Source organism: Papaver somniferum, chromosome 7 (genome assembly GCF_003573695.1).
Source record: "Papaver somniferum cultivar HN1 chromosome 7, ASM357369v1, whole genome shotgun sequence".
NCBI lineage: Eukaryota > Viridiplantae > Streptophyta > Magnoliopsida > Ranunculales > Papaveraceae > Papaver > Papaver somniferum.
In genome coordinates, this window is record NC_039364.1 from 99198124 (window position 1) to 99270212 (window position 72089).

At 35.2% G+C, this 72089-nt stretch overlaps 3 protein-coding genes and 2 long non-coding RNA genes across 13 annotated transcripts; 3 read left to right on the plus strand and 2 right to left on the minus strand.

The window, feature by feature from the left end:
- Positions 1–2670: 2670 nt before the first annotated feature.
- LOC113293180 lies at positions 2671–4981 on the plus strand. Of its 3 annotated transcripts, none has more exons than XR_003332101.1 (4): positions 2671–3372; positions 3602–3800; positions 3928–4091; positions 4530–4981. It is a non-coding gene; the product is annotated as an uncharacterized LOC113293180 (long non-coding RNA). The 3 variants fall into 3 exon arrangements; XR_003332102.1 differs by having other exon boundaries at positions 2671–2891; positions 3244–3800; XR_003332100.1 differs by having other exon boundaries at positions 2671–3800.
- Positions 4982–14378: 9397 nt separating this feature from the next.
- On the plus strand, positions 14379–19746 carry LOC113297947 (signal peptide peptidase-like). 6 transcript variants are annotated; one of them, XM_026546561.1, is made up of 12 exons: positions 14379–14485; positions 15155–15192; positions 15291–15399; positions 16047–16195; positions 16293–16943; positions 17346–17602; positions 17755–18075; positions 18108–18194; positions 18339–18408; positions 18703–18866; positions 19005–19082; positions 19417–19746. In XM_026546561.1, the coding sequence occupies exons 8-12, from the start codon at positions 18156–18158 to the stop codon at positions 19528–19530; spliced, it is 465 nt and encodes a 154-aa protein (XP_026402346.1). In that variant the 5' UTR covers positions 14379–14485; positions 15155–15192; positions 15291–15399; positions 16047–16195; positions 16293–16943; positions 17346–17602; positions 17755–18075; positions 18108–18155; the 3' UTR covers positions 19531–19746. The 6 variants fall into 6 exon arrangements, with proteins under 6 accessions (XP_026402346.1, XP_026402347.1, XP_026402349.1 ...); XM_026546562.1 differs by having other exon boundaries at positions 17755–17939; XM_026546564.1 differs by having other exon boundaries at positions 17755–17907.
- On the plus strand, positions 15760–16958 carry LOC113294979 (signal peptide peptidase-like). Its single transcript, XM_026543343.1, has 4 exons — positions 15760–15945; positions 16047–16195; positions 16293–16387; positions 16816–16958. The coding sequence occupies exons 1-4, from the start codon at positions 15760–15762 to the stop codon at positions 16956–16958; spliced, it is 573 nt and encodes a 190-aa protein (XP_026399128.1).
- Positions 19747–40374: 20628 nt separating the features above from the next.
- Positions 40375–42209, minus strand: LOC113292847. The gene is made up of 2 exons (XR_003331906.1): positions 41937–42209; positions 40375–40943 (listed from the first exon to the last, which is right to left on the minus strand). It is a non-coding gene; the product is annotated as an uncharacterized LOC113292847 (long non-coding RNA).
- Positions 42210–44490: 2281 nt separating this feature from the next.
- On the minus strand, positions 44491–47578 carry LOC113292848 (protein CREG1-like). 2 transcript variants are annotated; one of them, XM_026541682.1, is made up of 6 exons: positions 47268–47578; positions 46272–46307; positions 45981–46182; positions 45269–45347; positions 45049–45166; positions 44491–44723 (listed from the first exon to the last, which is right to left on the minus strand). In XM_026541682.1, the coding sequence occupies exons 1-6, from the start codon at positions 47438–47440 to the stop codon at positions 44693–44695; spliced, it is 639 nt and encodes a 212-aa protein (XP_026397467.1). In that variant the 5' UTR covers positions 47441–47578; the 3' UTR covers positions 44491–44692. The 2 variants fall into 2 exon arrangements, with proteins under 2 accessions (XP_026397467.1, XP_026397466.1); XM_026541681.1 differs by having other exon boundaries at positions 44491–44747; positions 47268–47576.
- Positions 47579–72089: the final 24511 nt, after the last annotated feature.

Consider the following 72089-nt stretch of genomic DNA (forward strand, 5'->3'; position numbering starts at 1 on the left):
GGCCAATAGCTAGGCATGCCGTTTTGCACATGGTGCGGCTGGATGGCATGGTTTGCCATTGGCATAGTGGCGCGGTTGGACTGGGTGGCGTGCCTTGGCGCGGTGGCATGAGAATTTCAGGGTTTCGTTCAAGTGATGTCAATCAATGTTAGGGGTTCTGCCGTGGAACATGATACATAGAAAGAAAAAAGGTATCCTGATAATTCTTACGTAAGCATGCTGATCGATTTGATAAATGTCCTAATGATTATAATGACATCATGCTAGATGTGCGGTTTTACGATTTTAATCCTAGGCTAATAACCACCATCAATAGACGGAAATAATGAATTTGAGGGGGGAAATATTAGGAGAAGGAAATCAAAAAATTTGAGGAGGGATTGACTCCGTCACCAAATGATAAGATGTTTATGAAATCCTCAGTTAGGATTATACCAAACGACCCAAAATATTTCGTCTTCTCCTATCAGTTAATTATACAAATCTATCACGATAAGCGATTCAATCTTTCATGTCATGATCAAAAGAATAATAACACAAAATCAAGGAGACTAATACTTGAATTTTTAGATACAACCTCTTTAGATGAGTGTCCAAAACAATCTGTTAATTCTAAAATCAGATTGCATCCTTACTTGCACTATTTGTATCTAATACTACAATAACTTCAACAAATGTTTTTAAATCGACAGACTAATTAGAATATTAGGATTTTAAAGCGGGAGCCAAATTAGAGCATGAAATAAAATATATATTCTCCAACCGGTTGTGTAAAATGTTAGTTTTTTTTTCTTTTAAACCAAAATAGAAATGCATTTGTAGAAGTAGAAGGATTCTTAGGGAAAAAAAGACACTGTAAGGATATTAAGGGGTCGGGTAGTAGGTAGGTATTACCAGAATGTTTACTTGTTAAGGCTGAGTCTAGTAGAGGAGGTAAGAGGGGACTTGTGCAGTCACGTCACCTCATGTAGGAGAGAGTTCTTAGTCTAACTGTGAGGGAGGGAATTAAGGAATAGGCGAGGATTTTCATTAGTACAAAACAAAGCTAGGATAAGTTAGTTTGTGTTAGTGTTGGTCAGGATTTGTCCGGACAAAGATAAATCAAGGGTTGTGGTTCTCCTGACCACCCCCTACAACTCGTGGCATTAATTCCAATATTATGAATGAAAAATGAATACTCAAGTCAAGATATGGATTTTCAAAAATTATAACGGGGAGGTTCGAACTCATGACCTATTGTGTAATAAGAGTGGCCGCTAACCAGTGTTCCACCTTGGTTGAAATTAATAGAAAAGATAAATTAACGGTGGTGGTTTGTTCAACTTAAATATCATAATTGCTTTATTAACAATGTTTTAAGACCCGGACCGGACCGGCCGGTTCTCCCAGTAAACCGGTGAACCAGTAGGAAAAAAGGGTTGGGTCATCCTTGACCCACTAATCTGTTTAAATACTCAGTAAACCAGGTGACCCGGCTGGTCCAACCAGCGAACCAGCTAACCCAGCTGGGTTTTCCGCCGGTTCACCTGTTTCTTCTTCATCGAGATTTTGAGTTTTTCTTTTTGGTTAAATGTTTTTCGTTAACAGAGGGTATATCAAACTTCCTCTTCGTGAATGAATCATAAGAAAATTGGTTTATAAAAGAGCATAAGTATAACGAGAACTTTGATCTGTTTATTTCACTAAATCAAACAGTGGAAAAGCCGAGCAAAAAAATATTAAGGGAAAAGGGAAGAAATTTATCAATTGAGATGTCCCGCGGTGGAGAAGCAGAGATGTCCAAATGAAAAATGTTAAAGAGAATTAAAGAATAAATTAATAAAGCTTCATTGATTCGGTACATGTTCTCTAAAAGATGTTGGTATTGTTGTGAAAACATTATTGAGAAACGAAAAATGGGTCAATTGTCCAAATATTTTTAAATCACGGTTCAAATGGACGAGTAAAAAATAGTTTGGGTGAAATAGCCAAAAAAAAATAGTAAGGATGAAACCAGTTTCATCCTAGCTTAATTTAAAAAATCGCAAGGATGAAACTGGATACATCCTGTGTAAATTAAAAATAAGAAATTTGAAAATGGGCACGATGAAACTGGTTACATCCTGCCTATTTTTACATTTTTGTCCATTTAAACAGTATCAAAATCTAACTGTCCATTTCACCCAGAAATTGTTGATTCTGGTCTTTTTAACCAATTTTGTGATTGAGAAAACGCATGCGTAAAGAGATGGAAACAGTTTGTTAGGGTTCAATGACATAAAACGCAAATTGGAAATTATATTAGGGGCAAATACGAGGGACTAAACATATGAGGCACTTGGCTGTCGGATTTGTGTCACGCCTATTATCCCTGGTATAGATTTCTAATGTTTAATATCCAGATGAAAGTAAGTAGCTAACTTATTTGCTAGGAATTACTGGTTAATCCAATCCTAGAGGACCCATATAGCGTGTAGTCCACCCACCAATTAGTTTTACTCGCCGGTCCAACATGTTCTTGGACCAAGAAATTTAACTCCAGGTCCAGAGCACATGCAAGTCATTTAAGGTGTATTTTTAAAATTCCCAAAACACCCATATTTCCTTTTTCACCAGTTTTTAATTTCTGGATCTAAGCTTTGACGGAGATTTTTTTTTTCTCTTGAATGAATCTCCTTGATGGAGAAAAGAAGAGCGCAAGCAAGTGATAATGAAGAATAAGAAGATTCAATAATTGATTAGATGAGAAAAATAAGATAAATATGTAGATTCATCAAATTGGGTTTTTTCTAAACTTTTTAAACTTATTATTCATCTGGATTTCAATATTTAATGGTGGAAAACGAAGGTTATCTATTCAAACGATATGATTTAGTCGACTAAAGTGATGATTATCGGTCATGCTGTTTTCGGTTAGTTTGATTTAATTTTATTTTTTTGTTAAATTAATCTATTTTTGGTTTTAATTTCTTAATGTTTTTTAGTATTATTTTTTAGATATCTAATGAATTTTACAATCGACAATAAATGTGAAGATGTTGGTGAGGATAGAATACTTGCTTATAAAACTAATTCAATAGTTTCAATTTTAAGTTTTTATTTTGAATATTTGCAAATTTGTTCATGGAGATGATACTAGTTGGTCGTTTTCATCTGTTTGTGAGGGTATGCAAGACATCGCATGATTCATGTTGTCACTGTTCAAGGAAAAACTTAGTTCTTTATTAATTCTATTTCTGATGATTAACTCTTAATGGTGGATAGATGGAGAATTAAGATAATGATGTGAATTTTGTCCCAAAGCAATAAATTTTAAAATCAATTGATTGTTCTCAAGATGACAGAGAGATGAATGTAATCAAAGAAGTTAGCAGCAAGGAAAATGTTACACAGGTAGCACATTTCATTTTGTATCTTACCATAGTTTGGAAAATGTACAAAAAATGAATAGTTTCAGTTTCGAAAACTTCCAATGCATGTGTTTTCGTAGGTTTGTCAGGAATGCATTTAATTACAAATGTGCTAGAAATTTGTTAATGGAGCCGATGGAAGTTTTCTTTGAAATCCTAGTTCAGAACATTATGTGAGTCTAATATGTGAAGTTAATTATGGATGAAATAAGGCTACCGCTGAAGTCATGAGGAAATGAAACAAAGTTACAGTATGGGGAAGTTCACCGGTGGTTGGAACTAAATTAGCCTACATATGAGGTTGATTTGGTGGTGGTACATATCAATATTACTGGATTTTTACTCGATACATATATATTGTATTTTCACTTGGTACATGTTGATATATGCTGGTTTTTCACTCGGGTACAGGTAAGCATGTATTCACTTCTTGTTTTTTTTTTTTAATTTATTGGATTCCAATATTTTATTTTCTAGTAAATTAGTTCTTAACATATACATCCTTGTCTTGGCTGTTTTATTGGTATGTTTTGAGTAGGTTCGAAACCAAGAAGGCATTCCTAAACATTATGAGACATCCTAAAGAGTTAAGAAGTACATTTGGTTCTTGAGAGAGAGACAATTCCTCCAAGGTCTCTAGTAAATGAATGTATTGTTCGCATAGAGCCAAACAGTGCGAGGAGGATTTCTTGATCCATGCAGGTATTGTTTCATTCATCTGATTTGGAAATATGCAGCTAAAGGAGTTCCTCTTGACCATTTGCTTTGCGGTTTTTGTTTATTCTAATGATTTCTAAGACTGCAAAAGCTGATTTTTGGAACTGATTTGGGCTGTATGTACAAGAAAAGAGGTTGACCCAAATGATTATGGCTATGAACCTGAGTTTTGTTAACATATTTGAACATCATAAAGTGAATCAATGATTGCTATTTGCGCATGTATGTTACAGTAGGTGAGCAAACCAACTGCTCATATTTAGCACTCATTACATTTTGTGGTCGGTAGGATATGCACGTTTTTGAATCTTGTACTGGTATATGAGACGTGAGTTAACTAATGTCTGTCATTTTTATGTTGCATACCTTTAGTTCAAAATCACATAATTCATTCTTTTGTTTGCCACATGCTTGATGAGTCAGGCCTCAACCAGGAAGGCGAATAATAATTGCATCAAACTGCATGGTAAAGAGTAAAAACATGTTAGATTTAAATTTTGGTCCGAAAAAGCTCAAATTCAATAAAGAAGCAATAACTGTAACTATGGTCGTTGGAGATACAACAAACAAGTTATTGGGGTCAGAGAATTTGCACGCATCAAGGATGGCAGAGACATGTGGAATTATCTCATCAACTTGAAGAGTCTGATACCCAGTACATATCAATATGTACTGGGGTTATCACTCAACACGTATCAATATGTACTAAAGTTGTCTAAGTTATATTTCAGGCATATCAATATGTACCACGCTTACATTGTACTAAAGTTGGTTGAGGAATATTTCTGGCATAATTTTCTTTGCGCCAGGTTTTACACTAGAGGAAGATATGTATTGCCAGTATTTAAGTCTCCAAATACATATATATTGTAAGATAAGAGTACATATCAATTTTTATTGTTGGATATCAATTGTTGAAACATATAATTGGCATTCAAGCATCACAAAAATTACCTTTTTATTAGTGCATATAAGTATGTATTGTTGGATATGTACTGTCAAAAAATTGGCATTCTATCATGAAAAATATGTTTTTCTTTCATCACTAGGTACATATCAATATGTACTGCCCAAAACATATTTTTGGTATTCAAGCATCAGAAACCTAGTACATCTCAATATGTATTGGCAAAACATATTGTTGGTAATCAAGCATCAGAAACCTAGTCCATATTAATATGTATTGTAAGATCATAAACTAAGGCTTAGAGTCTATGTAATACATAATTATACGTATCGCATCAATGATATGTATATTCAATGATTATTGATATGTGATGATGCATACACAAGACAATACATATTCATATGTACGCAATACCACAGTACATATTGATACGTATTGATGCATAAAAGAGGGTTTTACATAATACAACAATACATATTCATATGTAATTTCTTTGTAGAAGTGAATTTAGATTTAGAAATTGCACCTTTTTTTTTGGGTAAATTAACTTTCTTCCTTTTAGTTGGTTAAGGAGTAATAACGTTTTTCCGTTTGTTGTGAAGGAGCAACAACAGTTCTCTTCCTTTTTGATCTTACTAGACTCAGTTCTTCAATTACTTATGATTAATATGTTGATATTTCTTACTGTGACCACTTTTTCGTTCTCAATAACTTTTCTTCTGGCAAGATCTATATTTTTTGTTGAGAAATCAGAAATTAAGCAATAACTGGTTTTCGGTTTGGTTTTTGTGAGTAGATTTGTTTTTCCGCGATTTTTGGTTTCTGCTGATTTGGTTTCTTTTAATTTTCTTCGATTTCGATCTTCAATTCTGGTTTTTATGAGTTAGGTTTCAGTTTTCCATGTGATGGTGTTGGATTTCCAGGTAAAGAATTACGCCCTAGTTCTCAATTTGAGAAGAGATGAAGAAGATGAAGTGAAAATCGTGAAAAACAAATCTTTTTTGGGACATGGTTGATTTTGTCACGTGAATGATAACGGGCAGTAACGTAATTTTCATACATCAAAAGCTTTTTTGGACCTCTGGTTAATTTATTTTTGGCGCTGGACTATAGGATAACTTGGGTCGGGTTTTTTGGACCAACTAGGAAATTTCTCATTTATTTGACCCAGTGACCCTAGTTGAACCACTGGTTAAACCACTTGACCCTGACCCAGTCATTTTACTGGATCGATGTCCGGTCCGGATTTTAAAACATTGTTTATTAATTAGTGTTTCATTAATTGCACATAATAAATAATCTATTCATTATAAAATATTTTATTAATTAGTGTTTCACTAATTGCTCATGATAAATGACTAATCATTTTTTAATTATAAATGTTTTCTTAATTAATTATAATATTTATTTCTATTAATAAGTAATTTTGATAAATAATATCAATAGACATTTTTGGCGACAATGAGTAGTAAAAGAGGTGGAGGCCGAAAGGTTAGTGGTGGTTAAGGGCGGCGCCAAGCACAATTATATTTATTTTTGTTCTTTTATCATAAAATGGGATATAAAGTCCATTTTTCACATGTATCCAACTTGGCAAGAGTTTTTCTCCCTCTTTCCTCAAAATCCTGGCTCCGCCCCTGGTTTGTGATGGAAGAAGTAGTGACGGTGAGTGCTGGTGAGTACTGATGGACAATATTAATTTTATGTTGTCGTTACAGCATCGATAACATCTTAGTGTGGAAGATGTGGTTGGTTGTTTTTAACACTTTTGATAAAGGAAGGTACCATATATTTCAGGGATGATATCATACAAGATAATATTTTCGTGATCGTAGTTGGATCACCCAAATGGTACCCCTGTTATCTTTGGTATTGTATCGTATAAATCATGATTTTTTAATGTTAAAATAAAATTGATTGCAATACAAAAAAAATATATATACACGGAAAAATAATAATGAAACCAATCAATTGACGACATTTTGATCAATCTAAACCTCATACATGGCATTTGTGATTGAAAACTAGAATTGCGTCCAACAACCTACATGGGGTGGGCGGTAGTGATGGTGGCAGTGGTGGAGTCAAAAATTGACATTGAGGAGGCCTGCTTTAAAAAAAAAAAATATGTAAACTTTGGTGGACTCAACCATAAATATATATGGACAAAGTATTATTTATAAAATAAACTAAAAAATTTATGTAGTTATTAAAAATTTAAGGGGTTAGAGTCAGGTTAGTCAACCCTTGGCTCTGCCACTAGGTGGTGGTGGATAAAAAGAATGGATTCATATGGTTTTATGGCGGTGTCGGGTATTGGTGAACAAAAACATATTATGCTAATTTTGTAACGCCACACAATATGTAACATTATATTATGTTAAAATAAACTCGACAAAACACATGTCCATTTTAAAAAATTGGTGCAATCAATTGCCATGTTATGTAATAACTAAACGAACGACACGATTCAAGATCAGAACATATGAAATTATTTATTATCGATTTGTTTATGTAAGAGTGGTCAGGATTTGTCCTTGGCAAAGATAAATTTATCGATGGGGTTTGTTTAACTTAACCATTTTTAAATATTTTATTAATTAGTGTCTCATTGATTGTTCATAATGATTAATTAAATTTCTATTATAAATGTCCCTTTAATAATCTAACATAAATACATAATTTATTAATAAATAATTGTACTAAAGGCTATATTAATTCTAATGGTGGTAGTGGAAGTAGGGTTAGTATAAACAGTGGCGGGTGTTTGTGAATGGTGGAGGCGGTAACATTACTATTGGTGGAAGAAATAGTGGCGGTGGATGGTTTTTATGGTGGTGGGTGTTGGTAATAGTAGTAGATAATAATAGTTTTTGCTTTTTAGTGAGTTTTATTGACTGAGTAAAAAAAAAATCTTCACAAAACATGCAACATTGTATTATGAAAGATGTAGTTGGTTGTTTTTAGCACCATTGATAAGGACAAAAATCAAATATTTCGAGGATGATACCGGAACGTATAAGACAATATGATCATGACTGTTGGATCACCGAAACGGTATCCGTATTATATAAAGGCAATTGATGTACCCGCGTAAGAGAACATTATCGCTCTCTCAAGTACTATTACATTTTTTTTCCTGAAAGACCATCAATGTCGAGTTGTTTCGCGACAACTACCTACAAAGACAACAACTTTCACTCAATTCCCGATATAAAACATTATTGACCGGGAAAATGTATTTGCATTCTAAAATATTTGTTTGAAAATTATGTTTTTCATCAAAATCATCATAAAAAACTCTAAATCATAAATCTAAATTTCGCCTCCGATGTTTATAGAATATTTTTTATATTTTACATTCTCAAATCATGTGACCTCTTGATTACAAATCAACAATATCAAATTATGGATCAATATGTATAGGTTTCATTCATTGGGTTAGAAGGTAGAGTAGATACAGATGGGTAGATCACACAAAGAAGAACATGGCTGAGAATACTTCAATAATTTGGTCAAGAAATAAGGTCAAAAATTTAAGATTAACTTTCTGTAGGACTAATTAGATCGGCTTCGGTAGGAGCCGACTAAAATATGGATTAATAATAATTTCCACGTAAGACAATTTCAAAACATAGTTTGGCTAACTTTGCATGTGTAAAGACTGGTCAAGATTTGTCCTTCCTCAATTGCTATGTTATGTGATAAGAACGTGATATCTAAGATTGAGGTACAATTCAAATATATTAGATTCATACAATTTACAACTGGACGCCTTGGAAAAAATTGACGTGTTGTTATTATTATTACAGGCAAGGGATACATTAACCACACTTGCGCAAATAGGTTACTCCACAAATGATTGGTGTTGCATGTACTGTCTAGAATGCAATGATGAATTTGAGGAAACAAGGCACCAGAAGCAGTGTCCGGAGTATTTTGGATATAGTAACTTAGACCCGATGTAATACTTATGTTATTTTTTTTTTAGTTTTTCCACAATCTATTTATTTAAGAAAAATGAACATTGCAAATACATAACATCAACAAAAATTAGACAAAATGCGTTTGATAATAATGGCTACCGATGGTCCGAAAACGGAAAAAAAAAGGAATTGTTGTAGAAGAATTATTGGGATATACGACGGATTACTTGAAGGAAAGAGGTATAACTATTTTCGTTCTGAAATCACATAAAGTTCACAGTAAAAGATGACACCAAGTTTAAAGTTAGTAACAAACATAATATGGCTAACTAAAATGTTAAAAACAAACAGGATATATAAACTTAGAAAGTCGTGGGACTTGAAGAGGCCAATTTTAAAAACTACAATCTTAGAAAGCAACGATCCACAATACCATAATTTTTTTTATAAATATTCAACGTAGAAGATGTCAACTTTTGGTAAAGGATCTATTGACAACCTATAAATTTGAAATAGGATCAGGGAGTACAATATGTGCTCAAGGTTCTTTATGAGGTAATGTGTCGCCAGATTGTATTCCAAGTGAATGTAGGAACATATGGAAGTGACAAAATGTCCAAGACTTTTGAAGTTACCAAATCCTTCGTTAAGACGAACTGCTGGGCACAATACTTTGTTCAAGATTTAATGGTAGAGGTTTGCATATATACAATCCCTTCGAAAAGGTAATTGGTACACATTTTAAACATTGTCATCTAATGGGTGTTGAAAAATTACAGGAAAAAAAATGTCATATTGGAGAGTTTGTATCATCCGTTCGATGCAAAAAAATGTTATTCTCTGCCTATTTAGAAGATAGACAAACATGACCATGATAGATGAGTCAGCTGGAGCAAAATAGGAGCATGGGGAGACTTTTATGGACGATATTGATTAGTTGATTTCACTGAGATGAGCGTTGCTGACGACATATTTCCAAAAAATAATTAAACTTCCATGTTCAGCGACATATTTCCAAAAAATATTTAAACTTCCATGTTCATGTAGAGCATTATCTCATTATAAGCAATGCACCTAAATAAAAAAGTGTCTGGAAGCTAATCTTTCGTTTGAGCAAATCTCCGGCGGTAAAATATTAAAGGAAAAAAACAAGAAAAAAAGAGAGGAAAATCCCAACTATTTTTATGACAAGCCCATATTAAATCATAAGGAGTTGATAAATATTCGGGACAAAAATTATACGATATATTAAAAATGAACCAACATCATGGACCGTGCCGTTACGACACGGGTAAAGGGCTAGTATTTATATAAAACACTTAAGGTGGGCCCAAAATCTAGTATGCATATATTTTATTAGTTTTTTTATTATAATAAAAGACTAACCGAGGATTGTTTCCTCGTTTTTAGCTTTTTTCTAGCAAGAATCTTTTCCTCGCCTATCTGTAAATTCAATTCCACCTTACCTGCTTTCGAGCAGAGAGAAGTTTTTGGGGGTTTTAGCAACTGCTTTATGTCATTATCATTACCTCAAATCTCTACACTACACTCAGCCTAATATTATATTTGACTTTGACCGTACGCTAACCAACATATTGCCAAAAATGTTCCCTCCTGAAATCCACTCTTTCCCTCCTAACAACAGGACTATTAATTACCCACATTTGAGGCCCTCACTGACGGTAGTTGGACCATTGACATGGCAAAGCGATCTCTGATATATTAAAAAGCCGAAAAAAATTCGTGAGCTTAATAAACAGGCCCTGAATAGTAAAATTTATTTACCATTTTATCCTTATTGGAACTCCGATTTAGATAGAGACCCCTAGGGGTGCGCTGCAACTTTGATATTTTATGCCGTTTCCACGGTCAAGGTCTCTTTAATATATGAACGTCTGGATCGCAACTTTGGTATTATCGATCCTATATATCCCTCACTTCTCTTTATCTCTCTTCACTCCTCCTTCCCAAAACTAGCCACTGCAGCAGAAAAAATGGCTTCTCTGTGAACTAGAAAAGCTCGTTTCCGAACCAGAAACTCCAGTGTTAAGTTCATCTGAAAACCTAATAGTAACTCGATTAACCTTCCACATTTCTGAATTTAGCCGTTAGGGTTTGATTTCCCAAACAATATCAGGTATAGTCAGGGTTTAAATTTGAGTTTTAAAATTTTCTTTTCTTGTAACTTGATTTGCTTTTTGTTTGATTATCTTCATTGGGTTTTAATCGTTTCTTGTTTTTCCGTTGATTTCAGTTTGATATTTCAGTTAGGGTTTGATTTTTACAAATTTCATCAGGTATAATTAGGGTTTCAATTTGAGTGTTAATTTGTATATATAATATTTTAACTTGATTTGCTTTTTGGTTGATTGTCTTCATTGGGTTTTAATTGTTTATCATTTGATTTCAGTCAGCTCTTCAACAACTTAAGTTGCAGGAAATCTTCATCAGGTATAAGTTTAAACTGATTTTGGTGTTTGGGTTTTGTTAATTGTTTTCATGATGCTGAAGTTGGGTTTGTTTGTTCAAATTTAGTTTATGGATCATGTATTAGGGACTCATGCACAAAACCGAACCTATACCGTGAACCGAGACTGTCTATTTTAAAACGAACCAAACCGAACCAAAACCCTTAAAGGAAAGTATAGACACGGTTTCCAGTTTTGGAAAACCGACTGCTTTGGTTTTAGATACGGTCTTAATCCAAAACCGAACCGAAATAACCGATAAACTGAATCATATACTATACTAACTAATAAAAACCACCGATTTCTAATTTAGATATTATCCTTGCCGTTAAAATTATGTTTATTATTATTGAGCAGTAACAACCTAATATACTTCTTATTCATCTCCCGATTTCAACAGAAACAACTTCTTCTTCCAACCACAAGCACCACCACCAGATCCACCAACCAATCCTTCTACTTCCTAATCAATCCACAAAAACTACCATTACCTTCTTCTTCTTATTTTCTCTTTACACGGACTCTTTCCACGGAAACTACCAATACTTAGAACTAAGCATCATCAACACCGCACCAGAAGAATTTGAATTAGTTTTTTTTTCTTCAAATAATGGGAATAATCATTAGTTTTTATCTTACAAAAACGCAGTAGATTGCTTAAGGATTAGGTGTTTTATTTCTCCTTACACCTCTTTGATTTTGATTTTGGAATCTCTACATACTCATTTGATTTTGGAATTAGGGTTACATGAAATTTAAAATATTTGGGATTTTAGGGCTAATTGTATTTGATTCGAATTGTAATATGAATTGGGTTGTAATTATTTTTCTGTTTGAGCACTGATTTGTGTTGTGGTTGATAGCTTGCTTGTTCTACTTCTACATCAACAGATGTGAATAAACAGTTGATGTGAGTAAACAGTTGCTTATTGTTTTTTTGCAGTTGTAATATTGCTCTTTTGTTAATAACATGTCCTGGTACTTAAAAAACAAGCTAAAGTATGCATAGTTGCGTTTTTTTATATAAGGATCTTATGAGTTACCAGTTAAAAACATTAGGAAACTTTAATATATGAGAACAATTAGGGTAACCATAAATATGTCGGTCAACCGTTCGGTTTTTAACAAAACCGAGTATAAATCGAACTGATCGAAACCAAATAACCTTAACGGTTTCATTAGTTTTCAATATTGAAAAACCGAGTACTTCGGTTTCGGTTTTGGTTGTGCCAAAAACCATACTGAACCGAACCATGTGCAACCCATCTAGGTAATGGATTAATAGACTTAATTTTGACTATATTTGTTTTGATTGATGTGAAAGGATTACTGATTTGGGGATTTATATGTACAAGCATTTTTTTTCTTTGGTGATTGTGATGGAGTAATAGGTTTTCTTTGAACTAATTTTGTTTCAGTTGATGTCAAATGATTACTGATTTGGGATTTTTAATTTACCAACATGTAATTAGGTCCTTTAATGGGATTTATGTGTTTCTAACAATATGATAGTTGTAATGGTGAATGTATGATGTTACTCTTAATTCCAACATGATTTAAACTGATGATTTTTAATCCAAGTTGGATATAAGCTGGCAATACTGGTGCTCCATTATTAGGATTCCCTGAACCGTATTAACCTCCTAGTAACTGCTCTTGACCACTTTATTTGTACAAAACACTGTTGTAATTATATAGAAAATTAATAGGGGGAAAGCCACTTTTATTAAAGGGAAAGCCGATTTGAGTCTATGATGTTTGACTTCCGATCATCATTGGGTGGATTTAAAATTAGCTTTTCCCTTATAATTTTTTTATCACCCTTTAGTCTTCCCAAACTAAACGTACGTCCACATCCCATTAAACCCTAATTTTTTCCCCATGATATGGATGTCGAGTACTGGATGATGATGCCCGAAGATGATTTTTTTATAGCTGAGGCCTTCACAACCATCGTCGTTGTATACCGTGAGCATCATATCCATACTTTTGTGCCTAACCATGCATGTTAGACATTCCGATATGACAAAGGTATGGGTTTCTATGATGGAATGAAAATTCTACAGTGTTAAACTTATGTCAGTTCAACCTACAACGCTGAATACACATACACCTAATTCAAAGACTTCATGAAGTACTGTAAAAAGAGAATTTGTATATCAGAAAACACAAATGCATCAGATTACACAAACTTAATCTGATGAATTTGTTTTTTTGCGGTATGGGATTTGTTTGTCAAATAACAGTACTTCATTGACTATTTTGTTAATTGATCACGAAAATGATCACCTATACACAATTGTGATTATATGGGCTTATTCTTCAAATGAATTGACATGAGAGAGAACACAAAGCACTCCAAGATCCCGACTACCCTGAACATCAACAATAGACCCAATCTTGGAAGTAGCTAGCTAGTAAACGAAATATGTTCTTTCCTCATCACAATTTTAAGTTCTTTCTCCCAACACGACATGGCTCTGGCCAGTTGTTATCATCTTCTTCTTCCTCCATATTTCTGCTGTCAGAGATGATACCAAAACAAACAAAAAAAAATGATAAGGGAAAGCTTATTATCAAATCCACCCAATGTTGACTAGAAGTCAAAAATCTTAGACCGAGTCAACTTTCCCTCTAGTAAAAGTGGCTTTCCCCATATTAATTATCATTATATAATGGTATCTGTTTTGGTCTAGAGCTGGAAAATAAGGCAAAAACCCGCTGGTTAGGCCGATCCGGCCCGTAAAAACCCGTACCCGGCTTGGCTAGTTGTCAAAACAAGCCGAGCGCGGGTTGGAGAGCTTGTAAGAAAACGGGTAAACCCTGACCGGACCGTGAACCCGCGGGCGCAACCGGTATACCTGCAATACCCTCACTCCCGCTTCACCATCTGCCGCGTGCCCCTCACTGAGGCCACGTTTCCAACTCCATGTATAAAATTGAAAAACAGAAGGGTAAAACCCTAGCGGCTGCCTCACTTTCTCTTTCTCCCTCCTCTTTCTCCTCCTTCCCTGGCTGCGATTCTTACTTTCTCTAGGTTTCTCCGCAGTAGACGAATTTGCCAAGCCTTTTCCTACGGTAAGATCTGGTCCAACTATCTATTCCTACATTAAATGATGATAGTCAAGTAGCAGAGCAACAACTAATAGAGTATGCTTTTTCGTTCTTATACTCCAGTAGTGTTGGTGGTCATAAAATGTTTTCTACAAGTATGAAACCGTATATGCATCTTTTGTGGGGTTTTCTTTTAATTCAGAAACGTCAATTTATTTTTTGTAGGTTCATTATTCATTAGCTAGTTTGGGCCATTGGTTCATGTTGCCTTTATGCTCTAAAAATGATAAAGCTGTTTAAGTTCTTTATTGGATACTCAATTAAGGAACATAGTTCCTTTGTAGGGATAGTAGACACCAAACGTATTTTGTTCTTTTTCGTATTTTTTCTTCTTCTTCTTAAACGAAGGAGGTTTCTGGTGAAATTAATTTTCACTTTCGTCTCAGTGACTCAGGTTGTCTTGAAGAGCTTTATGTCTGAACTTGTAGCTTTTTAACCTGTCTCAGGAAGTGGTCTCTTTTCTGGTTCTGATTATTGTTGTCTTTGTTACGATTTTTTTTTAATGTAGTATGTTCAGTTATTATTGTTTGAGAACTTTGGTTTTTTGCACTGTTGTTAGGGAGTTCATGTTTAATGATGCAGCAGTCTGTTATGCTAATAATGTACTGATTATGAAAGTCTATTTTGTTTCAGAAACTTATTCTCCTCGTTCAATCTTGGGTCTCTTCAAGGTACCTGAAAATCCTTGAATTTCTCTTCTTTTTGTATCCAATTTGATTCAACTGACTACTGTTTTAATACTTAAGGTTTGATTTTTTTTTTGTTGTAGTCTATTCTCAGATCCGTGTTGAAGAAGAAAAGGGGTGCTGTAAATTCATTGTCTATTATGTTGAAAAAAATGAGGACAAGGGAATATATTGCCAGTTTTGCTCTTATAGGTTATTCTCGAAACTCTTTGTCTATTATGTTGATTGCCTTAATCTTATAACCCAGAAAGTTAGATTGGCACATACAATAAATTGCTTAAGAAATTTGATTGACTCGTGCAATTTAACAACTCTTTCTTTTTCACCTAGTATAAACAAAACTCATCCAGTTGCACTATGGAACAATCAAATTACACAAGCTAACAATCGTGGTGGAAATGTGTCTTCTCCATGTTATTTGAATTTTGATGTTAGGTTTGTTGAGACAGTCTTGTGACACTAATTAGAATCCTGTTTGATGTGAGGATTTTCATAACTTTCCTGTTTTTTGTCCATTTTTTTTTGAAAAGACCATGCATGCCTATTTCACTAATGCCTCTTAAGTACTACAAGTGTGCTTTATTGATGTTTGGGGCATATGTTTGTAATCTGATGTATGTGGCACCCCTTGCCACGAAGGTAGATACAAATGCGAATGTTGCTTTGACAGCTTGCTTAGCAGTGTATGTGGGCTGCTACCGTTCGCTCAATTCAGCCCATCCTCATATATCTGAAGGAGTAATATGCCAATTCACTTCCATTTTTATTTACATGTTGCTGGTTCCTGGTTGATGTGTATTAGAATTTAGATCGATGATTTGATCATTATGTTAATGCAGGTGAGTATGTCAAACAATGCTATGCGTCAGTATGTTAAGAATGCACTGCTTTTTTCACTATGTGTACTACTTCGGCAAGTCTTACCAAAAGATTTGGCTGATGCTGCACTAGCCTGGTACTTCTATGTACTGGGGATCTTTGCGCTCCCGTATGTTCTCTCCGTATGGTCCACATTTCTATATTTTTAGGCTAGTTATTGGATTTTAATCCGACGTAATCTGATGTTTCCTGTATTTCCTGTGTAGGGGTATATTCTTACCTGCAATTAGTCGCTTTCTCTCTTCAAGACTATGGGAAGATGAAGTCTATGTTTTCCTGGGGCGTGTACCATACTTCCACTGTTTCTCTCTCTGCTCTCTCTCTGCTCTCTCTCTCTCTCTCTCTCTCTCTCTCTCTCTCTCTCTCTCTCTCTCTCTCTCTCTCTCTCTCTCTCTCTCTCTCTCTCTCTTGTGTGTGTGTGAGAGTTGCAACTATTTGTTGCGGTCTATTAGTTATGTTTTTACTTTTCGAGCCATTTTATTTTTCCCTTGTTACCTATGTCGCTACCTGCTGCAGAGTAACTCCGTTTTACTCCTTTTATGTGATGATGTGATGAGGTTGGTTCCACATGTTAGCACCTTTATCCACTACATTAGCCCTTTTGTATATTGTCTTTTCTGGGAAACTAGTTGAATAATCCTTGTAGTTGTATGCTGACTACCATTGTTGATCGATGACCTTAAACTTTATTTGCCCAGAATGATGATTATTTTGTGCTTGCTTAAACAGATGTGGAGGTCGAGTGCAGGTTGTCTTATGTAGTAGCAGCAATCCCGGGAGCATTTCTATGTGGATGGTATGCTTTTCAGAAGCATTGGTTCCCTAACAATGTATTGGGCCTTGCATTCTGCATTCAGGTGACAACTGATTAATGGAAAGCCACATAAAATGTCCTTATTTTGTAATATTAGATTTAGCCTCTTATCTTAGATACCTTTCTAGATTGATTATCTTATTTGTTTGATATCATATGTTCCAAGATGCCTTTTCATTGGTAAACTACTGGCGTGTTTGGTTGGAGAGAATGGGATCAGTTACCTGGTAATTCAATTCCATTCCCATCTTTGGTAAATAGGAATAGAGGGTGATTAGGAATAGAATTCCCAAAAATTAAGCGATTACAAAACCCATGGGGGGTGGTGGGCTTAGAATTCCCCCTTTTCTTCTGTTTCTTATGGACGTGGTGTCTGCTGTAATCTTGCGTTTTTCTTAATTGGAACTATATACGAGGTTTTAACATGGTTGGTTTTCTAATCAAGGCTAGGGAAGTCAAAGTGTAGACGAGTACTTGCAACACAATTTGGGCACAGATGGAACACTGTTTAACATAGAGAAGTTGGGAACATCTTGGAACATGATTTGAGTATTGATCTGTTGAGGCTGGAGCAGATTATATTGAATGTCTGGAAAGATGTGCAGGAGCATCCTTTAGTTAATGATATGGCAGGGACTGTAATGAGAAGTTGGGAATTATTTTGGATTCTCGACTTTGAAATGATGGTAGTTTTCTCCTATGGTATGCATTCAATTTGCTGGAACAATGATATCTCTATTTATGGTTTACTGTAAGCTGTATCTTGTAAAGCATCAATTATTTGTTTCTTCGTTTGAATTTCGTTTTGATGAACTGCAATAAGATTAATAGCTCAGGTTTGATCAATTTTGCAGGGAATTGAAACGCTTTCTCTGGGCTCCTTAAAAAATGGATGCTTTCCCTTAGTAAGAATATAAATCTCATACCATCAACTAGATGTCAATTGTGGAGCTCAACTATTTTCGCATGTGAGGCTTTATGAAGATTATGTAAACAAGTTTTAACAGGTTTGGGTTCTTGGGATACCTTTTCATTGCAGGTTGGTCTTTTCTTGTATGACATAGTCTGGGTGTTTTCGCATATAAATCTCATACCATCAACTAGATGTCAATTGTGGAGCTCAACTATTTTCGCATGTGAGGCTTTATGAAGATTATGTAAACAAGTTTTAACAGGTTTGGGTTCTTGGGATACCTTTTCATTGCAGGTTGGTCTTTTCTTATATGACATAGTCTGGGTGTTTTTTGCCCCGGGGATGGTTAGTGGTGTCAAATCATTTGATACCCCAGTGAAGGTTAGTATTCCCTACAAATCTAGATATCCCTATTTGGTTAAACTTGTAGCAGAATATGCATGTACACACCCCATGTGCTGCAGTATTTAATGCATCTGGTAACCCCGTGCTGAGTGAAATACCGTTCTCTTCTCGATTTTGCAGCTTCTATTCCCAACAGCAGATGCTGCTCGACCATATTCCATGCTTGGACTAGGGGATGTCGTAATTCCTGGTAATTGTTTGACATTTATATTTGTTGTTTAGTGGCATAATCATGTTAGATCGCTGTACATGCACTACAGGATTTTCTTACCTCAAAAAAATTATATTCGGTTAGTGTTAATTGTTTAACAAATCTCGTCACTTGTGTGTTGGCATTTTATGCATCTGTAAGGTTCTATAGTATAGACCTCACACTGATGGTGTATCTTCTAAGATGATTTTTGTAACATCATTTTTTTTCTGTAATTTATTTTTTTATTTCTCTGGTCTGATGATAAATCTTTCCTTGTTTTTCTTTCTGAAGGCATATTTGTGTCATTAGCGCTTCACTTTGATGAATCAAGAAAAAAGCACTTCGGATACTTCTATAGTGCAATCTTTGGAAGAATGCACCTAGGATACTTCTATAGTGCATTCTTTGGTTACATCATTGGTATTTGTCTGATGAACTGTTGTCAGGCTGCACAGGTAACTTATGCAACAAGTATTAATATCCCGTTATTTTTCAATATGTAGAAGCAAATAAGAAGAAAATCAGTGTTGCATATTGTGTTTATCTTGTTTCATTTAGTTAATTTATTCAGTTGATCTGTTTTCTTGTTTCAGCCAGCCCTTCTGTACATTGTACCAGCTGTAATTGGATCTTTGGCGGTTCACTGCTTATGGAATGGGGAAGTGGAGGAGGTTTGTTTTGAATCTTCTGTTTATCCATTGAACTTATGGGGAAACCACTTCCATATTCGATATTTTATATAGTGAATCCTTGAAATTGAAATATATCTAGGTCATAACAACTAATTAAAACCATTTTCTATGGTCGCCAAGGAAAAAGAAGACAGTTGATATTGAGTGAGCATTTAGTTCGATTTATTGCTTCAGTATATATAGCTACCAGGACGACTTTTAACCTGACGTCATGTTTATAAAATGATGTTGTTGGTGCTTATTTCATCGTGGTTGTAGTTGTTGTTACTCTTGCTATTTTTTCTCTGACCTATCTTTCTGTTGTCATTTGTAGCTGTTGGCGTTTGACTTATCTAAAGATCAAGAGCTATCTAGTAGGCAAAAGCGCAAGCACTCTCGTGGAGAGAAGGATATAGGCAGGATTTCAAATATTTCAGCTGTGAGCTGATCGGGGGCACTTCACTCAATTATTTTCAAATATTTCAGAAAAGTTGTTTTCCGTGTTAGAAATACTATTATTTTGTCCATCATTGTTGCCAAGTGTCATTTACTCACAAGACTGATGCTATAATTATTAGATTTGCTCATTATATGCTTATAAGTATCAACTTTGTACTTGGATCACATATCATCGGTTTCGTAATGGGATTTTTCTTTGTTGCTATTCCTTGGTACGCTGATGCTATCATTCTGTTGTGTTCTCCCTTAGATTACAGGGAGGATCCAGGATTTGTTGCATGCCTTATACTTCGGCTGAGAAGGACAAATCTCGTCAAATAAGAAAAAATCTAATTATACCTGATCTGCCCATATTTATTATTCTGTTAATCAATGAGAAGAAAAAGATTATGTTAATCAATGAGAATATATCCTATTAAAAAGATTATGTTCAGCTAATTACCTAATAAAGGAATTTAAATCCAACTAAACAACTTAAATGCAGGAGTTTAAACAGTTTCTCCTCGTTCTCCTCCCTCTCCCTAGTTTTTTGCTTGGTCAACATTTTTCACGGAAGAAACCGTAAGAATGGAATGTTTCGATCAGTAACTAACCTAGGGAATGAGTGTTAACAATAAACAGCTTTACTGATACATATAGGGAAAATATCACACCGGAAACAGATTTCCTCCTTTACTCATATATATAGGGAAGATATTACATTGGAAACAGATTTGCGCCTATATACAGGGACTACACCTTTTTACTTTTGCGCAGTAATTAATCTAGGGAACGAGTGTTAACAATACGGGTTTTATTATCTTGTGCGTCCATACAAGAGATAACACCCAATTATTACCACGAGGAGTAGTAAATAATAATAAACAAGCCATAGAAAATAGTAAAAGTAGGAGAGATGAGTACATTATATTAATGTGAAGTTATTTTACTAGTTTACCCTTGTTCCATTATAATTACGTATTAGTCCTCCAATAATTCTATTCAACCAACCAATTTAACCCACTGTCAAACCCACCGCATACGTGGCAAGACTTTTTTACTTTTCATTGTTTTCTCTTTCTAGATGAAGTGGTCCCATTTCCTTTTCTTTTTTTTTTTGTTCGGCTTTGTTACATTTTTCGTATTTTCTATGGTTTTGCTTTCCTGCTACTCTCTTTACGGCGAACACCAGAGGTGTGATATATTATCAAATCTTCTAAAAAAATAAGATGAATAATCGGTGTACAAACAGTCAATTCGGTTAAGAACCCTAGTCAAACTCGAATAGATACAATCAGTGGCGGAACCAGGTTTCCAAAATAGGGGGGCTAAATTTTTTTTTTTACACTCAGTAAATGTCTATTCCGAGCAAGAAAAAAACTAAGCATAAAAAGATTAATCTTTCTATCCCCAACAAACAACAAAGTGTAGTATCCTTTCTTGTGCTTCTTGAAGTGTAGTATCCTTTCCGAACATGCTAGGAAGACTCAAGGGGTGGAAAGGCGAGTCTTTATCCCCTCCTGGTAGAGGTATCATGGCCAAAGCTGTTCTTGAGTCCATCCCTGTCTATAACATGACCACTTTCATTCTTCCTAAGGAAATAACAAAAAAGGCCACATGTATAATTAGAGATTTCCGGTGGGGAAAACTGGGGTCACTAAAGGTGTTTACATGAGAGATTGGAATAATCTGAGTAAAAGTAAAGAGAAGGGGGGAAACGGTCTAAAGGATCTTGATAAGATGAATTTATCTCTAATTGCCAAAAACGGTTGGAGACTCTTCAAGCAACCAAAACCTGTTTATCCCAAAACTATAAAGGGAAAATACTACCCCAATTCTAATTCCTTCCACGCCACCTGTAATGAGAGCTCGTCTTGGGCTTGGAAAGGAGTCTATAAGGGTCTAATGCTAATGAAGGAGCATATCATTTGGGAAATTGGTAACGGTACTAGTGTTAGTATTTGGAAAGACTAGTGGATAACCAATGCTCAGGGAAATCCTATAAACATTAGAGATGATAGCAAATCTAGTAATATCCACCTTGTTAGCGATCTTATGATAGGAGATAGTTGGAATGTTCAAATCTTACATCAGATATTTGACTGGAACACCATTGAAAGAATTTTGACGATTAAACCTAATTCAAACATTAACGACACCATGTTGTAGTCTTGAAAGTGGTAGTAAAAGTTCGTTGCTCGGACTTGTAAAGATTTAAAAATAAAAATATATACACAATATTTGTCACAATGGGCGAGAGGTACTGGGACTAATGATTCGGCCAATTTTCATAACGTAGAGCTCAATGATTTATTCTCAACAATAATCGCTCAAAACATAAATTATATGGACTCTTATTTTGCCAAAGTAGATTTTCAAAACATTGATTGTAAGTCCTAAGCATGATGTATCAAAACACCTAAGCCAAGCAGACATCATCAAATTAAATAACAACCAATTAATTCAAATCATATTTCAATTTTAAATTAATGCAAAAGTCTTAAAAAGAATTAATGAAATTACCCCAAGTATGAAGTTTGGCCTCCTCCGTCGTCCCAATGTTGGGTTTTAGCTCATCATAGTAAAAATGCTCTCAAAATAATTATTTATTGCTCAAAAAGTGGTTTACAAATGATGAAAAGGTGTAAAAAAAATTGAAAAGAAAAATCGCAACAGAAATAACTGTTGCAAAGGCGCTGTTCAGCTGTTACAAGAGGAACGATAAATGATAACTGCTGTTGTACGACTAACTACGACCCACGAGTGTGCGTCTTAGACACTGTTGATAAACGACTGCTGCTGCGAGTCCGTTCTTAGTGTTCTTCATCTTCATCAATGGCGGCAGCAGCAGCAGAGAGAAATCATGGTTCTCGATTCTGCAGCGTTCCTTCTCTCCTCCCAACTCTCGACAGCCTTCTACTCTACCCCAGAAGTCTTTTTATACTCAACAGGTAGACGAAATCCTTTGCAATAACTCCCAAATATTCTTGTTGTTCACATATTCATCTCCGAAATTTTCTTCTTTATTCTCCGTTTCACGCGTTTGATGAGCTGTAAAGCTTCTCCATATTAGATAGAATCAAATATCAGGAAAGATATCTTCCCAACACTCGTAAAATCCCAGAAAAGACGCTAGATAATCAAACAGGATATTCGAAATATTTTCTTCCCCTGTTTCGATGATATCCACAAAATCTTCCATCTTTCGCGTGCATGAATCTATTTCCTTCCCTGTTTCGATGTGCTAGATCATTCCCAATCTAAATAAGCTGATCAAATCCGAGAAAATCGATAGAATTCAATTCTGCAAATTCATGCAGACGTGAAAAAGATATTCCCGGCAATTTTTATTTCAAACCGTGAAGAAGGGTGTCCCCCTGACCACTGTTGGGTGTCCCTTTAGCAATTTGGGCTGAAATAGTAATTCTTGGGTGAAAATAGTAATTTTTCTGGGTTCCTCCGGGACATTTCTGGGATGTTTCCGGTGCATTTCTGGGGTGCCTTTAGTACTTTTCTCCGGGGTGTAAATCATCACTTTTTGAGCAACTCTTTCCACAGAAGGGTATTTTCTCCAAAAACACCTAAACAAACATAAAAACACCGTAATAAGAACAAATGGGTACTAACAAAATACACAAAAGAGATGAAAATAGACACATAAATGTGTCTATCAAATACCCCCAAACTTATTATTTGCTAGTCCTCGAGCAAATTTTATTCTTGAAAAGTGACCGAGTTAATCTCGGGTGGGTTTATCAGAGGTGTACCCACAAAAACCAATACTCCAGACCCTAGCTATCTACGAAAAATCTTGGAAATCACTAAAGAACCTCCTTGGTTGGCATACTTATTAATTACAGGAGGAAGTACCCTGACGCGAAATTTCAATTGCTGTATACGAGTTTGCACTCAAGCATACTAAAATTCACATAAGTGACAGAGCTCTAATAAGATAGTTTCACGATGGACATCATACTCGGAGTCAGACTAATCACATGAAAAGATTAAGAAGATGGAAAAAGAAAAATGTAGATGGTTGAAAAGCGAACGGTGTTTCCCATATCTGTCTGAAGGCCTCTGCCAAGATGAACCTAACCTAAATGACTGAGATACCGGTCTGACTAATATTAACACACTGGCATATACAAGGGAACCAGTGGTCTATAACTTAAATCTAGATCAACAAACTGGCACATACAAGAGAACCAGCAGTTGACTACACATAACAATAACCATTATTTTTTTTTTTTTTTTTTTTTAACTTAACGGCATGAATAAATCTTTTTGATCCAAGCGCATGCTTCTTGTCAGCAGATTACACGATAGTTCCCACGGGTCCTGCATTCCACGCTTGCTTAGGCGACGGAAACAGGGAGAACACACGCATATTGCTATCCAAGTGTTAATACTTATTCCGATTGGTCTAACTGGTCCGGTCTAATTCTTTTTTCTTTTTTTTTGAAAAGGTAACTCAGTCACTCTATTTCACCCTAGCAAAGGTAACAACTTGAATCGTGTGCCCCCACCAAATCACTTGAAATAAAAGAAAACTAAAAATAGAAAGTGAAAAGGACTCGACGAGATATGGCGAAACTATCATGTTAATTCTAACACCTGAGCTCTGTGCTTTTATGAATAGACTCTATAGATGTTTCCATCTAGTCAGATTGGTTCCTCAGCTCCTAAAACAAAAATGTTTCCATCCACTTAGATTGGTTAGTGCTATCCTTAATAGGCGTAAATTTCTAGGCTATGGAGTTTATTTATTGCAACTAAAAAGTTTCTCCCATACCCCCAAACTTAAATCTAACATTGTCCTCAATGTTCTAAAGATGAAACTAAAAGCATGAACAAGGAGAAACGGTTACTATTTGAAGCAAAAGAGTTAAGGAAGGATATTACCGTGTTGCATGAGATTGGGTTACCTCCCAAAAAGTGCTAAGTTTAAAGTCTTCAGCCAGACTTAGAAAAGGTTTAGTCAACTCGAACCGTATAACAGTATCCAGAATAACTGTGGGTCTTTAAAACCAAAAAGAGCTGACAAAAGGAAACTACAGTGAACCAACGAAATGAACAACACTAGCATGCCCTTACCTAGTTTCCTGATAACTATCGCTAATTGTGGTTCAGGTTCAGGTTCTATGAAAGGGTCTAAATAGAATATTTTCATTGGTTGCGTTTATTCATAGGTTGGATCCGAATTATTAGGTCCTAGAGTCTGGAAAAACTCAAATAAGAACTTGGAATCACAAAGTAATAACCTAAATAATTGCGGATCCTCTAAGTCAATCAGATATGACTTACAAAATTGACCACAGTGAGAATAGTGGCCATTCTTAAGCAAATGTATCGATTGTAATTTCCTAAGGCATTTAGGTTTAGTCTCACAACTTAATATTCGACACATTTGGAATATAAACGTTCCCACAGTTGGAAGAAAACTATTTGGTGGGAAAACAAAGTCAATCTGGGGATCATAGACTGGGAAAACCACATCAACCAGAGGATGGGTTTCTAACGACTGAACTTCTTCCTGGACATCATTAGGTTCGGGAAAACGAGTATGAAGGTAATCTTGTAAAATGTTTGAGGCACATATGTCAAGTCCCAAGTGAGGGACCTTTCTAAGAGTTAAAGGTAAGGCACTAGGAAGGTGATAATCACCCCCAAACTTAGAGTTTTCAGTGTCTCTAGCTAGACTAGTCACAATCTCCCTAATTTCTGGATCATTAGATTCTTGAAAATGGTCAATTTATTCTTCTAAGTTATTATCAGGTGGTGCATCTTTACTCATATTTAAAATCTATACGAGTTCATGTTCTTCGTCTAAGACTAATTTTTCTAAATCGCTAGACTCTAAAACAATATTCTCAGAATAAACTCGTTCCTCTAGACCATTATCGGCTTCGTAATCCTCGTCTAAAACTGTGGTATCTCTAGTCAAATCCTCGTCCTTTTGAATAGGTGAATAATTATTAAAATTATTTGGATTTGAACTAGAAATAACATTATCATTATAAGGCTCAATTGGAGAAACAAATTCCTGATTACTCTGCCTACATATTTCAGATTCTTCATCATCACTATCCTCATCATCACAATATAATTTTTGATATTCACGAATTCTCAAGCTTTGTTCCCAACTACATGGTCTATGTTTATAATATTTCTCATAGATCGTTAGAGGTGATTCCTCAATAAAAGTTGGAGTATCCATATATCGCTGCCCACGCATATATTCACCAAGAGTCATTTCCGAAGACGTCTCTTGATAACGAGAATTTCTAGACATATATTCTCGCAACGTCATCGCATGTGGCGTCTCCTCAAAAGGATTCATCACCGAAGAAATATAAACTACAGAGGGATTCTATACAATCACAAACAAGGCCGACTCGACTCCACCAAAGCAAACCTAAAGATTTCTAGCAAACAAAAAGCATGATGGATCCACTTAGATTGTTTCTAGACCAGCTTCTATCTTTCGAAAGGGAATTCGTTGCAATTTGAGCAAACCCCTCTGGAATCAATCCGAGTCAAAGTAAGTTGAATTGAGGCGAGGGAAGCTCAGTGGAGCTTTGATACCCAAGGCCTCACCGCTATCACAAGGCGGCGCAGTCACGCATTCAACTCACAGAAACCATCATGAACTTTGGAGTGTGCTTAAAGAGCAACCAATATTTTTCGAACGAGTTTCCTATTAAGCTCGTTACCCTATCGGTCTCGTTCTATTCCAAATTTTAAGCTTGGGTTCGCATTAGGTTTCGTTTTCCTAAGGCGGGAAAGAAGGGAACGGTGATGAAATCCGAACCCTTATCTTGTTTAGGCCAGGCCTTGCCCTTTACTAGGAAAATAAAGACAGTCTGGTTCGTCCTCAAACAATTATCACCTTAAGGCAGACAGTAACCCGCTTGCAGGAGATTCGCGGGTGTTTCGATTGGACTTACCTCCCGTACCAGACGGGCGATGAACCGTTGTCGTCGACTCGGGCCACGACTCCTATTCCGTGTACGAACCCGAGGGGCCGAGACGATATAGTAATCGTCGTCCTTCCCTGCACACAGTTTATATAATAATTTTTTTTTTTTAATAATAATACCCTTCCGTAGGGTTAAAAAAAATAAAATCCAATTTTTTAAAGTCCAAAGTCCAAAATAAATAAAAAAAAAATTACAGTTTTCCTCGCACACTCTAAAAAAAAAAATTTAAAAATTAAAAATTAAATCCTAAAATTGTCCTTTTTTCTTCTCTTTTCGCTTTAAGATTTTTCCTCTCCAAGTCCTTAGTTTTCACTTTGAACCTGCAAAATAAAGACAAAAAGAAACGTAAAAAGGAACAAACAATTCTAAAAAAAATAATAAACCTAAAATAAATAAATCAATCTATATACAAGTCCGCATCGGCGGCGCCATTTTGTTGTATTTTCAAATGTTGTAGTAATAGTGATTAAAATCTGGGTTCTCTTCGAACTTGTAAAGGTAACTTTTTTTTTTCTTTTAGATTTATATAAATTTTATAAATAAAATTAAAATAGCAAGTGATTGAAGTCTTTTTGGAGGAAACTGGGGCTAAGGATTCCACTTTTCTACCAAATAAAAATGAGATTTCTAATATTCATTGTGCAGATTTTTCCTTTTTTAAATAGTTTTAATTATTGCAAAAATTGATTTTGTAAAATAATAATTGTAAGTTAAAAGCATGGAGTATCAAAAACTTCTAAGTCCAGCATAATCCATCAATCAAAATAACAATTATTTAGTAAAATATTTGGAAAAATTCTATATACTCAAGGCAAATAATTAAATAAATTTAATTGCATAAATAATAAAAATAGAAATTACCAAATTTTTATTATTGGTGGAATTGCTTCCTCCGTTGCCCCAGAGATTAATATTAGCTCATCATGGTGTAATTCATCTCAAAATATATTATTATTGCTCCAAAGTTGATTACAAATGAGTAAACAATGCAACAGAGAAATCGCAACAGCAGTTCCTGTTGCGAAGACGATGTTGGACTGTTACAGAGAAACAAATGGTAACGGAAAATAAAGTTCTGTGGCTGAATATGCTGTTGCAAATCGGTTGAAGAAACTGTTGCGAAGATGAAGAAACTGTTGCGATTCGGATGAAGAAACCGTGGCCGATTCCTTGTTCTTCACAGCAGCAACAGCAGCAGTTTCTCTGTCAATTTTTCTCTCAATTCCTATGGATTCTACACTCCTCCTATCGACCCCAAACTCTCGACAGCCTTCTACTCTACCCCAGAAGTCTTTTTATACTCAACAGGTAGACGAAATCCTTTGCAATAACTCCCAAATATTCATGCTGTTCACATATTCATCTCCAAAATTTTTTCTTCTTTATTCTCTGTTTCACGCGTTTGATGAGCTGTAAAGCTTCTCCATATTAGATAGAATCAAATATCAGGAAAGATATCTTCCCAACACTCGTAAAATCCCAGAAAAGACGCTAGATAATCAAACAGGATATTCGAAATATTTTCTTCCCCTGTTTCGATGATATCCACAAAATCTTCCATCTTTCGCGTGCATGAATCTATTTCCTTCCCTGTTTCGATGTGCTAGATCATTCCCAATCTAAATAAGCTGATCAAATCCGAGAAAATCGATAGAATTCAATTCTGCAAATTCATGCAGACGTGAAAAAGATATTCCAGGAAATTTTTATTTCAAACCGTGAAGAAGGGTGTCCCCCTAACCACTATTGGGTGTCCCTTTAGCAATTTGGTCTGAAATAGTAATTCTTGGGTGGAAATAGTAATTTTTCTGGGTTCCTCCGGGACATTTCTGGGATGTTTCCGGTGCATTTCTGGGGTGCCTTTAGTACTTTTCTCCGGGGTGTAAATCATCACATTTTGAGCAACTCTTTCCACAGAAGGGTATTTTCTCCAAAAACACCTAAACAAACATAAAAACACCGTAATAAGAACAAATGGGTACTAACAAAATACACAAAAGAGATGAAAATAGACACATAAATGTGTCTATCACACCATCAGATGGATTGACAACAAACAAGGCAATTTCACTAGCAAGTCTTTATATGATCTTCTAGACAATAAAACCTCTCAATGCAATGATACCATTGCTGGTAAAATTTGGAGTATGCATGTTCTCCCAAGAATTCAATTTTTTACCTGGAAAATAAAGGAAAATATTCTTCCGTTTAGTGGCTGTCTTACTGTATTTATAAATCATATTGACCTATTTGTGTCATGTGTAGGAATATCATAGAAACAGGAGAACATGCTCTAATGAAATGCTCTTTTGCTAGGGCGGTGTGGGCTCACTGCTATCTTAATCTGGATAATGCTACCTATGGTTTCAGTAACATTACTGATTGGTGCTCTAGTTGGTTTAGAAATGACATACCTGACACTCCCTTTGGCCCCTGGAAAAATCTTTGTGCTACCATGTGCTGGCACATCTGGAAATCCAGATGTGAAGCAGTTTTTCAGAAAATAAAACCTTGTCCCAGTCGAACATGGAAACTCATCATAAACCATATCACCTCTAGTATGACTCTGCAAGCCAGAAATGGTTTAAATAGTCAATCAAGATCTCCTAATTTTTTTGAACAGGAAGAACACATGACAGTATCTTTTGATTTTTACTCTCATTATAATAATTGCACAGGTCTAACTGGGATTGCTGTGTCCTTAATAGGTGACAAAGGAGAAACTATCGGAAGAAGAACCAGGGGAGCAACAACTCTAGGAAAAGAAGCAGGAGACTGCTTAGCTTCTCGGGATGCATTGGAGTGGGCCTCTCAACTGAAATGCAAAAAATTTAACTTACTCGGCACAGATCATCACATAACCAGTACTCTCAAGGGAGAAAAAAAAAAACTAGTTGGAAGACCAACTCTGAAGTATATCATCTTCTTTTGAAAATCAAATCTTTTGAGAAAGTGGATTGTAAGGCCATTAATCCCAAAAACTTCATAGATCTCCAGGATCTTGCTAAAATGGGAAGCAGTTCTCAAAGTCCTCTAATGTGGGAGGCAAAGGATATAGCTATCTGTTGTCAGTAACTCTCTCTTTTTTTCTATAAAAAAGGTGTCTATATCTTTTAAATTTTCAAAAGCTTGGGAAAAGACTATAATCATAAAAATGGGTAACCATTCATAGTGCTTTCATAAAAAGAACCTTAGACACCGATGAACAAGCTGTATCAAGTATCAACTATTTGTAGTTTTAATTTTCTCACTCAATGTTAACATTTCATGATCAACTCCAGCTCCAAAAGCAGTTAAAATCACAACTTCACCCATATCAAAACATCAGTCATTAGATCGTCTCTTCACATCTCTCCAGGAGGAATATATTCAACTTTCATCTCCTCCATTCTCCACGAAACCCAGACTATGTTTAGCATAGATTTAGAAAATTAAGCAGATGTATTTTCGTTGTACATTCAGTAGGAACTAGGAACAATATCTCATCCACCGATAATCACAGAATAACCCTAAAACTCTCACCAATTCCCCACAACCTTCGAGGTTGATCTAGTGTATTTTAAGCAAAGTTAATACGTAAAACCCTAATTTGCAAGGTGGAATCGATCAGTATCTATTAATGTTTCCTATGGCTATACAGATGCACCCAAGTTTCTCAATTCATCTATTATGGACAAGTAAGTAATCAGGCTTACTGCATTTGAAAAAAAAAATTTGCAACTGAAACTTCATGATTTGTAGCTTAACTTTCCACCATATTTCTTTCTTTGTTCTTCTTGGTGGACTAAACTGACGAGCTTGGTGGGCTAAACTCATAAATTTTATTTTGGATAAGGGTAAAAAAAGAACTTGATGACATTTTCTACGAAAAAGGGGGGGCTACATTCAGGTTTAGTCAACCTGTGCTTCCGCCCCTTGATACAATGGAAACAACATGCGTCTTTGAGTTACAAAGTTTCGCAAAAAATACTGTTGTACAAGCAAATGAATCCCTTACATGATGAATTGATATTCAAGATATTGCAACTAATGAATTTAAAATTAAAATAGTTCCAGTGAATCCAGACAGTTAATTGCTTAAGCAAACAAAGGTTCCTAGTTGCTGACACAACAAATGTTTGTTAAAAATTGGCAATTATTATCTCACGAACAGAAAAATTCAAGAAGCACAGAAAAATACCCAACAATGTCTTGTAACCCAAATCATGTATCCATATAAAACTCAAGATTTCACTAAAAATTGGAGAGTGTTAACAAATGGAGATCAAAATAAGGCTACAAACAGCTGGGAGGCAGTACCTAAAGGAAAATGTAAGGAATCAGGGAAACTTGGTGGAGTGGAACGAAAAAAGTTTCCAGGACTTACAACACACAAAGGGAGGGAGCATGCTAGAAAATGATAAAAAGAAAAATTGAATTAGATGTGAGATAGAAAATTTTCAATTTTTGTAGAATTGCCGAACAAATTTTTGAAAATGGAGAAACAAAGAGTCACTTGTGTGAGGTAGTCACTAATAAAGCCTAGAAATGATGATGGCAATTGGTGGTAAAATATAAGTAAGCTGTTTCTTAACCAACAAATCTCCAAACCATAGGAGAAATAACAACTCATCTAGGCAGTAATAACAAGCATTCCATCATTCATTCATTAGCTCACTAATCCAATTCCACTCACCAGCTCAGTCTCTGCAATTTCAACTCAACAACACCTCACCTCATCTCCATGAACTGCAATCTTTGACATCTAAGCACTCAAACAAACCATTTTCATCGGGGTACTATAATCCATCATCTCTCTGTAACCATGAAACTCATCTCAACCCATTCAGCTGCAGAGCTTACACATCAATACTAGCTGCAATGTTAACTCCTAACATAAATATATCCTTGCAGATCAATTCTTATTGAAGAATAAGTAACCACCTTGGCAGATATATCGGCTGCATCATTACCCTTGCAACATCCATCAGTAAGTTAAACTTAACAACCGATATCTATTTGGATGTGATTTTGTATGTCATTTTGCATTAACAAACTTGTGGTGCAACGGTAGCACGACTGACTCCATGTTAGATGACGCGTGTTCGACTCACGACGGGTTCATTTTTTGTGTATACTTTTAATAATATGGAGACAACTTGTCCTAGTTGCTTCCATGTGTGGAGACAACTTGAGCTAGTTGCCTCCATTATTGAAGACAACTTCAACAAGTTGCCTTCAGATTTGGAGACAACTTTCAGCAAGTTGCCTCTAGATGATGGTGGTGGAATTGGTGGTTGCTGGTGGTGATTGGTGGCGGTGGATGAAAGTGGTGGTGGTTGGTGGCAGTGGTGGGTAGTAGTGGTGGTTGTCAGTGGTGTACAGTGGCGCTGGTTGTCGGTGGTAGTTGGTGGCGGTGGTGGAGGAAAATGGCGGTGCTGGCTGGCAGTGGTGGTGGACAGTGGTGCTGGTTGGCGGCGGTAGTGGTGGACAGTGGTGGCGGTTGGCGGTGGTGGACAGTGGTGGTGGTTAGCTGCGGTGGTGGTGGTCGTCGGTGATGGTGGTGGAAAAATGGCGGTGGTTGGTGGTTGTGGTGGTGGTTGGTTGTTGGCGGTGGTGGACAGTAGAGGTCTTTTTTTTTTTTTTTTGAATAGTGGTTAGTGATAATGGTTTTGTATATACATTACACAAAAGAGGGTATTTTAGCAATGTTCCCTTTTTTCTTTTTACAAAATTAGACCTCCTAGCCCTTTTATGCTTGATATAGAGTATCAAGTATTTTTTTACTTCTCCAAAGCAAGATTTGATAAGTCCATTAAAATGATCGATATCAATTTCTTCTCTCAGTGCATTCCAATGTAGTATCATTTCGAAATCAATCCAAAAAGAAGTACATCCAATTCAAAATGATGGTATTCATTAGTCCACTAATATACCAATGCCAGCAGAAGAATACATATACTTTTATACATCAATCAACCCATAGATTTCCATGAGATATTTTCTCTTCGATAAGTATAAGATTACAAACATAAGATGAAATACATCCAAAAATAAGAAGGAACTATCGGACTTTCCAAAAATAGAACTTCACACATTCCAAATATATATGTTATAAAGTTCAAAAGGAAGACCTTTAGGCTATTCAAGTCCATGACACAAAGAGAGTTTCTCGTCATTTATGGATGGCAACACGGCGTCCTGCAACTGATTTTCTGTTTGACGTGTTTCAAAGTCAAGTAGTGGAAGCCGTTGATAAGTTTCTGCAATCAACTAATGATTCCTGAAATTCCGCAATGAGGTGTGATATATTAGCAAATCTTCTATAAAAATAAGATGAATAATCAGTGCACAAACAGTCAATTCGGTTAACAACCCTTGTCAAACTCGAATAGATACAATGGAAACAACATACGACTTTGAGTTACAAAGTTTCGCAAAAAATACTTTTGTCCAAGCAAATAAAATCCCTTACATGATGAATTGATATTCAAGATATTGCAACTAATGAATTGAAAATTAAAAAAGTTCCAGTGAATCCAGACAGTTAATTGCTTAAGCAAACAAAGGGTCCTAGTTGCTGACACAACAAATATTTGTTACAAATTTGCAATTATTATCTCACGAACAGAAAAATTCAAGAAGCACATAAAAATACCCAACAATGTCTTGTAACCCAAATCATGTATCCATATAAAACTCAAGATTTCCCTAAAAATTGGAGAGTGTTAACAAATGGAGATCAAAATAAGGCTACAAACAACTGGGAGGCAGTACCTAAAGGAAAATGTAAGCAATCAGGGAAACTTGGTGGAGCGGAACGAAAAAAGTTTCCAAGACTTACAACACACAAAGGGATGGAGCATGCCAGAAAATGATAAAAAGAAAAATTGAATTAGATGTGAGATAGAAAATTTTCAATTTGTGTAGAATCGCCGAACAAATTTTTGAAAATGGAGAAACAAAGAATCACTTGTGTGAGGTAGTCACTAATGAAGCCTAGAAATGATGGTGGCAATTGGTGGTAAAATATAAGTAAGTTGTTTCTTAACCAACAAACCTCCAAACCATAGGAGAAATAACGACTCATCTAGGAAGTAATAACAAGCATTCGATCATTTATTCATTAGCTCACTACTCAAATTCCACTCACCAGCTCAGTCTCTGCAATTTCAACTCAACAACACCTCACCTCAGCTCCATGAACTACAATCTTTGACATCTCAGCACTCAAACAAACCCTTTTCATCAGGCTACTATAATCCATCATCTCTCTGTAACCATGAAAATCATCTCAACCCATTCAGCTGCAGAGCTTACACATCAATACTAGCTGCAACGTTAACTCCTAACATAAATCTATCCTTGCAGATTAATTCTTATTGAAGAATAAGTAACCACCTTGGAAGATATATCGGCTGCATCATTCCCCTTGCAACATCCATCAGTAAGTTAAACTTAACAACCGATATCTATTTGGATGTGATTTTGTATGTCATTTTGCATTAACAAACTTGTGGTGCAACGGTAGCACGACTGCCTCCATGTTAGATGATGCGTGTTCGACTCACGCCGGGTTTATTTTTTGTGTATACTTTTAATAATATGGAGACAACTTGTCCTAGTTGCTTCCACGTGTGGAGACAACTTGAGCTAGTTGCCTCTATTATTGAAGACAACTTCAACAAGTTGCCTTCAGATTTGGAGACAACTTTCAGCAATTTGCCTCTGATGATGGTGGTGGAATTGGTGGTGATTGCTAGCGGTGGATGAAGTGGTGGTGGTTGGTGGCGGTGGCGGTGGTGGGTAGTGGTGGTGGTTGTCAGTGGTGTACAATTGCGCTGGTTGTTGGTGGTGGTTGGCGGCGGTGGTGGAGGAAAATGGCGGTGCTGGTTGGCAGTGGTGCTGGTTGGCGACGGTAGTGGTGGACAGTGGTGGCGGTGGTGGTTGGCGGCGGTGGTGGTGGTCGTCGGTGGTGGTGGTGGCTGTTGGCGGTGATTGGTGGTTGTGGTGGTGGTTGGTGGTGGTGGTTGTTGACGGCGCTGGACATAAGAGGTTTTTTTTTTTTTTTTTTGAATAGTGGTTAGTGATAATGGTTTTGTATATACATTACACAAAAAAGGGTATTTTAGTAATGTTTCCTTTTTTCTTTTTACAAAATTAGACCTCCTAGCCCTTTTATGCTTGATATAGAGTATCAAGTCTTTTTTTGCTTCTCCAAAGCAAGATTTGATAAGTCCATTAAAATGATCGATATCAATTTCTTCTCTCAGTGCATTCCAATGTAGTATCATTTCAAAATCAATCCAAAAAGAAGTACATCCAGTTCAAAATGATGGTAGTCATTAGTCCACTAATATACCAATGCCAGCAGAAGAATACATATAATTTTATACATCAATCAACCCATAGATTTTTCCATGAGATATTTTCTCTTCGATAAGTATAAGATTACAAACATAAGATGAAATACATCCAAAAATAAGAAGGAACTATCGGACTTTCCAAAAATAGAACTTCACACATTCCAAATATATATGTTATAAAGTTCAAAATGAAGACCTTTAGGCTATTCAAGTCCATGACACAAAGAGAGTTTCTCGTCATTTATGGATGGCAACACGGCGTCCTGCAACTGATTTTCTGTTTGACGTGTTTCAAAGTCAAGTAGTGGAAGCCGTTGATAAGTTTCTGCAATCAACTAATGATTCCTGAAATTCCGCAATGAGGTGTGATATATTAGCAAATCTACTATAAAAATAAGATGAATAATCAGTGTACAAACAGTCAATTCGGTTAACAACCCTTGTCAAACTCGAATAGATACAATGGAAACAACATACGACTTTGAGTTACAAAGTTTCGCAAAAAATACTTTTGTCCAAGCAAATAAAACCCCTTACATGATGAATTGATATTCAAGATATTGCAACTAATGAATTGAAAATTAAAAAAGTTCCAGTGAATCCAGACAGTTAATTGCTTAAGCAAACAAAGGGTCCTAGTTGCTGACACAACAAATATTTGTTACAAATTTGCAATTATTATCTCACGAACAGAAAAATTCAAGAAGCACATAAAAATACCCAACAATGTCTTGTAACCCAAATCATGTATCCATATAAAACTCAAGATTTCCCTAAAAATTGGAGAGTGTTAACAAATGGAGATCAAAATAAGGCTACAAACAACTGGGAGGCAGTACCTAAAGGAAAATGTAAACAATCAGGGAAACTTGGTGGAGCGGAACGAAAAAAGTTTCCAAGACTTACAACACACAAAGGAATGGAGCATGCCAGAAAATGATAAAAAGAAAAATTGAATTAGATGTGAGATAGAAAATTTTCAATTTTTGTAGAATCGCCGAACAAATTTTTGAAAATGGAGAAACAAAGAATCACTTGTGTGAGGTAGTCATTAATGAAGCCTAGAAATGATGGTGGCAATTGGTGGTAAAATATAAGTAAGTTGTTTCTTAACCAACAAACCTCCAAACCATAGGAGAAATAACGACTCATCTAGGCAGTAATAACAAGCATTCGATCATTCATTTATTAGCTCACTACTCAAATTCCACTCACCAGCTCAGTCTCTGCAATTTCAACTCAACAACACCTCACCTCATCTCCATGAACTGCAATCTTTGACATCTCAGCACTCAAACAAACCCTTTTCATCAGGCTACTATAATCCATCATCTCTCTGTAACCATGAAAATCATCTCAACCCATTCAGCTGCAGAGCGTACACATCAATACTAGCTGCAATGTTAACTCCTAACATAAATCTATCCTTGCAGATTAATTCTTATTGAAGAATAAGTAACCACCTTGGCAGATATATCGGCTGCATCATTCCCCTTGCAACATCCATCAGTAAGTTAAACTTAACAACCAATATCTATTTGGATGTGATTTTGTATGTCATTTTGCATTAACAAACTTGTGGTGCAACGGTAGCACGACTGACTCCATGTTAGATGATGCGTGTTCGACTCACGCCGGGTTTATTTTTTGTGTATACTTTTAATAATATGGAGACAACTTGTCCTAGTTGCTTCCACGTGTGGAGACAACTTGAGCTAGTTGCCTCCATTATTGAAGACAACTTCAACAAGTTGCCTTCAGATTTGGAGACAACTTTCAGCAATTTGCCTCTGATGATGGTGGTGGAATTGGTGGTTGCTGGTGGTGATTGGTAGCGGTGGATGAAGTGGTGGTGGTGGGTAGTGGTGGTGGTTGTCAGTGGTGTACAGTTGCGCTGGTTGTTGGTGGTGGTTGGCGGCGGTGGTGGAGGAAAATGGCGGTGCTGGTTGGCAGTGGTGCTGGTTGGCGACGGTAGTGGTGGACAGTGGTAGCGGTTGGCGGTGGTGGTCAGTTATGGTGGTTGGCGGCGGTGGTGGTGGTCGTCGGTGGTGGTGGTGGCTGTTGGCGGTGGTTGGTGGTGGTGGTTGTTGGCGGCGCTGGACAGTAGAGGTTTTTTTTTTTTTTTTTGAATAGTGGTTTTGTATACACATTACACAAAAAAGGGTATTTTAGTAATGTTCCCTTTATTCTTTTTACAAAGTTAGACCTCCTAGCCCTTTTATGATTGATATAGAGTATCAAGTCTTTTTTTGCTTCTCCAAAGCAAGATTTGATAAGTCCATTAAAATGATCGATATCAATTTCTTCTCTCAGTGCATTCCAATGTAGTATCATTTCGAAATCAATCCAAAAAGAAGTACATCCAATTCAAAATGATGGTAGTCATTAGTCCACTAATATACCAATGCCAGCAGAAGAATACATATACTTTTATACATCAATCAACCCATAGATTTCCATGAGATATTTTCTCTTCGATAAGTATAAGATTACAAACATAAGATGAAATACATCCAAAAATAAGAAGGAACTATCAGACTTTCCAAAAATAGAACTTCACACATTCCAAATATATATGTTATAAAGTTCAAAATGAATACCTTTAGTCTATTCAAGTCCATGACACAAAGAGAGTTTCTCGTCATTTATGGATGGCAACACGGCGTCCTGCAACTGATTTTCTGTTTGACGTGTTTCAAAGTCAAGTAGTGGAAGCCGTTGATAAGTTTCTGCAATCAACTAATGATTCCTGAAATTCCGCAATGAGGTGTGATATATTAGCAAATCTTCTATAAAAATAAGATGAATAATCAGTGCACAAACAGTCAATTCGGTTAACAACCCTTGTCAAACTCGAATAGATACAATGGAAACAACATGTGACTTTGAGTTACAAAGTTTCGCAAAAAATACTTTTGTCCAAGCAAATAAAATACCTTACATGATGAATTGATATTCAAGATATTGCAACTAATGAATTGAAAATTAAAAAAGTTCCAGTGAATCCGGACAGTTAATTGCTTAAGCAAACAAAGGGTCCTAGTTGCTGACACAACAAATATTTGTTACAAATTTGCAATTATTATCCCACGAACAGAAAAATTCAAGAAGCACATAAAAATACCCAACAATGTCTTGTAACCCAAATCATGTATCCATATAAAACTCAAGATTTCCCTAAAAATTGGAGAGTGTTAACAAATGGAGATCAAAATAAGGCTACAAACAACTGGGAGGCAGTAACTAAAGGAAAATGTAAGCAATCAGGGAAACTTGGTGGAGCGGAACGAAAAAAGTTTCCAGGGCTTACAATACACAAAGGGATGTAGCATGCCAGAAAATGATAAAAAGAAAAATTGAATTAGATGTGAGATGAGAGATTTCCTGTTTAGTCCACTAAACCCAATCCGGATTAGTGGCTAGTCCAGCGGGAAACAACATTTACTCCCTAGTCCAAAAAAGATTTGAAAAGAGTAAAATTACTCTACTAACCCTAACATATAATATACTATGTATGTTAGTAACATATGTAATATGTAGTAACATATATACTAGTATTAATACTAGTTTACTAGTATACATATGTAATATGTAGTAACATATGTAACTAGTATACATATGTAATATGTAGTAACATATGTAACTAGTAATATGTAGTAACTAATAACTAGTAGTATACTAGTAACTACTAGTATACTAGTATTAATATGTAGTATGTAGTAAAATATGTAGTAACATATATAGAACAAATGTAGTGTGTAGTAACATATGTTACTAGTATCAATATGTTATATACTGATACTACATATTAATATGTAGTATGTTATACATTGGCACTACATATTAATATGTAGTAACATTATTAATATGTGGTATATTATATATTGATATTACATATTAATATTGATACTACATATTAATATGTAGTATGTTATATTGACACTACATATAATATATATGTAGTGTCATATTAGTATGTAGTATGCTATATATTGATATTACATATTAATATGTTACTAGTATACTAGTATACTAGTTTACTAGTATAATACTAGTTACTATTAGTACTACTAGTATACTAGTATAGTACTAGTTACTACTAGTAAACTAGTCTACTAGTACACATGTTACTACTAGTATAGTAGAGTAGTTACTTAATACTAGTTTACTGGTATACTAGTATACATATGTAATATGTAGTAACATGTGTAACTAGTGTACATATGTAATATGTAGTAGTAACATGTGTAACTAGTGTACATATGTAATACGTAGTAACATATGTAACTAGTAATATGTAGTAACTAGTAACATATGTAATATGTAGTGTCATATTAATATGTAGTGTCATATTAGTATGTAGTATGTTATATATTGATATTACATATTAATATGTTACTAGTATACTAGTTTACTAGTATAATACTAGTTACTAAGTACTACTAGTATACTAGTATAGTACTAGTTACTACTAGTAAACTAGTCTACTAGTACACATGTTACTACTAGTATAGTAGAGTAGTTACTTAATACTAGTTTACTAGTATACTAGTATACATATGTAATATGTAGTAACATATGTAACTAGTATACATATGTAATATGTAGTAACATATGTAACTAGTAATATGTAGTAACTAGTAACATGTAGTAATATGTAGTGTCATATTAGTATGTAGTATGTTATATATTGATATTACATATTAATATGTTACTAGTATAATACTAGTTACTATTAGTACTACTAGTATAGTACTAGTTACTACTAGTAAACTAGTCTACTAGTACACATGTTACTAGTAGTATAGTAGAGTAGTTACTTAATTTACGAGTAACATATTCTTTTTACTATTAATATAGTACATATTGATATGTAGTATGACCATATTGATACTATTAGTATGTAGTAACATATTACTAGTAATATTAAATGTGTTGATACTAATTAGATCTGTAAGGGTGTTTTAGGCATTTAGAAAATACACTTTATAATCTCCACAAAGTTTTTGGACTAGCGAGTAAATAATCTAGTCCAAAAACATGTTTTTGGACTAACGAGTAAATGTTTTTTGTGGATGGACTAGCCATTAACTGGGTCATGAAAAATTGGACTAAATAGTAATTCCTACATGTGAGATAGAAAATTTTCAATTTTTTGTAGAATCGCCGAACAAATTTTTAAAAATGGAGAAACAAAGAATCACTTGTGTGAGGTAGTCACTAATGAAGCCTAGAAATGATGGTGGCAATTGGTGGTAAAATATAAGTAAGCTGTTTCTTAACCAACAAACCTCCAAACCATAGGAGAAATAACGAGTCATCTAGGCAGTAGTGACACATGATGGTTAAATGTACTCCCCATGAGCAGAAATATATATGGGAACATGTATAACAGTTGATAAATTACTCACCTAATTATTATTTTACACAGAACGATGAGATCATAATAACCATAAGCGTTTCCGATATTCCAATATTCCATGCGTGTCGTTTCCATATGGAAGGAAGACAAAGTGAAGTGCTAGCTGGTTAAATGGAATTAGAGCAGATATATATCTTAGATACAATTCAAATTTCAATTGTCGTTTATTTATCCTTACATGGTATGCATAAATTGATATCCATCGGTGGCATGGCTTCAAGAGTGATTTTTGTACAACTGCTATAATCAGTTTTCTGTCCGGTCCCTTACATACTTTCTCTAAGGATATTGCGAAATAGCTAAATCAAATTCGAGATTAAAAATCTAAGTGCCCAAAGTCATTTCCTGCATCTTAAAATTCCAGTCGCAATAGATGAATATGAAAAAGCTCCGGGAAAAATAAAACCTGGTAAGTAAAACCGATGCTCGAGTATAGGTTTTGTTTTTTCTCCATGTTTTTTCTCTATCTCTTTCTTCAACATTTTGCAGCTGTTGGTTTTGAAGCTTGTCTTACAAATGCGATCATTCATGTAGGTGTGAAACTTGACCGCCATCTCCTTCAAACACTGCTTTCGTTCAAAGTAGGTCCAAAGTTGCAAATGAAGTAGGTCCAAGGTTGCAAATTAGAACTTCACTGTCTTAATTGTGCACACCACCAGCTTTTGGACATTATATCCTAGCAAAGAGAGAAAAAAAAGTGATCAGTTCAACCCAAAGTATAGATTTTGAGTTTAGGAATTGTCGAAATTAGTTCTCATGGTGATAAAACAAAATAAGCTCAAGGCCCAGACTAACGAATATTACATATTTTTTTTAAGAAGGGTTGCATTTATCACTTCCCACAAAACTAAAAATTCACATGTGTAGTGCGAGATTCACAAAACGAATTATAGATATCACTCGTGCACGACTGAGTGCAATATAGAGGAAGATGACATTACCTACAAAAAAGAAAGAAAGAGTAAGACCGACAAATTTAATTAGCAAGCTATTTGGTATATAATATAGAGGAAGATGACATTACCTACAAAAAAGAAAGAAAGAGTAAGACCGACAAATTTAATTAGCAAGCTATTTGGTATAATAATTTAATGATGTGGTCTTTGCATTTTTACAGAACGCCGAATGGATATTGGTAGATTATTCTGAAACATTAAGCTCTTTAGCTAAACAGACTATTGTTAGATTGCTGTCCTTAGATGTGCATTTTGGTTAACTGTATGTAAGCAAAACACCCATTTCTTCAAATGTGTCTGGTGGATTATTATACCTATAGTTGAAATTGAAAAACTGTATCTTTACACGAATATGATGAACATGATTAGGATTTAAAAATACTGTGAACACACATTACAACACACAACAAAGATATAAAGATGGATACTAAAGTTGAGTAGACAAAAAATACAAAAGGGAGACGGTGAAAGTGGCCCAATACAAATGATACTATGTTAAAATTCAAATTACAACGATGTTAATTGAGAGGAAACGGACACAACATATCTAAAGTTCGTGGGATGCTGTAGTTACGCCATTAGAGAATCAATAGCTATTGATAAATGTAAAAAATTGCAAATAGGAAATCTAGGGCTTTTTGACAGCGAAAAATGAAAACCAAATATCGGGAGAGAAATCATCAGATAAGAAGAAAAACCCGAATGAGTCATACCTGTTCTTCTTCAATCTGTTCGACGGGTCTCTAGATGCATGTGAGTTTATGCTTAGGTAAGCTTACGAGCTTATCAAAAGAAACGTCGGTATGTGAATTTATGGGCTTGAAAAACCATTGAATTCCATTGATTGCAAGAATTTGACACAAATCCAATTGATTGAAAGAATTTGAAACTGTAGGACTTGGTTCTTCTGTACGTTTTTTTTCACCTTTCATCAAGGGATTTGACAACAGACTGAAACAGGCTGTGAACGTGAGACACTCCCATCCTTTTAGATGAGGGCGTAAAAAAAGGGTGCAGTGTGAGCCCCAATTTATCTTTTGCACTTTCATGCTGTTTGCGAGTATTGACAGCCGTCGATCAGAAAAAAAAGCTTACTCACATCTGTCAGATTGAGCAAAACACATTTATTTTTGTAAGATAGATACATATTTTGTGTACGTTCCGTTGAAGTGATGTATCTCTTTGATCTATTTGCATTAAAATGGAACATGACTAAGACGATTTTCATAATAACCGGATTAAGCTGTATGTCCAAGTCGTGTTTAACAATGGGTAGTTTTGATTGCATAGCTATAATTAGCCACTTGATGATTGGTGGTCGGCCAAGTCGTGTTTAACAGCATGAAATGATTAATTGATATTTTCAACTTTAAATTTTTTGAATTAAGATCAAATTGAATAAAAGAACTGAAGTTAAGTACTCTAAAACAATATCTACTACTTGCACAGATTTACATCTTAGCACCGTATGTTGCACCCAACAACATGTTCACATCCCATGTTTGTGTCTGGTAAGGAGTGGTTGTCTGGATCTGCAGGGACGGGCTTAGCAAGGGGCTAAAGGAGGCTATAGCCCGTCCCTAATGTTTGGGTAAAGAGAATTTAGTATAGAAATTTAGGTTAAATTTTATGTTTAGTCCATATATTAATTGTATTTAGCTAATTGTATGTGATTTTTAGCCCATACTACGAGGTGATCAAAATTTAAGTCATATTTAAAGTAAATAATCTTCTTCCACTCACTACCTTTCTACTCCTACTTTCTTCTCTTTTAGTAATCACTTTGTTTTTTTGGTATTTGTGTTCGTTTTAATTTTTATTTCCCTAGCTAATTTAGTATTGTACGGGTGGATCACTATTTGGCGACTAATTATGTGATGTATTCCAAAAAATTTGTCGCAGCCTTCGGCCGCATTATCGACTGTTACAATCCAGCCCTACCCAAGGAAGAATCCTGGGTCCATCCCTGTGGATCTGAATGCAACTTCATCTGCTGGGCATGAAGTCAACTTAAAATCAGATAATTTAGTTTAAATACTATCTTCTTGCATCCATTCTGTTAATTTATTTCTCTTCTTCAAATCATTTTACTTGTTATTATGGCATTTGAAGAGATCTTTGTTAACGGTGCCACAGGGTTCATAACTATGAGAGCTTTCATTGTTATGATCCGCATCTCTTTTTTGTTGCGGACAACAATGAGCATTGGCCACTAAGAATTGAGGGAATTTGCAGCAGAGGTTAGTTCTAAAAGAAGGGAAGCCCATGCTGTTTTCATATACAAGAACGGAGGGAGGGTTTCTTACGGGCGCTCTATTTGTTTGCCATAGTGCAAAATATGCTTTCCTAACCAATTTGCAATAGATGTAAATCCTTTGACTAGATAGGAATCTTTAGCTAAAATTATACTCCCTCCGTTCTTAAATAATAGGCTGGTTTCTATAAATAAATGTTTGAAAAAAATAGGCTGATTTCTTAATTGGGAAAGTCAAATGTTATTTTAGTTTTTTTGGACCACTTTTCTCTTAACTTCTTTTAGTGACAAGTGTTTATGGACCATTTCACTTTACTTCTTTTGCTGACAAGTGTCATGAAGACCATTTCACTTCACTTTTTTTTATTGACAAGTGTCATGAGGACCACTTTCAATGATTGATTCTCTTAATTTCCTTAATTTTCTCTAAAATCAAAACCAGCCTATTAAAAAAGAACGTGGGGAGTATTAAAGAGAAGAGAGGATTGAGATATGATTCCATGAATCTCAGGACTCCTTAGGTTTGTGTCTCAGGGGGCTGAACCAGGCAATGAGAGAAGACCCTAAAAGCATTACTGCAGTATGCGAAAGCTAATAAAGAATTTGAAAATGGCTTCAAGAAGTTACGGCTCTTAAATGCGAGGCAAAAATCATCTCTTTCCTGTGAATTGGGGGGCTATTGGACTATAATTTTTAAACTGGTTCGGGTTCCTAAATAGCTAGATATTTCTCAGAATTAGAAGCTGAAATTCAAAACAACACTCCCTTGACAACGGACGTTTTATAGAACATTAGAACATCAATGTCAAAGTGTGTAATGCTTTCAGAAAGTCTATAAAACAAGTGTGTAATGCTTTTACAGAAGAAACTCATTTGACAAAGTAACATGTCATTTACAGCAACAAGACATCAGAGTAATACATGATGGATCTGCAGGGCCAACAGGGGTACAACACATCTCAGCAAGAGAAGAACGGAGAATGTTCATATGTAGGATCAGCATGTTATAGGAGGAATCAACAATTTTAATATGTATACAAACAGTTTCTTCAGTGTAGTATTTACAATTGGGTTTTCACACCATATACAATGGAAAAAAAATTTGTACAAAACACAAGAAATGAACAGATGTCAAGATGTACATTCACAGACAGTGCAGAATCAAGTATCAATTGCACAAAACATGATAGAGATGAAGGAGAGTGAGGATCGATATCACAGCACAGAAACAGAAGCAAGTTGGCTCCTGTAGAAGACAGAGGCCGTCATTCTGCGAGTAAGAAGTTGATTCAACATTATGAACAATGTAGATATTTTTCGCATCAATCTCACAAACACCGATGTCATATGGATATTCACATCGCAGAAACAAGTTGGCTTCCGTAGAAGACAAACCCCAAGTTTTTGGAATAAGAAATTCAATCAGAGAAAGAGTAAATAAGTGGCAAGTTGTGGAAAAGAGCATTATAAATTTTATTATTATTTCATTTCAGTGAACTGATAGACCAAAAAATACACTGGCTTTTGTGGTTAGCAACTATTATGTTGGTGTTTCATACTCATGTACTCACATTCTTGGTCGAAGATACTGAGCAACTGTGATAGGTTTGGGACCACCGAACCAGTCAATCAGAAATATATCCTCAATTTCCAACTTAAAAATCTGGAAGTCGTGACCCTTAGGCCAGCCTGTGCAACCAAAGCAAAACGAATAGTCAAATATAAAGTCAGAAAACATAAGATATACAAACCATCTAACTAGAAATTAGAAAATTGAGAGTTTTGTTTTACCCTTCATTTCAGGGTGTTTTGCGAATAAGGCATCTTTAGCAAAACTAGCTTCCTTGGAGTTAACATCCACTAGCTTAAACTGGTACAGAAATGAGCAGTTTAGGTGAGAACTCAACTAGCAAAAATGAAATAATTATAGTCTTTAACGTAATCATGCATCTCTCAGAAGATGGGGTACAACTAATCCTGCACTTATAATTAACATATAAAATGAAACAAGTGAAATCTTTAGTTCCCAATATAAACATAAATCAACTGTGAAACAAGGAAAATAGCTAAATGCAAGACCATAAGTTCTCTCTTCATAACCACCATGCGCATGCTAATAACTTTACCAATTACCATCTGGTTTCATGAGTCCAATTATACAGTGCTTAGATCTGCCATAGTAACATCCAAATAACCATGACTATATGTTCGATTCAATGCCTGGACGTTGCAGTACATGGATACGGATATGGGTGTGGTATGGGATCACGTCACTAACAGCGGAGAATAAGTACTTGGAACTGTTGAACAAATCCTGATATATTTAAAATAGTTGCACTTAAATGATCTTAAACTATTTACTTTCTCAACATTTCATCTCCTTATACAATCTTGTAAATGCCTCATATCAATGGTTGATACCAATACAAACACGGATATAAAGTCAAGCAGTAAAAGAGTTGAGTTCCGCAAAATTAAAAGTGATGTTCAAGTTTTAACATACCTTTCCTGTAAGAGTAAGTTTAGCACAAGCTGGGTTCTCAGGATCCTTCCTCCCACAAGTCCCAATGGGAAATTCACTAACTGTGAATGAAGATCTTGCATCTTTCATTCCATTTCTGGCAGTAGGATCAAGGGTTGTCAAATAGAAATATGGGACACCATGACCCTTATTAGGTAACCCATCACTAAATGAGACAACATTCCTGGGTATCATCAAATAACTATGTCAAAACCAACCCTTTTTCCCCAGTAAACACCAAATTAATTACTTTCAAAAATCAAACTAACATACCCGAATGGAGCACCTCCAAGTTCACTTGAAATGGTACTGCATGAACAAACAAGTTTGTCATATATTCGTAACTTTTTTTCATAATAAAACAGATCTTAATAACATCCTGGGCGAAGTAAGCCAACATCAGAAAAATTTACAAGCACATTTTTTTAAGCGGACTGCGTTTCTTACCCAACTAGATGTTCAACAATGTAAGGGATAAGTAAAAAAAAAGACTACTTGATGGATAGGTATCATGAAGACTTGAATAAATCTATCTGATTTAGGTGAGGACTACTATATTTGGTGGATATCCTGGACTTCGAAAAGACTGATTTAGGTGAGGACTACTGTATTTGGTGGATATCCTGGACTTCGAAAAGACATGAACTATATTAGTTATCAGTCTCTCTAATCAAGAGCTGGTTCCTTAGAGCTGTTCTTGCAATCCTACTATCCTAGTTATCCCTATGAGCCATTCATACTTTTCTAAAGATGTAAACTCCACCTCATCCAAAATCCAGTGCTGATTTTCAGGAGTAATGTCTCATTCATTTCATTGATAATTCCAAAATTTGTAACTCAAAATTAAAAATGGAACCATTCTTTCTAGTCACTTTATAATCTAATCACTAAATTTAAAAAATTGGATGAGTTGATTCCCCCAGACAAATCTATTTATAGGATTGAAACAAAATCACCAATACTAATGAAATCAAACCACCAATTAAGTTAAACTAGATCATAAAACCCATTTGATAATGAACTTCATTAATTCTCCCCTCAGAGAAACCAGTTAGAAGTTCAATCCAGCAATTTAGAACGCACAACTAAATACAATCAAACCACAAGAAACAAAACAACCCATATGTTAAAGAATAGAAAATAAAAGATACCCAGACCACCAATTCAGTAAATCTCCAATTTAGTCTGTACAACTTCCCAACCAATCAAATTATTTTCGTACAATTTGCAACTTATACGAAGAGTGAATAGGAAAAGAGATTTTCTTACCTTAAAACACCCCAATTGTTCTGAGAGACCAACCATCGAGCAGTAGCAACAGCATCTTTGGGATCAGTTTTCTGTTGGACTAAATGTCCACGCCTTCCTGCTTCTGCAAATCCTATCCAACTACCAAGAAAAACAAGTGCCAAACAGAACACACTAATTCTCAACTTCTCCATTTCTGACTTCAGAATCTATCAAGTTTACGACAAAGAACAAAGAATGAAACGCGAAACAGATGAACAATTGTGTCTTTGAGCAAAGTGTTTAAATACTCTGAATAAAATACACCGAGAAAGGTATCCAGAGGAGATGATGGGTCACTCACTACACATGACATAGGGGGCGTATCACGTTGGGCATCCTACCTGTCAATCCTAATCCGTTTCCATACATATACATGGCGTATATCGGAGTATGTGTAGCATGGTCATGACACAGGACGGAATAAACCTAGCATAGTGTGCTGCCGCCTGTTGCCGATTGAGAATATTCAAGATTAGAGCTGCACAAGATCCGGTCCATTTTATCTGTACCGGTCCGGAACCGGAAAAACCGGACTCGTACATAACCGGAATCGGAGTAGCCGGGACAGGTACCGGTTCCTAAAATTGAGAACCGGTGTAGGCCGGTACTGATACTAATTCTGGGATGAGTCCCGGCCTGTTCCGGCTCATAAGTCCCGGTAAGTTATAGCCTTAGATTTTTTTAGGAATCTTACATCCTGACCGTCCTATTTTAGGTTAACATACATTTTCAATTATTCTCTCCTTCTTCTTTTTCACGGCCGAAGAGAAAACAAATACCCATTCTTTCCTTCTTCTTCTTCACTGACTGAGCATAACAGAGCCATTAAAATCCATAAACAGATATTACGTACGCCCTAATTGAAGATTAAAAAAGACTTCTTAGGTTCACATCATCTAGGATCAGAAACTAGAGGAGTACAATCCTACCTAACATGAATATCTTTGATCTCTTTCTTTTGTTGTTCCATAAACGAATCTTAATGGATTGACGAATCTTAATGGATTGACGAATATCATAGATCTGTGAAGTATGGCCACCATCACGTAATTGATTTTGGGTACAACAACTCATGTTCAATCGGTTTTGGGAATAACATGCAGTTCTGTTTTTAATAAATTTAGGGTTCATGTTTTATTAATTTGTTAAATTTATGTTACATTGTATTTAATTGAATGTTTAATTTATGTAGTGTTTGAGATTGAGTTGGAATGATATACCATGATTTCGATGGTTGTTTCAAAGGGGTTTCTGGAATTGAAAGTTGGGGTTTTGAAGGAAGTTGCAGCTAATTGAAAATTGATGAAATTGAAGATAACATAGGGATGAAGATTGGGTTTGAATTGATGAAGAATTAGTGGTTCGATTTGAGAATGAGAAGATTCAGTTGAAGATTAGAAGATTTGGAAGAAATGCTTTGTTTTAATGATATTACATTTTGTAATTTGGATCTTGGCAATGATGAATGACTCTAATCCTTGAAATAGATCAGAACGTTTCTATCTGTTTAATCTTAGCAGTTGTATGTATATGATCTTGATGTGTTCAGTGTAAATTGATCTTGATTTGCAGGTAAGAACCCGGTACCGGATAGAACCGGACCGATATCACCGGTACAGGTACGAGTACCGGTACAAGTACGAGTACAGGTAATGAGATATGGGAATCGGTCAACACCGGGTACAGGTACCGGGTTCACAAGAAACCCGGACTGTACCGGCCCATGTGCAGCCCTATTCAAGATGTATGAAAATACGGAGAAGTATCTTGCAGTAATTATTTATAGTAAATGCAGCGGATCCGATTTTCTCAGTAATTCCTATTTATTTATTTTTACACGAAAATCAGGTCCAGGCCTCTAGATATCCAACCCGCCATAATATTTATAATATTTACATATAAGGGGAGTATTTCATGAGATCTCCAAACTCTTTAGTAGAGACTCGATCCACCGACCTTCTACTAGCGAGTAAGGCTCCTGACCAATTGGACTAGTCCCTGATAGTTCGACTAAATATTTATTTCTCGATTATTAAGAGCATTTCTAATGCAAGGGGTTAAGGTCATCCTAGGTGAAATGGATTACAAATTCAGTTATTAAGGATGGCTGATATTTACTTTCTTCCTTTAGCTCTTGGAAATGTAGCCTCGTTCCAAGAGAAGTAAATAATACGGCTGAGACATTAGTGAAGGAACCTTACAATATGCTACCGATAATCATTTTAGGAATATATTTGATTCCAGTTTTCCTATTTGGTTAAAAACGTCTATAGAGGAAGACAATGAAGTTTAATTGTTATTTCAATGAATTATTTTTTGTAGTAAAAAAAAAAATCTTAGGTGGAAGACTTATTAATATCTTTTTGTTTCTATTTTAGATAACAAGAGAATTTTACCTAAATATGAGTAGACTCTGGATGCCTACCGACCATCAATACAGAAGGAAACATTGTTCAATCCTCAACTGATAATTTCTCTCTTCTCACTTTATGAGAGATGGCATCCGCTATAAAATATTCATCCCTATTAACATGAGTGAATCTTCAACAATTAAAAGTAGATAAAAGTAGTTTTGTGTCTCTAATTAACTTCATGTTTTCTCAACTGACAAATAAATTTTCAATAATGACGGATTGCAATACAGTTTATGCATCATGTATGATGTAAATTTTATTGATATCCAAAGCTTTAACCCAACTAAAAGCTTCCAAAATAGCCACACATTACCCTGCTTCTCGATCCATTACTCCAGATGCATAAGATCCTTTGACCCCTGTGTAGTCACCTGCATTTGCACATAGCACCATGACAGTGCCACAATCATTATTTAAGTAATCAAATGATGCATCTACATAAGTTTTAATTACATCATTATCAAGAATGTTCAGGATTTGAACTTTATTTCTTAATGTACTAGATGATGTTGTATCCAGACTATATGCATAGGATAAAAAAAGTTTAACAAATGATAATTAATTCTAGATGCAGTGTTTAAAGGGTTTAGAGACCTGGAAGATGCATTCACATCTTTCTTTCCATATTATCTAACAATCCACCATAAGAATTGATCTCTAGCTAACCATTTCCTCTAAGAGCAAGAGGTATATGATAGCGTGTTTTAACGCTCGATCCCTTTCAAAACGAAGGAGAGACTAGGTGATTGAGCGAAAAAAACGTGGGATAAAGGAAATAGACACACTATACGAAACAAAATATGTTGTTTGCGAAAAGAGATTTTCACAAGATATACCAATGTGTTAACCAATATATACGTCTATTGTATTTTAGTATGAAATGAATGGATATGATTAGCTGCTATAAAAAGCTAGGGTTAGAAAATGGGCCTACTGTATCATATTATTATACGTGTATTCTTAAAATGAGCCTATAGTTGTACAGTTACAAGCCTTATTACCTCCTTTTTCTTTCAAACGAATTTCTCTACCGAAATTTTCTCTCAAACGGCTGACAGATAGTCGTTTTTCCAATATTTATTTCAAGTGGAAAATTGTTGGCCGCATAGGGAAGACTTTCACTCACTCGTTCGAATGAAAGAGTGATTAAGTTTATAGTGAAAGGGATATTCCCTCTACCCATAGTAGAACCTAATTTGATCAAATTTGATTATCTCTTTCATATTTAAAGAGACTCTGAGCCCCCATAATCCTTGCTAAAAGAATATGTTGTTGATATCTACAAATTAAGAAATGATCCAATCTCTGACATTTTGACAGTTATTGATGACCTGGTCTATGTTGATATTTAGAGATCACCAAACTACTTTGACATGAATTCAAGTAAAAGAATGAAGGATTAAAGATTCTTCTTCATAATTACAGATACTGCAATGATGTTCCATGGAGTGATTGTATTGAGAAGTCTTTTCACGATGGGACCAACATCCCTAAGACACTTCCAAACAAACATGTTGACTCTATGTGGCAGTTTCATCTTCCATAATTCCTTCCATACAACTTTAGGTACAACACTAATAAGAACTTGATTTTGAACTCTTTTCTCAACAAGTTTATTATATGTGCTCTTTACCTGTGAAATATACATCTTTAGTAGGTGTCCATCTGATATTGTTTTCTTTTGAATGAGAAATTTGCATTCTTTAAATTGTTTCCTCTTTTTCTGGAATGAAAAGAGTATTAAACAAGAGAATATTCCAGTTATTGGTGCATGTGATGATGAGTTCACTAACAAAAAATATTGCAAATAAACAGGATTGCAAGGTTCAACCTTATAACTCAAGCCCAGAATCCATTTCTCAACCCAAATTTGTGTAGTTTTGCCATTGTTGACTTCAATGAAGCACATATATAGTGTTGTCGAATAATAGATAATCCAAGCTCAATACCTTTCCATACCTATGAAGAGTTGTTTTTTCCAGAAATTATATGAAGAAAATCCTTATTCTTGAAGTATTTGACCTAAAAAACTTGGCCCAATAAATGATCATATTGATGACAAATTTTCCAAGCTAGTTTTGTAAGCAATGCATGATTCAACATCTCTAGATCTCTAAAAGCAAGACCACCAAGATTATAGAAAATTTGGTTCAATGTTTCATCCAACCAGTTATGAACGTGATGATTAGAGATTACAGAATTCAATGTGGAATTTGGGCATATTACTTATTTTATGAAAGCATCATATCTTCTCGGAGAGTATCCAAAAAAATGGTGATAAACCATTAGAAGACTTCAATTACCATATCGTTTTACATATATTTGGTGCAGAATTTTCTTTTTGATTTTTTTTGTTCAAAGATTATTATACTAATCATTTAAAACTATTTGTGGATGTAATTGGGGCTTTAATGCTCCTTATTCCTTTAAAAAAAAAGCAAGACCACCAAGATCTTTAGACAAGCACATATATTTTCATGCTATTAAATTAGCTGCTCTACTAGATTTAAAACCCATCAGAATTGTCTTTTTAGAGAGTCTAACTTTCTTAATAGCTTCTTCTGCATCTTAAAGAGTGCTCATTTGATACATAGAAACAGAGTTGAGAACTACCTTTACCAATGTAGTTCTTCCATCTTGGTGCATTATTGTACCTTGCCAGCTGTCTAGCCTTCTTTCAAATGCAATTTGAATATCCTCAAAAGCTTTGATTTTGGATTTTCTTATAATCAATGGTGAACCCAGACACTTTTCATTTTTATCCATTGGTTTAACATCTAAAATATGACTTAAAGTATATATAAAACCCTGCTTAAAAACCTTCATGACCAGGTTGAAAACAGGAGGTACAACAACCACACCCAATATTTCGATTAGCAATCGGTATGGACTAACTCCAATATACTTTCAAGAGAATCAAATAGACTCAATCTTAATAAAGTATATCAAAGAGTTATATCTCCCTTTCTCGATTCAATTCTTACTCAAGAAAATAAAAATCTGCGAGTCTAATTGAATACAAGAGAAATCACTTGAATGGTACCAAAGACCAATATTCAAGGATCAATCAATTTCAATCAACAACCAAAGGTCGGATTTCCCAATTGATTGATTCAAATGCACAATCTGTGATAATCCAACTATATAAAAAAATATAATGCGGAAAAGAAATAACACATACACCAGAAGTTTTGTTAACGAGGAAACTGCAAATGCAGAAAAACCCTGAGACCTAGTCCAGATTGAACACACACTGTATAAAGCCGCTATAGACACTAGCCTACTACAAACTAATTTCAGTCTGGAATGTAGTTGAACCCCAATGAATCTCACACTGATCCAAGGTACAGTTGCGCTCCTTACGTCTCTGATCCCAGCATGATACTACGCACTTGATTCCCTTAGCTGATCTGACCCACAACTAAGAGTTGCTACGACCCAAAGTCGAAGACATTAATTAGCAAATTTGTATCACACAGAAAAGTCTACGGTAATAGATAAATATGTCTTCCACAGAAATATCTACGAGTTTTGTTCCGTCTTTTGATAAATCAAGGTGAACATGAACCAATTGATAAACTAGACTTATATTCCCGAAGAACAGCTCAATATTATCAATCACCTCACAATAATCTTAATCGACGCGGCGAAAGAAGATATTGTGGAATCACAAACGATGAGACGAAGATGTTTGTGATTACTTTTATATCTTGCCTATCGGAGATATCAATCTCAAGCCAATAGTTACGATTGTACTCAATACGATAGAAACAACAAGATCAGATCACACAACTACAAGAAAGTAGTACCGGTCTGGCTTCACAATCCCAATGAAATCTTCAAATCGTTAACCTACAGGGTCTCGGTAGAAACCTAAGGTTAAATGAGAATCGACTCTAGCTAATACAACTATCATCACAGAGGAGGTGTGGGGATTAGGTTTCCCAGTTGCTAGAGTTCTCCCTTATGTAGTCTTTCAAATCAGGGTTTGCAATCAATGTTAGCTTAGTAACAAATCATTAAATATTCACCGTTAGATGAAAACCTGATTAGATTCAAGCTAATATCTTTCAACCGTTAGATCGAAAACTTAGCTTGTTACACACAAATGAGATGCACGTTTTAGGTTTATGTATCCGTACCCAAACATGTACATTCGTCGGTTCAACATTATTTAACCAAATGGTTACCCATATGAGCACTTTCATATCAACCATATTCTTCTTTACCATAACTAGTTCAAATGACTCAAATGAACTAGTTAGAGAGTTGTTCAATTGCTTAGATCTTATAGAAGTATACAAGAAACAATCGAGAAAAAATGATTTGATTCACTCGAATCGATTCATGAACTTTATAGCCACGGTTTGGAAACTTGCATTCCTTAGTTTATATAAGTATAAGTTCAAGAATAATCGTTTTTAGAAAATAACCAACCTAAGTACGAGGACTAGGTATGCGGACTTAAGTACCCGGAATAAGTTTGTAAATGGTTTACAAACTCCAATAGATTTTCTTAAGAGAACCTCCGAAAGTACGCGGACTGGGTTTGCGGACTCTGTTCCGGTTTTCCTGAGCAGCAAAGTACACATACTTTGTTTCAAGGAATAAGGACATATACATATATGTGTTACCACACAATGCTTATATCCAACAATGGTTATATAATCTAAACTCTCATTTCAATCATTGAAACATTTTTAGAGGACGCTATATAGTTGTTGTTCACAAACTATTTTTCGTCAAAGCCATTTTCAAGTAATTGAAACATATTATGACTTTCATCACTAGTTAAAGATGAACTTGGCCAAAGCGAAAGCTTACCAACACATATTTCGATAAATAGATAAACGAGATAAACTCGGCTCGAAATAGCAAATGTGTATAATCAAAGTCTAAATAGCAAAACGACTTTTGCCTCAAGATAGGAGATAGAGTAGATAGACTTTTGAGTGATAGATAAGTTCAAGTATCCACATACCTTTTAGTCGATGAAGTTCCACCAGTTCCTTGAGTAGTTCTTCGTCCTGTATGATGATCGCCATGGAGTTATTGAGCTCAACTACACTTTCTATCCTAGTCCGAGACTTAGCTATAGTAGATTAGAAATCAAGAATTATAGTTTTGATCATTAACATTTATAAACATGCTTGAGATAGCAACATATGTGAGTTCGACCCAGCAGTACTCTAACAATCTCCCCCCTTGTCAATTTTAGTGACAGGACTATCAATACATATGGAATACAAAAATAGATAAATAAAATTTTGTAGCCCTTCTTCCACATGCCTAATCTTCAATATTACTCGAAATCTTCGTCACTTCCAAGTACTCCAATGATTCCAAAGGTTGTAAGTTTAGCATCATCGTTGTTGAAAATCCGTAGCTATAACAATGAGAAAACAAGAATTCTCAATCATTGTTACACGGTGTCATAGTATCATTATACAACATCAAAGTTCAATTGTATCACAACTTCGACAACAATACTATGGTGATATATATCACTCCCCCTTAGTCAATACTTCATCTCACATGGAAACCACTCCCCCTTACATAATGATCTGAAAACCATATGTATTTGTAGTGTTAACTACACATTAATTCTCCCCATTTTTGTCAGTAAAATTGGCAAAGGTACGAAAACGGGATCCTAATGAAAATTTCCATAGAGACATTTCATGAACAAAAGCAAGCACATATCAACTTATTTAGATGAAATCATATTGCCGAAGCTAAATGCTTTCATCAAGGAGTTTATAAAGATACAAGATAACCCCTATAACACAGCCGCGCTCCCCACAAAGATTTGAAAATTAAGCACAAGTTCAATTAAGAACTCTCCCCCATAATATGTCATTCCCGAAAGAACAACAAGAGCGACCTTAATTTCATTAGAAAAGAAGGATTTCTTTGGACATAACAAATCAGATAAGAATATGAATTTGAATCCAAAAATACTCAATTAAATTAACCACAAGAAAACTTATGATTAATCTAATCGAAATTGCTCGACATACAAGAACTTACGGAGCCGCACAATATATACATAAAATATGGATCAGGGAAGATCAATACTGCGGAATAGACAAGGATTCATTCTATTTTCAATCACTATTTGCATAATGACATACAATAGATATAATCCTCGTAAACAAAAGTTCATCCTATTTTCCATCAATAATGACATAAGGCTTCAAACTTTTGTAATGTCAAAAGTTCATTCATTCTTTTATCAATACATGCATATCGACATATGAAAGACATAACTTTTGATAAAATATGAGACAATTATAGTTCGCGGACGCAAACACACATATCCCATAACAAATTGCAATATATAAAATCATAGAGATCAATACTGCAAAAATCACCTTCCAAACAATTTTAGAATTTAAACAAATAAACCCAAAAACAAGAAGATGAAAACGTTGGACATAGATATGTGTAATCACAATAATGGATATTCCAAACTCTAGTTATTCTTCCTAAAAACACAAGAATAAAATTCTCATAAGAGGATTTACTAGACATTAAGACCTCTGAAGAATTCTTTATCTTCCCCGAACTCCTTATCGTCAACAGCCATTGGGACATAAGGTTCATGAATATAGGAGTTAATATCAATAAACCATCTTGACTGATGTCGAAACAGGGCCTTCTGAATCTCATGAGTATTAAATACAAAGCCTTTATTTGTTGAGTCTCCTTTTGGGACTCCTTCAACACTTCAAGAACATCAGAAAACTTTTGAGAATTTGAAGGAACAACTCTTGGCTTCCTCATGTTCCTTCTTTTTCTTTTCAATGTCGGAGAAAACGGAGATTTCTCTTTTTCCTTCATGATTGATGGCTTGACAATCATATTAACATCTTTTCCATCAGAAGACATGATGCTTGGAGTATCCATGAACGTATGGGTTTGTGAGAGGAATTTAGAATCTCAACAAGTAGTCTTAAGATAAAAGAAGTTTCAGGGAAGGAAAAAGGAATGTAGGGTTACACAACCTTTAGCAGGTTCGTGCACGCACAACTCTAAACCCTAGAGGGAGTAGAATTGTCGAGAATACCGCTCCTTTTATTGATAGACATGGAATTAAAAAGACTAAGAAAAGAAGAAAATAACCTTTTCCTAAAGCCTGAGAGGTACACAACCTTGTCTCTTTTGATTTGGCACATGAGACAAGATCTTCAAATCAACACAATCAAGTTGTGTTGTGGTGAACAACAATTTGTCCACCATGTTCCTCTTGAGAAGAATCCATAGACCTCTATCTATCAAAACGATTTGACCATACTTTCTTCTCTAATGGTATTGTTTTTTCCTTGGAAACTAACTTCTTAGACGAAGATAAAATCTTACATACCTCAACGGTCTTATGAGCAAGTTTAAACTTGTTTTCTAATCGATTTGATCTTCGTTGAAGTTTTTCGGCATGCCTCAATTTTTGTTTGTACTTGTAACACTTTGATAGTTCATGACCCTTGAGTGAACAATATGAGCACGTCAATCTTGGATATAATTCAGGCATCTGAGATGTACAAGCAGCTAGACACATAGTGGAACCTGAAACATTATATACAGAGTTTCCAAAGAAGGGGTCAACTTTATCTTCCAGATTGGTTGAGTTTTCTTCTGAAAGATATCAAGATTGCTGTGTGTATTGCTACAGTTATCAAAATCAATACTTTCACAAAGAAGTGCAACGCTTGATTTCTCGTCTTCAGTAAAATCATAGCTGTCAGACATTTCATCAAGAGTTGCAGCAAGACCTTTGTTCCCAGTGTATTTCTTTCGATTTGGACACTCATTTGCAAAGTGACCAAAACCTTCACAATTAAAGCACTGAGGCATATCCTCGTCATCAGTTTCATCAATATCCATATTTTTAGGAGGAACACGATTATGAGGTTTATCTGACGACTTGGATTTATCTCTGGAAAAACGTTTACTTCTCTTCAAAAGAAGATCTCTAAATTGTCTTGTGATCAACAAGACAGACTTGTCAAGATCTTCATCTGATGAATCAGCCTCAGAAAGGTCATCTTCAGAGATATAAACACTTTTACTTTTATCAAGTAATTTATCGTTCTTCTTCGCTCTGAAATCAACATCCTTACTGGACTTGGACGTATGCTCATGATCAAAGATCTTTAGCTTCCCAACCAGAGTATTTCTGGAAAGCATTGCGAGATTATTTCCTTCAACGATGGCATGATTCTTGGAATCGTATCTAGATGGCAGCAATCTGAGAATTTTCATCACAATGTCCTTTTCAAGAATAGTCTTACCCAATGCAAAAGATGCATTAAAAATTTCAGATACTTTGTGATTAAACTCATCAAACGTTTCTTTATCTGCCATACAAAGGTTTTCCCAATCAGAACTTAGGTTTTGAAGCCTAGATTCTTTCCTAATTTATCAATCAATTTCAATCAACAACCAAAGGTCGGATATCAAAGAGTTAATCTCTCTTTCTCGATTCAATTCTTACTCAACCAAATAGAAATCTGCGAATCTAATTGAATACAAGAGAAATCACTTGAACGTAACCAAAGACCAATGTTCAAGGATCAATCAATTTCAATCAACAACCAAAGGTCGGATTTCCTAATTGATTGATTCAAACACACAACCTGTGATATTTCAATTATATAACAAAATATAGTGCGGAAAAGAAATAACACAGAAACTAGAAGTTTTGTTAACGAGGAAACCGCAAATGCAGAAAAACCCCGAGACCTAGTCCAGATTGAACACACACGGTATTAAGCCGCTACATACACTAGCCTACTACAAACTAACTTCGATCTGGACTGTAGTTGAACACCAATCAATCTCACACTGATCCAAGGTACAATTTCGCTCCTTACATCTCTGATCCCAGTAGGATACTACACACTTGATTCCCTTAGCTGATCTTACTTACAATGATACTACACACTTGATTCCCTTAGCTGATCTCACCCACAACTATGAGTTGCTACGACCCAAAGTCGAAAACTTTAATAAACAAATCTGTATCACACAGAAAAGTCTACGGTAATATATAAATTTGTCTCCCATAGAAATACCTACGAGTTTTGTTTCGTCTTTTGATAAATCAAGGTGAACAGGAACCAATTGATAAACCAGACTTATATTCCCGAAGAACAACTCAGTATTATCAATCACCTCACAATAATCTTAATCGACGCGGCGAAAGAAGATATTGTGGATTCACAAACGATGAGACGAAGATATTTGTGATTACTTTTATATCTTGCCTATCGGAGATATCAATCTCAAGCCAATCGTTACGATTATACTCAATACGATAGAAACAACAAGATCAGATCACACAACTACAAGAAACTAGTATCGGTCTGGCTTCACAATCCCAATGAAGTCTTCAAGTCGTTAACCTACAGGGTCTCGGTAGAAACCTAAGGTTAAAGGAGAATATACTCTAGATAATACAACTAGTATCACACATGAGGTGTGGGGATTAGGTTTCCCAGTTGTTAGAGTTCTCCCTTATATAGTCTTTCAAATCAAGGTTTGCGATCCATGTTAGCTTAGTAACAAAGCATTCAATATCTTTCAAACGTTAGATTGAAAACTTAGCTTGCTACACAGAAATGAAATGCATGTTTTATGTTTGTGTATTTGTACCCAAACATGTACATTCCTTGGTTCAATAGTAGTTAACCAAATGGTTAGCCATATGAGCACTTTCATATCAACCATATACTTCTTTACCATAACTAGTTCAAATGGCTCAAATGAACTAGTTAGAGAGTTGTTCAATTGCTTAGATCTTATAGAAGTATACAAGACACAATCGAAGCAAAAATGATTTGATTCACTTGAATCGATTCATGAACTTTATAGCCACGGTTTGCAAACTTTCATTCCTTAGTTTATGTAAGTATAAGTTTACGAATACTCGTTTTTAGAAAATACCCAACCTAAGTACGCGGACTTAAGTACCCGAAATAAGTTTGCAAAAGGTTTACAAACTCCGGCAGATTTTCTCGGGAAGAGAACCTCCGGCAGTACGCAGACTGGGTTCCGATTTTCCTGAGCAGCACAGTACGCATACTTTGGTTCAAGGAATAAGGACTTATACATATATGTGTTACCACACAATGCTTATATCCAACAATGTTTATATACTCTAAACTCTCATTTCAATCATTGAAACATTCTTAGAGGACGTTATATAGTTGTTGTTCACAAACTATTTTTCGTCAAAGCCATTTTCAAGTAATTGGAACATAATATGACTTTCGTCACTAGGTAAAGATGAACTTGTCCAAAGCGAAAGCTTACCAACACATATTTCGAGAAATAGATAAGCGAGATAAACTCGGATCGAAATAGCAAATGTGTATAATCAAAGTCTATATAGAAAAACGACTTTTGTCTCAAGATAGGAGATAGAGTAGATAGAATTTTGAGTGATAGATAATTTCAAGTCTCCACATACCTTTTAGTCGATGAAGTTCCACCAGTTCCTTGAGTAGTTCTTCGTCTTGTATGATGATCGCCATGGAGTTCTTGAGCACAACTACACTTTCTATCCTAGTCCGAGACTTAGCTATAGTAGACTAGAAATCAAGACTTATAGTTTTGATCACTAACATTGACAAACATGCTTGAGATAGCAACGCATGCAAGTTCGACCGAGCAGTGCTCTAACACAGGTGCGGACCAATTTTCCATTCCCTTAAGAGTATGAAAAATTTCCTCATCGGTAGGAAGAACAAGTAGCAATATGTTATCTTATTTCGTGACAAGTGTAGGAAAATGGCCGTAATGCTGCTCTTCAACAATAAAAGAATAAGAATTGCTTATATCTTTGAAGTGCTTTGACAGAACCTTAGCGATATCATCTCTTGAATGAACCCAATTCCCTTCAGAATCCTTCATAGAATTAATATTTTTTCTTGCTCTTTTCCTTTTCTTTAAAGTATGAAAGTATTTTGTATTATAATCCATATATTTAATAAAATTTTCTCTGGATTTTATTTGTTGAATGTGATGCCATCTTTGTATTCTTACTCGCTTCAATTGCTTTAGAAGTATTTTCTGGTGAAAAAGGTAGTGCTTCAATATCTGAAAATTGTTGTTGAAGATTACCTACATTTTGGTTAATGTCTCCAAAGTAATTCTTGTTCCATTTGGAGAAAGAAATTCTAGTGAATTTGAGTCTCTTGATAAATTTATAACCTGAAGAACCTTAAATTAACTTTTCCCGAGCTTTTGTTATTTCAGCTGCACAACTTTATCATGTAGACAAGAAATAAATAACTTAAACGACTTCCACAATTTCAGTTATTTAGGATAACTAATATTTACTTTCTTCGTTTAGCTCTTGGAATTGTATCCATATTCCAAGAGAAGCAAATAGTACGGCTCACCTGTTATCCAAGGAAGCTTCGATGCTACCACTAGTCTTTTTTAGTAATAGTTCTGATTCTGGTTTTCCTGTTTGGTTAAAAACCTCTATAGAGAAAGATAATGTAATTTAATCATTATTTCAATTAATTATTTTTCCTGGTAAAAAGAAAAATCATATGTGGAAGTCTTTTTAATATCTTTTTGTTGTGGGTCATTAGTAAATGACAAAAAAAAAAAAAAAAAACTTTTTACCTAAACATCATCTCCAATCCCCAGAGTCTTGTTTAACACCTCTTATTTAAACTTAGAGACAAAATAATGATGCAAACTTAAGAATCCTAGGTCATGAAGAAAGACCTTTTCTTTTAAACCCACTTAGCCATGTAGTATTTCTTTATTACCATGACCCTTGCATTGGAGATATTGGAAAAAGTCTTAAATCCTATATGTCATGCTATTTTAAGATATTTACCCCTTGTATTGGAGATGCTCTAAAGGAGAGTATTAATATTAACTGAGTGGGTACCATTCGAGTGATCTAACGGTCTGGGTTGCTTATAAATTATTTATCTTACATAATATGGCACCCACCCGCTAATGCTGGTACCCGCCTATAGTACTTAAGTATGTTGATCTGATTTAGGGTTCGCACATTGCTGGAAGAAGAACCCACTTGTCCTCAGTAGAGACGTTCCTTAAGTCATATTTGGGCGATTTCATTGTTGAACCCATGGTTTGTGTTTATATTATACCATAAGCTAGTAAGAGTATGTTGATTGTTTTCACATCCTTTGGTTTGTGACAATATTGGTATCATAAAGGGTGATGGTTTTGGTGTTTCATTGCTTAAATGAGCCGGATATTTGTGTAGTTTGTACAAGGATATTTGTGTAAATGGAAGGAAATGAAATCTTTAAGACTAGAAGTATTGCTAAGTGGTGAATAACTACTCTGATTAATAGTGTTCCTGCGGGTGATGAAAATTGTAAATTTGACAGTTGAACCATTGTTGTCACTAAGATGAATCTAGATTGATTAGATATACATTATGCGTATAACTATTTTTATACTCTATATCAGTTTACGTTTTTTTAGCCTTTCATTATATTTTGGTTTGTAGGTTAGTGGTTCTAGTTTATGATATTTGCTTGTCTCTACTAGCATGTTAGAGTGGGTTTCTTGTTGGTTACACATAATTAATTATGTTGTTTTTAAGTTGACTAATCTGGTTTATTTGTTTAGTCTGGTTTATTTGTTTAATTATTTTAGCTCTTACATGATTCTTACACGATTACTCTCTCTCTTATTTGCAAATCGGGAGATTTTCCGAGTTAACTTAGTTTTTTAAAATTTCGAATTCCCTCTTCTCCTGATGCTACAGTGATTTCATGTTTTTATCGTTTGATTCGTTTTAATGTTTTCTAATCTGTAACCTTCTTTTTCGCCTTCCTTTGTTCGATTTGAAACCTCTTGTTAAAATCTTTCTCAGATTGTAAATGGATAACTAATTTCTTTATCTTCTCTTTGTGTATACAGATTGCTTTGTTCATAAATGGCGTTTGCCGGGTTTCCAGTGTTGATTATGGCGTTTGTTGCTGGTGTCTTATTGCTTGTTAAAGCAGAAGTTTCTTCTTCAATCCTTATTGTTCTTGGGTTCTCCATAGGAAGAAATTGGTTTCTCCCCTATCCAGAAAGGTATAAACTTGGTCATGGATGATGCACGTGCAAAAGGATTAGAATCGTTACAAATTTGAAATGTTGGTAGCCCTCCTTCTCCTCTGGTCAACTACAACTCATGTTCTTGCCTTTTTTGTGGTAACCAATCCCAAAAATCTCTCGATAATTACTTCCAAAAATGCCCATATCTATCCTATTTCAAGTAACCCTAATTGGTTCTATACCCATATAAATCCTAATCTAGAAGAAGGCATTAATCCAAAAACCAAAGTGAAAAGAAAATCTCAAATGGCAGAAAATCAATCAAGCAATCAAACTATTCTTAAACCAAATAATGAGGTTTCTGAGTTAGCTTTGAGATTTAAAAAAGCTACTTTAGAATTACAAAAGGAAGAAGATTTTGTCATCATCAGTCAAGAAGAAGCTGGAGAAAGAGAAGAAAATAGTAACGGAGAATGGGATTACTGTCTAATTGGGAAGATTATCAATAAAGATAAAATTACTTATGGTACTGTTGAAAAGAATATTCAGTTCACCTGGCCATTTATCCCTGCAGAAGAAGTGAAGATTATTGAGATTGATACTAATGCTATGATTTTCAAGCTCCTGAAGAAGGATGTGGTGGACAAAATTATTTAGGAAGGACCATGGAATATTGATGGAAAACTTTGCATACTGTTTGACTATTTTCATGGTCTCATCCATTAGAATCTCGACTGGAGTAAACAAGTCTATTGGATTGATCTGAAATATCTACAACCTGAGCATATGAATGTGAAACCTGTTGAAGATATGGGTAAGCTATTGGGAGAAGTTATTGCTATTGAACCTGCTAATGCCATTCCTAATGATGGTACCCCAGTTAAGATTTGTGTTAGGATTGAACTCACTACCCCACTGAGAAGAGGTGTCCTAGCAATTACAGCAGCTGGATCCACTAAATGGGTTAGATTCTTCTATCATAAGCAACCAAACAAAATTTGCAGATAATGTTTTATCACAAATCATTCTAAGGATGCCTGCAAGGATGCTACCATTTATCTGAAGGAATCTCATGATAAGCCTTTGCCTTTTGGAGGTGTGGGAATTATTCGAAAGAATATCAGTGTGTGTTCAACTACGGCAGGTACTCCAAAGCTGTTGACCAGAAAGACTAATAAGCCCGCTCCCTTTGTTCCACCAGTAGATGGTAAAATTGTGAAGGTTCAATCCTTGTCTGAGCTTGAAGATTCTGCTGCAAGGCTTGGAAAGAGACAAAGATTCTTAGAAGACGGAGATAACCAGGAGAGCACTGAGGTTAAAGCCGAGGAACATACATCAGCTAGAATCACACTTAAGGACAAGTAATCTGGAAGCACTATTGAGGAGAATAAGGTATCTTTAAACTTTTATTCCTACTCCTGCTTTAACATTAATTTTCATAGAGTTTTTAGACTTCAAATTTGCTCTCATCCTTATCTTTGCAAAACATCTCTCAACATGAAAATCCTTTCTTGGAATGTTTGTGGCTTTGGGAATAAGGACATTAAAAATCATCTACAGACTCTAAGTAGATCCAACAATCCTGATGTTATTTTCTTGTCAGAAACCAAAAACCAGCTTAAAAGAATGCAATTCCTTACAGCTAGATACAAGTTTCCTAATATCATTTTCCATAACCCAATTGGCCTATCTAGAGGGCTCTGCCTAATGTGGAAAGATGGAGTAGATATTACTATTATAGATACTAAATATAATATCATTAACTGTCTTATGAAAATGGACTCTATGCATAATGATACTCTTGTTTCCTTTATATATGGTGCTCTTAATGATGTTAATAGAAATCTGCAATGGGAGTATCTAGATGATATTAGACATACTTATGATAATAGTTGGCTATTATTAGGAGATCTGAACTTCATTTTAAATGGTGATGAGAAAGAAGGTGGTAACATGCCTACACAATATGAACTTGATCACTAAAATGACTTACTTCAGTACATGGGCCTTCATAGAATGAATTTCATAGGTAATCCCTTCACATGGACAAATAGAAGAGAAGGAGAAGAACTTATTCTAGAGAGACTAGACAGAACTTGTACCACTTTAGATTGGATTCAAAACTACAATAATGCTACATTTTATCATCTTAATACTCTTGGTAGTGATCATTGTCCTATTATGATTGTTACTTCTAGAATGGATAATCCTACAAAAAAAAACTTTTAGAGTAAGTAAAGCCTTGTTCAATGATTCAACATGCTCAGCTCTGATTGCTTCTAAATGGGGATTCAATAACACTGGTTCTTATGCTTTCAGATTTTCTAATAATTTGTATGATACTAAGCATACTCTTAGAAACTGGAATTATAACCACTTTGGCAATATTACTACTCAAATCTCTAAGTTGCAAGCTCAACTGTCTACCATAACTAGAAATAGAACCAACCACAATTCAGATCTAGTTATAGATTTAACTGAGAAATTGAAGTTTTGGTATAATGCTGAAGAAGACTATTGGAAACAGAGAAATAGAGATGATAATCTTAAATTTGATGATAGGAACACTGCATATTTGAAAAGGCGAGGGTACCCAAATATACCTCAAACCAAAACTTTTCCTACCTATAAGTCCTTTCCCCGAAAGTGATTGTCTATGGATACGAGATCGAGACAATGAAACTAATGGGTTCACACTTTGTGTGATCGTCTATGGATACGAGATCAAGACAACACAACGACAAAGTGTGTTACTTGATAAAAAGGTTCGGACTTAACCAAACACAATAGGATTCACTTATCAAGTAATCAGGATATTAACGTTTGTGTAATTTACTTTAATTATGATAAACCAATTATAATGCGAAAAATAAAAGTAAATGACACAACAAGATTTTGTTAACGAGGAAATCGCAAATGCAGAAAAACCCAGGGACCTAGTCCAAAATTGAACACTCTCAGGATTAAGCCGCTACACAAAATTACACCTAACTTCGTATAATTGAGACCAAGTACCTAACTCTATAGTATACCTAGTTCCATCTGTATCCCACGCCTCCAACTTATGAATAAGTCACGTACTTGGAAAATCCCTTTGGTTCGTATTCCAAACAGTAAAGGAACAAGAAATCTGTTTGGTATCAACTCTATTCAACCAAGTGATATGAGTCAGACAAAGGCTCTTCCGTTTATCTCAACATAAACTCCTTCGTCAGGCCTATATCTATCTAATATTCAATCACCCTAAGGTAATAGGTTTAAGATTAAGCCAACAACACCTTTAATCCGAAGAACCGTGTTGATGCCGATCTACTCAATTAATCAATCCAATCTATCACAAGGATAAACCGATTATTAATTGGATCCTCTTTTACAGAAACAAGTATTGTGCACACCAAAGATTATAAAACCCAAGTCAGATCTTCAATATCTTCTTTGTCTTCAAATCTTCTTAAATCTTCAATAAACACTTGCACACAATCACTTGAATCTCTTGTGATCAATCACGCACAGAACGGAATCTGTTAACAATGGATTATCACAAGATCGTCTTTAGAAACAACAGTCTAAAGATCCCTTTCGAAACTCTGAACTAGTTTGAGTGAATCTTATATCAGAAGAGAAGATTCTCAAGAATAAACAAACTAGGTGCAATCAGACTTCAACCACCGTTAGTCAATCAAATCAATCGAAAACAAAGATAAACCGAAATTATCTAGTTTCCCACCAACGGGTCGTGCTAGAGCTTCTCAATCCCAAAGAAGACTTTAAAACGAGCGGCCGTAAGATATTTCACCTAATTAGATTACTCTCCTCTCCGATAGGCGGCTACACCAGTAACAATGACAAAAGAGGAAGTCAAATTATTATGAAGGATTAGTTTGCTAGAAAGGAAAACTTCGTGTATTTATAGACAAGGAAGTTTGGACACTAAGGAATTTCCAAAACCGAAAATATTCTCAAGATATTCATAAATGCACAGATTCGGTTTTCATAATTCCTGGAAATGCTCTGTCTAAAAATAACAATCGAAATCTCTCGGAAAATCTAATTAGTAAATGCACATTACTAATTCCATAATTTCCTACCAAGATAAATTAATAACCTTAATTAAAAGATTCTTAACTTACTTATGTTTCGATTCTGGGATTCTCTTCTATTTAGCCTTTAAGAACAATTATAGAAATAAACATTCTCAGCACGTGTTCAAAGTTTTTCGACATCTTTACTTTGTAAGTTCTCTTTCACACTTACAATCTTGAAACCTATTTGCCACACTTCCAAACAAGTTTAGAATTGGTTCATCTGACTTTCAAGAACTATGTGATTGATCAAACCAACATTCAATCACAATCATGGGTTTACGGTTCTACCAAAACAAGTTTCGGTTATACCTCCATGTGAGTACTACGCATAGTCACACTAGCTTACCGAAGATATGGTTGACTAGGTACTAGGATCGGTTCCCCACATATATATGGTATCTAACTTATATGTGTTGCACCCCTTCACAGGATCGGTTCCCCTTTCTTTTGTAAATTTGTTGCACCCCATTCAAGGATCGGTTCCCCTCAATGTACTGCACCCCTTACCAGGGACATACCTATGAGAGGGCTAACCAGGGATTTAGCCCCGGTCTCCCTCCCGGTCCACAAGCCTAATTTTTCCCATGTTAGCCAAATTTTTGGTTAATCATGTGTATTTCCGGGTCTAAAATGAAAAGTCCGTCATCCTGGATCCGTCCCTGCCCCTTACTAGGATCGGTTCCCCTTCACCCCTTACAAGGATCGGTTCCCCTTCACCCCTTACTAGGATCGGTTCCCTTCACCCTTCACCCCTCACAAGGATCGGTTGCCCTCTTCCCATGGCAGTCACAAAACCGATGCATACCAAGGTGATTACTTAAGATTGGTTTTACTAATAAAAGTTATACCAATACAAAAGTCAGGCCTTTGTGAATAGTTCTTCCAAGAACACAACAAGTTGTGAGCGGCTCTACTTTATCACACATATTGGTTGTTCATAAGATATGCAATGAATAACAAAACCAATAACACCTGGCAATTTCCTTTTCGGTTCACAAAACAAGTTTATGAACTTACTTACTTAGAACACATGTAAACATTGTTCCTAGGATGAAATCCTCACCTTATACCCATACTTAATCACAATAGCATTCAAATGATTATGGCGATGTCTTATCTACAAAGTTTAATGGTTAAGCAATAAACCTCGTATTGCATTCCTTAATACTATGTCTATCTAGAGTTCAAATATGCTTCGCAGTTATGTTTTCAATATGCACGACTTGAAAGATACGTTAGGGAATGAAACAGTTCAAGTCAAATATCACTAACCTCAAGTGGAAGGATGATTGTTGTCGTTGTAGCTCCTCGATTCTTCACATCTTCAAGACTTCGCAATACTTGTAATGTCTCATATCCTAATGCTTTCAAGCTAACCTATACGAAGTTTAACTCTATTACATAATCAAGCGACTCTTAACATGAGTTTTGGTTCACTAAAATATGACAACCAAACTTGACATACCAACGCTTGGTGGGTTCAACCGAGCAATGCTCTAACAATCTCTCCCTTTGTCAATTTTAGTGACAAAACTTACATCATATGGATAAACAAATTACAAGAATTCATTACAACAACACGAAAAGAATCTTACAAATTTCAGAATAGACTTGCAAACCTGTAGAGTTAGGCACGAGGGCTCCACACATCACGTTCTGATAACCACTATAAAAACCGAAACTACAAGTAGTTTTATTTTGATATGTTACCAAGGAAACAATTGCCCGAAACAATTTTTCCCATTTAGTTTAGCAAACCAAAATGACTAATCACATTAGTTCCTTTGCTAAACCGATTGTTCAAGAACAACCGCTTAATTCGATAAGACCAAAATAAAGCATAAACTCCATTTTTCTCATCAGGTTCTAATTATCCATAAACTTAGACCTTTCAATTTCAAACAAACCAAATACTAGGTTAGTTAACTAGTATTTCTTTGTTTATGCATTCGATTAGACTTGAACAACCGAAACCTCACTTTTGATAAGACAAGCTAAGATCATAATTAACTTAGTTTCTTATCCGGAATCGAATTGGACTAAACAACTCATCCCTACACATATTATTTCGTTAAGCCATAAATAATTCATACAAACCAATAGAAATCAACTTGCAAAATTATTCACCTCAACCGGAAGCAATTGAATCAACATAAGACATTATAAGCACAGCAAGTGCACCGTAATTTTGTAAGCCTAAACCATTGATACACTACTAAATAAAAATACCAAAGGTTTTTCTTAACCAGAACCAATTGAATCTCACACACATCAATTGTACCGCAATTTTGTAAGCCTAATCCATTGTAACCATACAAAAGTAAGATGACAATAATTTTTCTTAACTGGAACCAATTGAATCATTACACACATCAATTGTACCACAATTTCGTGAGCCTAAACAATTGATACCACAGAATAAAGCAAGATAACAATAGTTTTTCTTAACAGGAATCAACTGAAACACACATCATGGAATAAAAATCAATTGCACCTAAATTTCGTTACACAAAAGCAATACATATATATAATATAAAATCAAGCTTTTCTTAAACAGGAAAATAATTAACCAACAAGATTGTTACCTAAATTTCGCATCCACTCCTCCAATATGATAGCATCTTCGTCCAGGGAGAATTGATAGCCAAATATCCCCACGTTGTCATCCTTATGCATAACAAAATAATAACAACATACCTCAACCTTTACCAGAGAAAGGTTGAAAACCGGTTTTAACTATTGCAAGCAAAAGTTGAAAACCGTCGAAACACATATGCTTTCATGCTAAACCAAAACCTATTCAACATATTGTGACTTTTCACATACTGTTTCTATCAGAACCCCTCATAATCCTTTGATAATGCCTACCTACTAGAGATAGAACTTAATCCCGCTAAATCAAAAAGTCACCCAAACCATGAGGGTTCGCACATATGAGATCGAATATTAAGGTAGTAAAACCGAAAACATACATCTCATAATCAATTTGCAATACACCATAAATATTCAACATAAAATCAAGTATTTCAATTATCTCAATCTTGTACTTAAATTGCGAAACAACGCAAAAAGAATGAGGTCATTCCGAGTTTGGACGAAGAAGTTATGGGCAAAACACTTTTTGCTGCAGGGGTGCAGAGGATCTCTTCCCCAAGTGTTACTTGTGAAGGATCACAACAGTAAACTGTTTTTGACATAATTTTTGCATACGATGTCCGAATTCAGTGATTTTTGGCTCGTTTTGACCACAAAAGCAAGATATACACATATATGATCAGTAGATATCAACATCATAAACTCAAAATTACCGTTTCTATTATAAGATATAGATAGAGAAGGTATGAGTATAAAAGAAAATAAATCTCCCTAAAGATGTTAATTAGTCATTTAATAATCGAGAGATCATGTGCTCATTTTTTCATGTGCTTCCTCACCTAAAAAAATATTGAGTACTAAAGTGACCATGCACATTCTAACACAACTAGGTTGTGTTAAGATGATCCTTATCTTGTTCGTCACGAGTGACTAACACCGAATCATCATTCTTGACCTCTTGCTTGGTTTGTTTTCTCTTGTTCCATCTTTTGTTTTTCTTCTTTGACTTGTGATGAAGAGTGTCATTATCACAACCTTTACTAGTACAAGAGATTTCAGACATAATGTCTTTCTTTAGCCTTTCAAGAAGACTCTCGTAATTATTGTCACCAACAATTAACAGCTGAGAGTCATTCTTGTGACTAACTTTTGGTCCCTTCTTGTCTATGGAGGACTTAGGGACCCATTTAGAGTTGGGTTTCGCAGGAGAAGCTTTCTCCTTCACAATACCATTAGGATCATTGTCCTTTTGAATACTTTGCGAAACATACTTTCTCCAATTTGGAACATCATATCTTGTTGAGTGATATGCAAAATTTGAACTATCATTATAATAATTCTTTTTCCTAAACTTAGGAAAATACCTATATGAGTTCTTATGAGGAGAAAACTTAGCTAATCCGTTTGATACAATAGAAAGTGCATCTTGCATCTTACGAACTTTGCATCCCCATTGCAAGTGTATATTACCACAATAATAACAATGCTTAGTATATATATACGAAGTATGAGTTTTAATGTTACTTTTTTGTGGATCCTCTTGCATTGGAGCTTGGCGAGTTTTCTTCTTCTTCTTCTTATCCTTGTTCAACGTTGTTACTTTCTTGACAGACTTCTCTTCTTTACAATAAATATGAGCATCTTTGTCATCAGTGGAAGCCTCTGATTGAGAAGAATTTGTAGCTTTAACAAATTTTACCTCTTTTCTAATATTTGAAGCATCTATTCCCTTATAGCCCAATCCTCGCGTATCACGATGATTTCTACTTGCTTCTAACATTGAGGTTAAATTATTTGAGCTAGCATTGAACTTTTTAAGGTCCAAATTTTCTTCTTCCAACATCTTGATTTTATCAAGACCACTGGCTAGATCATCCTCAAGGCGTTTTTCTCGTGAGAGACATTCACCTTCTTTCTCTTCAAAGTTCTTTTGTTGAGAGATAAACCTTGCATCAGATTCAACAAGTTTATCTTCCAACAAGCGTACTTTTTTAAGAAACACATTACGATCTTCCTCAGCTTGAGAAAGACTAGCACATACTTTGTCATTAAGACACTGTATTTTTTGTGAGAATTTTTCTTTCAGCAAGTTATGCTTTTCATCGAGATTTTCATACTTTAAAGTAAAATCTCGTTCTCTTTCAAGTGCTGAAAGAAGTTCACTAGAACAAGTAAGAAATTGTTTGCTCAATTCCTTTAGTTCAGAAGTTTTTACACTTGATCTTTCATCAGAAATCTCAAGTATAGAACTCAGAAAATTCTCGTTACCAAAAAGACATTTTTCATAGTCTGAATCATTGATTTCGAATACAGGGCTTAACTTAATCTCCTCTAGAGAACCTTCAAACTTATTCTCGGAAGAGCAAGTAGAACTTGATGAAGAAGCTCCTTTTAAGCATTTCTTAAAACCAAAACTTTCAACGTCTTGCGATACATTAACTGAGTCTTTCTTTAGTTTTCGCTCTCGCTTAACTCTACTTTGACTCATGTCTTATAGGTTGGATCTCATCAAACACAGATTGTTAGATATTTTCGTGTTTTCCTGCTCTGATACCAATTGAAAAGGCGAGGGTACCCAAATATACCTCAAACCAAAACTTTTCCTACCTATAAGTCCTTTCCCCGAAAGTGATTGTCTATGGATACGAGATCGAGACAATGCA

Bases quoted from the DNA above. Each gene is read 5' to 3' on its own strand.
- LOC113294979 (XM_026543343.1), top strand. From the start codon at position 15,760: ATGCCTCTTAAGTACTACAAGTGTGCTTTATTGATGTTTGGGGCATAT. The intron at 16,196-16,292 runs GTATGTTCTCTC...TTTCCTGTGTAG, and splicing joins CTGGGGATCTTTGCGCTCCC to GGGTATATTCTTACCTGCAA. The intron at 16,388-16,815 runs GTTTCTCTCTCT...TTGCTTAAACAG, and splicing joins GCGTGTACCATACTTCCACT to ATGTGGAGGTCGAGTGCAGG.
- LOC113297947 (XM_026546558.1), top strand. The intron at 18,195-18,338 runs GTTAGTATTCCC...TCGATTTTGCAG, and splicing joins CATTTGATACCCCAGTGAAG to CTTCTATTCCCAACAGCAGA. The intron at 19,083-19,416 runs GTTTGTTTTGAA...TGTCATTTGTAG, and splicing joins GGAATGGGGAAGTGGAGGAG to CTGTTGGCGTTTGACTTATC.
- LOC113292848 (XM_026541681.1), bottom strand. From the start codon at position 47,440: ATGGAGAAGTTGAGAATTAGTGTGTTCTGTTTGGCACTTGTTTTTCTT. The intron at 45,167-45,268 runs GTAAAACAAAAC...TTGGTTGCACAG, and splicing joins AAAACACCCTGAAATGAAGG to GCTGGCCTAAGGGTCACGAC. The intron at 44,748-45,048 runs GTGAGTACATGA...TCTTACTCGCAG, and splicing joins CAGTATCTTCGACCAAGAAT to AATGACGGCCTCTGTCTTCT.